This window comes from Pseudorasbora parva, chromosome 14, assembly GCF_024679245.1.
Source record: "Pseudorasbora parva isolate DD20220531a chromosome 14, ASM2467924v1, whole genome shotgun sequence".
Classification (NCBI taxonomy): Eukaryota; Metazoa; Chordata; class Actinopteri; order Cypriniformes; family Gobionidae; genus Pseudorasbora; species Pseudorasbora parva.
Window position 1 is genome coordinate 7,218,426 of NC_090185.1, and position 72,089 is coordinate 7,290,514.

The 72,089-nt window shown below is 38.4% G+C and overlaps 2 protein-coding genes, 1 long non-coding RNA gene and 1 pseudogene across 4 annotated transcripts; all 4 read right to left on the reverse strand.

Moving 5' to 3' along the window:
- Positions 1–1,518: 1,518 nt before the first annotated feature.
- LOC137039687 (uncharacterized) lies at positions 1,519–7,665 on the reverse strand (annotated as a pseudogene).
- A 2,283-nt stretch (positions 7,666–9,948) lies between these two features.
- LOC137039400 (uncharacterized) lies at positions 9,949–22,062 on the reverse strand. Its single transcript, XR_010897634.1, has 5 exons — positions 21,992–22,062; positions 15,926–16,118; positions 12,884–12,979; positions 12,121–12,187; positions 9,949–10,599 (listed from the first exon to the last, which is right to left on the reverse strand). It is a non-coding gene; the product is annotated as an uncharacterized lncRNA (long non-coding RNA).
- An 18,537-nt stretch (positions 22,063–40,599) lies between these two features.
- LOC137039401 (uncharacterized) lies at positions 40,600–54,488 on the reverse strand. The gene is made up of 6 exons (XM_067414719.1): positions 54,199–54,488; positions 53,259–53,585; positions 48,144–48,293; positions 44,293–44,595; positions 41,660–41,962; positions 40,600–41,405 (listed from the first exon to the last, which is right to left on the reverse strand). Exons 1-6 carry the CDS (start codon positions 54,269–54,271, stop codon positions 41,353–41,355), a joined length of 1,209 nt encoding a protein of 402 aa, XP_067270820.1. The 5' UTR covers positions 54,272–54,488; the 3' UTR covers positions 40,600–41,352.
- A 251-nt stretch (positions 54,489–54,739) lies between these two features.
- LOC137039402 (uncharacterized) lies at positions 54,740–69,877 on the reverse strand. Of its 2 annotated transcripts, XM_067414721.1 has the most exons (6): positions 69,313–69,877; positions 68,373–68,708; positions 59,380–59,529; positions 58,419–58,715; positions 55,803–56,111; positions 54,740–55,531 (listed from the first exon to the last, which is right to left on the reverse strand). In XM_067414721.1, exons 1-6 carry the CDS (start codon positions 69,380–69,382, stop codon positions 55,470–55,472), a joined length of 1,224 nt encoding a protein of 407 aa, XP_067270822.1. In that variant the 5' UTR covers positions 69,383–69,877; the 3' UTR covers positions 54,740–55,469. The 2 variants fall into 2 exon arrangements, with proteins under 2 accessions (XP_067270822.1, XP_067270821.1); XM_067414720.1 differs by lacking the exon at positions 69,313–69,877 and having other exon boundaries at positions 54,747–55,531; positions 68,373–68,952.
- Positions 69,878–72,089: the final 2,212 nt, after the last annotated feature.

Consider the following 72,089-nt stretch of genomic DNA (forward strand, 5'->3'; position numbering starts at 1 on the left):
GAGTTTTGCACACACACACACATATGTGTGACCTTTATTTGTTTTTGAACAAGACTGAATAAAGAGAGCGAGTCCTAGTCAAAGCCGACCCCGTCTTCTTCCTTCACACCCCCACGAACATTCATTACAATTACTTAGTTACTTTTAAAATCTAGTAATGTATAAAGTAACTAAGTTACTTTTTAAAGGAGTAATCAGTAATCAGATTACATTTTCAAAGTAACTGTGGCAACACTGGTGATCCCCTATCTCTGCCCTTACCGGCTCGATCTGATTCTTCACTTCACTAAAGCCCCTTTCACACTGCACGTCGGACCCACAATATTCCCGGAAAACATTGCCGGGTCGCCTTCTGTGTGAAAGCAACCACGTCCCGGGATTGATTAGGCCATCCTATAAAATATTCTTGTTTGCCGTGTCATGACAAATCCTGTCCCCCTGTGAAATCGTGTCCGCTGGTAGCGGTTTTAAATGCCTGATCAAAAGTTGTTATACATGGTTCTGGACAATCAACTGTTTAAAAATAACTAAATAATAAACTAATAAACTATGAATTCATTGCCATACTAAGTACACACGCAAAACATTTATTTGAAATATGTAATTGATTGCTATAATGGGAGCAAAAACATGTTCTGAATTATATACTTATATTAGCACTTAAAGCTTCAGTTATATACTCACTGTTAGACATTTTATTGTATTTTTGCGGTAACTTACTGGCAGCACTATTGCCAGTAAGTTACTGTAATTGCCCCTTTACAGTAGCTTACTTGTAAATATATTTTACAGTATGATGGTCTTACCGCAATTTAATTTTACAGTATGACACCCTTACCGCAATTTAATTTTACAGTATAATACCCTTACCACAACTTATTTTTACAGTATAATAATATTACAGTAATTTTACTGTAATTTATTTCAGAGTTTTTATTCAGTTTTATTTTTATTTTACATGAATGCTACTGAGTTTACTAAATTCCAAAATAAGTGACTTGAGTCCTTGTACATCAGTGTATTTTTTTATTCACTCTCACAATCAATGACAATGCACAACAAAAAGCATCAACAAAATATCCCAGTTGGTCTTGGCTGCCCTCCATACTGGTAAACAACTGATGGTTGATCTAAAACAAAACAGAGAAAATGTATGAGAAATAGTCATGTGTTTATTTAATCTAAATTTGTTCATGGACAGACGAGGTGCAACAGCAGTTATTCCCAGTAGACTGTTTAAATAGTATAGCTTTATTACACATCCTAGTTTGGCAGCTCTATTAATTGCCTGAATGTACAACCATATTAAAGCTACACTGAGTAATTTTATGGCCCTTTAAACTTAAACCTGAAATAGAAAACTTTTGTAGCATTACAAAAAAAAAAAAAAAAAAAAAAATTGCTGACCCCAAAATTTTGAAAAGTAGTGCTTTCACTAAAATTATTTCAGATTTTCAACCCTTTTACAAAAGACCAAAATCCAATCAATGTCAAAAAAACAAGTTATTTTATTTTAAACATAAACACACTTTTAAATATAAACCCTCAAACTCGTAAGAAGAAACTAACTAAGTTACAAAAGAAAAGAACAATAAAAAATACACTTACTCACACGCTACACTTAAGCTAAAACAGGAGAAAACAAGATCAAAAGTAAATGGTACCCACTACCTTCCCAAATAATTAACAATATAAATGTGTAAAGAACAATAAAACAAAAGTATACAAACAAATAATGACTAATAATTTCTGCTGCTTTTGCTCCTCTCCTCTTCCAATCACAGCAGATAACACCTGATAATTGGAGTCATGTGGCAGCCATTACTTCCTGCTTATGGGATAAAGAGAGAGAGAGAAATAGGGAGAAAGGGAAATAAAATAATAAAGACATCAAAACAAATACATCCTTGGACGTAACATCACACTCACACAGCTACAGTTTTACAGATTGTAGCACCAGCACCTGATTTGGTAGCGCCACACATGTAATAATACATGTCACCTGCACTTGCGAGCTATCAACTCCCACCCGGGTAATAACAGTGTAAAATGACTGGTCAGTGGTCATATAGAGCATACGGCACTCACATTGAACAAAGTTTAGGGGAAGCCAGAATGCATCCGTCCATCGACAGAAACGTACAATAGCTTAACTCTGTCTGTCTGTTTTATTTATTTTCAACAAACCATCGATGCTCACGCGAGCCAGATATGAGTCATGGATGAACTAACCCTTTACGACATTTTAAGACTAACTAAGGCCTTATTTTTTTAATTAAGACTTTTTAAGGATCAGCAGACACCCTGAGTACAGTAGGGACAAATATTCATGGAACTGTGGATTGTGTACTGGAGGTTGGTGTCTTACTGATTGTGGTGGCCAGTCAGGGCCGTTTCTAACCTTTCTGGCACCCTAGGCAAGATTCATATCTTGTGCACCCCCCGGCTATCTCTGATGTAATGTTTTTTTTTAAATTCAAATTAACTGCTTTAATGTTCTGCAGCTGTAATAAATGAGCATGGCATGTGGTCCGTCCAGTACTAATATTCAGTGTAATGTTTTGCTCAACGTCATGATAGAGCGACCAGCTTAGTAGAGAACAAGTAACCAATAAGTAGGCTAACATACCTGTATATTTTGCTTTCTTTTTTATATTTCCTCTTTTTTCTTTTTACGATACTGAGCCCCTGATGGCTTTGACCTTTTCATGATGATGAAACTAAAGCACGGATGACGAAGCCACTATCACCATGGCAACTTCACTCCAATAATCGCAACTAATGCTTCGAAATAGCAAAAGTACGAAATATTAGTAATAAAATATATATGAAATAACTAAAAAATCTTGTTGGGGCGGGGGCTCACTGGCGCCCCCCAGCTGTTGGCGCCCTAGGCGACCGCCTAGTTTGCCTATGCCTAGAAACGGCACTGTGGCCAGTCCAGACCTGCATAAGAAAGCTTACCTAATTTGAAGTTTTCCACTCAAATTCGGTGAGCCTCTGGAGAAATGTTGTTACCAGGGAGCTGATGGCTGTCACCTTTCTCTGGACAACACCTCCTGTCTTGCGACTTGTGCCAACTTTGGCCGTGCACTTGGTGCCCTCTTCCGGGTTGATCCTTACCAAGAATCTTAAAAAAAAAAATCACAGTTTTTAAATTTCACATACAGTACCCATCTTTAAAAGTAACCCTTTATTTTCCTCAATATACATAATCTCACATACATACATATACATATATATATATATATATATATATATAGATAGAGGGTGTGAATACATGATAGTATTTTTATTTTGGGGTTTATGTGGTGAATTACTCACCTCTGTACCATCTCCAGCGTAGTGGATGCTGACTCTTGATACTCCAGATTGAATGCATAAAAGGAGCTGAAAAAGATGGCGAACGCACAGGCGAAGTCATGCAGCTGGTTCAATTCATAGCAGACCTTCCCCTCAATGCTGACCATCCAGTGGGTTGCAGACATCAGACTACTCCCTAAAACAAAGGCAGCTTTAGCTCATCTCTGATGTAATGTAATTTTTTTTAATTCAAATTAACTGCTATAATGTTCTGCAGCTGTAAGAACATTATGTTCTGTCTCAACACCCATTTCTTATACCTAGCATGATCACCCGTGGTGTGGTAGGCAACGTCACCTCCTGCTCAAGCGACAACTTAGTCGAGGTAGGCTGAATTTTTAAAAAAAAATATAATAATAAAAGTCTCTCAGATATTGGAAATAATTTCTATTTAAGAAAAAAAAAATTGAGATTTCAACTTGTGTGTGCTCAACTAGAGTGAAGGTATAAAAATGTAAAGAAAGAACTTTTACGTCTGTCAAGATGAAGAAACTTGAAATGAAAAAAAAGTATTTCATTAAAAGAAGAATGGCAGCAATAGGTTGAAGGTTGTTTATGCTCTCATGTTCCATCTCTCGTAGCAAAGCCTGGATGTCCTGGTTCCATTTCAGCCTCTGATTCATGAAAAAGTTCACAATCCTCCTGCCCTTGGTGAGGAAAGCTTCATGGAGGCGTGTGTCGATATCAATGCCAGTGAGCATGTTGAAATGACTGCAGAGACCTCTTTTTGTGAAGAGAAACGGCCACTGCTCCTCAACTTCACACAGACTGGGAGGGGGCCAAGTGTTTATCATGTGCCTCTGATAAATATAGGTCAATTCCATATTATTTTCAACATCAAATTTCTCAATAGCAGGCCCTTCTGACTTGAAGACAGTTATCAAGATCTTTCTCTTGTCTTCCAATGACTCTGCTGTTTCTCCAGGTGGAAGATTATTTGGTTGCCATTCTTTACATCCATAACAGTCCACATCTGTTCTGCTTCTTTTGATGGCAGCGTCATCACCACTGTTGTCATCAGTGGGCCTTTTCCTAGGCTGTCGGATTCGATGACTGACATTGTCTCTATTTACATGCTCAACTCTAGTTTTAAGCTGTCTGAACAGTGAATAGTAACCACACCCCAGCTACTCACCTTCTCCAGTCTTATCAGCAAAGGTCCCAGGGTACTTACATACTATTACTCTGGCCACTTCTGTACAGGCAGCTTTACTGGGATTTTTGCAGTGTGCTTGCATTGCGTCAACAACAACTCTAATCAGTACCCTTCTGTCCTCTGGGTGAGCCAAGCAACTTTTTTCCACAGCCTGTAACAGTCGTGCCGGCATTTTGTCCCATGGTACTTGAAAGCTGCTGATCCAGGACTTGTTTTGGTTTGAGGAAGTTTGTAGGGAAATTTGTGTGGGACCGGGTGAAAATCCTTCTGGCAGGAGAAGTACAGGGAGCGAAACAGTAGGTTCCTGACCCTCTGAAGAAGTTGAGGCCACTTCCCCATCTGCTTCAAAAAAGAGTTCCAGATGAATTACACATGCACAGATTAAATATTCACACTTTAATAAATTGCAGCAGGGCTCAACGCTAAGGATTTTTTTCTACTGCCTCGATTTTTTTCTACTGACAGTTCCATCAACTGGCCAGAGCCCTACTGCAGTTATATTTCAGAAAGTTCACAATGCTTGGGGTAATCATACCTCTTAAAATGAAGTTAATTAAATTAGGCTTTAATTAAAGAATTAATTCACCCCAAAATGAAAATTCTATATAAGTAGATTATACAGTAAATGCCTGATACTTTGAGTGTTTTTGAGATGATGAGGCTGGATTCAGAACAGGTTCTATGTTGCAGATGAATGGGAGCATTCCACACTGAAGATATCCTGAAGCACACAGGAAATATCCAGTTAAGTACATAGGGCTTTGTTACCACGAGAGCGACGAAGGAAGCTGCACAAGTTTGATGAAGGAGACTGCAGGAGTTCAGCGAAAGAGACCGCAGGAGTTGAACACAAGCATAATGAAGATAACTGGTCCAAGGAAACGATTTTCTGGGTGATATTCTGCACTGTGGAGGTCAGTTGTAAGTGGTAGGTCACATCAGTGATTTTAGCATTGGCAGCTGGCTAAAAACGCTTTGGTGGACACACGGCCTAAGGCCCACTCCTTCTTGCTCTACTGAAACCAGTGGTTGACAGCTGGAACCTTGGATAGCTCACCTGACCATGAAAACGTGTGGTTGGTTGTTGAGTATGCACCGGAAGGGGTGAGTCCTGACAAAGAGAGTTCTGTGCATACTCGTTAGGAAGGGGTTCCAACTGTGTTGTTGATGATGGTGGCAGTATGACCACAGGAAACGTCCAATTTCTTGAATCTTGCATTCAGTTTGGTCTGGGGTTGATTGCCAGAAGACAAGCTCACAGATACTTCAAGAAGATGAAAGAAGGGTTTCCAGACATGAATGGTGAATTGTGAGCCTCTATCCGAGAAAATATCTTTTGGTAACCGGAAGTTAAGGTAGATGTTTTGGAAAAAGGCCTCAGCTGTTTCCCTGGCAGTGGATAGACCTTTGAATGGGATGAGTTTGCAGGCTTTGGAGAAGCGGTCAACAACTACTAGGATGCAGATGTTTTCGTCTGATGGAGGTAGGTGGGTAGCAAAGTCTATTCCCAGGTGAGACTGGGGACAGTGAGGAATGGTTCGAGGATGGAGCTTGCCTTCCGGTAGCTTTCTGTGTGTTTTGGAGATGGGAGACAGAGGACATCTTCGAACTAAGTGTTGGATGTCCTGGGTCATGTCCCTGGAGAATGACTTCAGAAGACAGTTGAAGTAAGTCTGGAGAATGATGACACTGCCTTAATCTTTGCCAAGCCCAGTGGGCTTTGTTTTTTAGATAGAGTGTATTTTGGAGATATTCCAATTTGCGATGATGAGAGATGACTTTAGCTCAATCCAGTCAGTTATGTAACGGAAGAAGCAATCAGGCTGAAGCTGGCGATGCACTTTTTTATAAAAGTTGGTGTACCTTAGGAAGCATTGCAGTTCAAAGGTGATAGAGTTGATCGTGGATCAAGGTATAGTGGTCCGACAGAACAGTATGGTATTGTGTATAATAGATGTTTTATAGGGGTTTCTCACTATTAAAGCAGTCAAATGAGCGTGATCATGACTGGGTGCTATTATTTATTAAATGTTGGTGGTGATCTGGAAGATCTTCACACAGGCGAGTGATGAGAATAAGCAGTTCAAATGACAGTCACGCTCAACTGACGAGTCTTTCTTCTTGCAGTATTGAAGACAAGCATGATGAAGATAACTGAGGAAACAAGTCTCTGGAAGAGGATGATGAAGGAAGGCATAGGAAGGTAAGTAGTCAGGTAAGTTACTATTATGTAGGTAGGTTCAGGCAGGTTAGTATTCTGGTGATAGAGCCTGTACACACGGAGACGCATTTAGCTGTATTCATAAAAAAGTTTGTATCGCATCAGCGTTTCATCAACACATATTTGAAGACGACTGTTTACGGAATTCTTTTTTTTAGAAAAAGACAAAAAAAGACTGAATAGGGAAAACTCTGGCTTCATGTTGATGTGGCCTGAGAATGAGTGGGTGGAGCTGAAGTGCTGAAGTACGCTAATGGCGCTGGTTGATCCCATGACAGTGAGTAAATGATGACACAATTTCTCATTTTGGGGTGAACTAACTATTTAAAGTATTTATAGTAGCCTACACCCAAAAAATAAAATAAAAATCCGCCATCATTTACTCACCCTTAAGTTGTTCCAAATGTATATTAATATTTTTTCTGTTGAACATAAAGGATGATATTTTGAAGAATGTGGGCAACCAAACAGTTGCTGGTCCCCATTGACTTCCAGAGCATGTAAAGAATGACATTTATATATGTTTGGAAACACTTTAGGGTTAGTAAATGATGACACTGGGGGTGGGCTGGGGATATGGGGATATGGGTATACGTACGGGTATACGGGGGTGGGGAGTATAGGGATATGGGATGTGGGGATACGGGGGTGGGGGGGTATATGGGGGTTAACTATCTGTTTAAAGACATTCTTCTGTGAGTAAGATTGATAGTATGCACTTACCATTTTTAAAAGCATGGATGAGTTTTCGGGTCTGTATTGGAGTCAGAAAAGGAGTAATGTCCCCGGATCCAACAAATATAAGGTCTTCTCTTTTTCTGACACCAATAACATCTATCAGATGTGCAACAAGTGTCCTCAGCATCTCATCCTCCAGTTCAGGCAATGCCTTTTTAATTTCACACTGTAAGCTTTCAGTATCCATTTCTGTAGTGATTTATACAAAAAATATTGCATGATGCAGGGAGACAACATTTAGTCCTGAAGCTTGATATACTGGAAGAGGGTAGTAATCACACAAACTGTCAGCATGAACACACAGGAATCTTTCTTCTGAATTTCCTTGGCAATGCAGCCCAAGATCGCTCAAAAGCACTGACTGAAGCATGTCAACAACAAAGTGCACTTGTGTATGGCTGATGAAAATCATTGATATTTTTCCAAAAATTAAGTCCTGATCTTTGGCGTTCAATGCAACAACAAACCCTTTTCTGTACTTTGTCCCTTTGTACACCACTGCTGACACTTCAGACATGGTTTCTTTTGAAAAACCAGCTGCCCTTACAGCCTCTTGAACACGACCACAATAAAGCTGCTCATCATATTCATTGACTTCACCAACAGCTTGAACTGTAGGGGGAAACACTGAGCCACTACAAAGGTAGGCTTGAAGCAACTGGTGCCTTTCTGCCAGGGTTTTGCATAGGTGAACAAAGTTGTGGAGTTTTCTGGCACATTCCTTAAAATATGAATGTTTACTCTCAAATCTGAGGGTCCACAAACGAATAAGAGGTCCAAAGTGCAGAATGAGGTCACTGTAGTGAAGTAAATAGTGATGTTTTGGCTTCAGTGGATGGTTAGGGAAGAGGGTGCATCTCAAATGGATATACTCTTCAGTGATTGTCTTCAGGTAAGCAACCTGATTGTGGTGGATTTTGGGTGCACAAATGAGCTCGACCATCTCCTTTAGTTGAAGACAAAGCTGCCAGACTTGACTATCCATTGGACTCTTAATCCTGCTGCCAACTCACAATGGCAATAGTCGCAGCATACACCAGTTCTGTGCTGCAGAGCCACAAAGCCTTTTACCATCAGCCTTAACCTCACAAGGTTTGTTGAGACCATCATTTCCTAAGTATTTAAATTGGGTTATGGATCTATTCAGTTGAGCATATGTGAACTGTTTTTCTTGTTTCACCAGATGATAAATATACAATGCCAGGTCATAGGAAACGACTCCTTCAAAAAGATCATGGCCCAAACATGGAGTCATAGTTAGTATACTTATATATGAAACATATGCTTTGCAGGACATTAAAGACTATTTTAACACAATTTAAACAGCATAAATCAAAACGCGATTGTGTAAGAATTGTAATCCGGCTCTGAACAGATTACCTATTAAAATTTCTTTCAGCCAATAGAATCGCTCTGGGGGTCCTTGCGGACACGATTTCACAGGGGGACAGGATTTGTCATGACACCATGACCCGACCGACCCTGTCAATTTAGGGCCGACTCAAATTTTTTATTTTTATTTTTCCTTTTAATCCGACCAACTTGCCGGTAGTAAATTTGCATTAAGACCGACCAATTTCTATTTTTACTCTTCAAACAACTACAAAAGTAACTATTATAAATATATAAATTGCCTAGGCCTACATAAAAACCAGGCTACGTTCTTTCTTTTACAGAAAAACCTGTGACGTCATCTATGTTTACACTATGGTTAACGGATGTCACACTATGGCCTGTGCGTTCGTTTCGGCTCATTCACTGTAACGTTAGACTATTAAAGCCCTGTCGGAGATTTCGCCGCATTTTGTGACAGGAGTCAGGAGGACCATGGACACATTAAACACACTAGGTGCACTGCAGAGGGGAGGGCTTTGGGGGTTTGAGCCCCTGCCCTTTTTGAAAATTAATCAAAAGTGCCCCTCTCAACCCAGCAAGCAATTTTGCGTTTAATAACCGTCTAAACACAGCCCAGACGTCTAGGCTAAATCAAGGCTAAACTTGGACTGTCAGTGAAAATCTAATAGACGTCTAATCGTAGCCCAAGATTAGACGGCTATTGAATGGCTACATCTATACGTCTAATAGACAGCAAATATGGGTCTAGGCTAAAACAAGGCTAAATTTGGGCTGTCAGTGAAAATATAATAGACGTCTAACCATAGCCCAAGGATAGACTAGTCATCAAATAGACGGCTAACACATGACTAATCTATACATTTAATATCTACAAAATAGCTAAAGGATTCTTTTCACTCAAATATAACAGGTTCTAAAAAATAACAATCCATCCAAACACATCAAATAGAAAGGTTTTATTTAGAAAAAGATAATACAAAAAGATCATAAAAATGATCTTTATCATTTTTAATAAAATGTTAAAAATAAAATTAAATATAAAATTAGGATAAGAAATATGGAATATTAACAACGTAATATATATATATATATAAAATTAAATATAACTCAAATTCTGTTGCCGCTGGGAAGTCGGTCATCATGGCATCTGCCAAATAAGAAACACAACATTGCACAAGAAAAGCATCGCTGACATCATAATTGTTTACTTTATTTACAGTAATTGTGATGAAGTCATTCTCTTTTGCTTGGATGCGCACTAAAGCTGGGCTATAAAAGGTTAAGATACATGTATGTGACATGTTTAAAGAGATAGTCATCATTTACTCAACCTCAAGTTGTTCCAAACCTGTACGGGTTTCTTTCTTCTATTCTTGCGTTAAACACACAAAAATATATATTTTGAAGAATGTTGGTAACCAGACATTTGATGGTAGCCACTGACTTTCATTGTAGGAAAATAAATACAATGGAAGTCAATGCGGCCCATAAAGCTTTTGATTACCCAGGTTCTTCAAAATATCTTCTTTTGTGTTCAACAGACGAAAAGAAACAACTTGAAGGCGAGTAAATGACAGAATTAAATGACAAATTTGGGGGTTTAAAAGATGTTTTAGCCATTATGTTGCATTAGAACAATGAGTTAGATGATTGGGAAAGCATTGAATGGTTTAAGGCCAAAGTGAATTTCTGATCTTCTGCCGCATTATGAACCATCCTCTCCGGTCATCTGGGTCAGGTCTGCTTTCTGTCCCCCGAGTCAAAACTAAACATGGAGAAGCAGAATTCAGTTTTTATACATAACATATCTTGAACAAACTCAAAGAAAACCTGCAGTCCTCCGGCAACTCTTCATTTATTTTAAATCAGGGTTTAATGTTTGCCACTGCCTTTTATTAACTGGAAAGGAATGATGATACAGATCTTACACTGCACTGTAAGTTTTACTCTCCTGTTTTTCATTTTTTTTTATTTTTGTTTGTTTTTTTATAGAACAATGTCTTCTTATATTTGACTTTTTAAATTCCCCAATGTTGCTTTTATGTTTTATGAAAAGCACTTTTGGCTTGGTGAAATGTGCAATTCAAATTTGCCTTTCCAATTCAAAGACTCTTAGGGTGCGTTCACACTTGTCATGTTTGGTTCGATTAAAACGAACCCTGGTGCGGTTGCTCGGTTAGTACGGTTCATTTGAACATATGTGAACGCTGCCATCCGAACCCTGGTGCGCACTAAACAAGCGGACCGAGACCGCTAAAAAGATGAGTCTCGGTCCGCTTCCAAACGAACTCTGGTGCGGTTCGATTGATATATGAACGCAACACGGACCAAAAACATGTAAACGGACCAAAAACCGGACGTAATGTCACAAGATGCGACGCATAGTCAGCTGATTTGACGACGCGGAAAGATCGGTGTATCCAAAATGAGTAACTTTAACATTAAAGGGCAAACGTGGAGCAACGAGGAAGAGCCTCATCAATATTTGGTCAGACGAGCATGTTTCAAAAATGCTAGAAAAAACACACAAAAAGCAAACCTGGCTCTTCTCATCAAAGTTCCTGTGTTGCCCATTATTAGCAGGTACAGACGACAGAACGGCCGTCTCTGTTCTGCACAACGGAGGAAATCCTGCTGCGGTTTTGAATGTTTTGAACATTTTATGAGCTCTTCATGAGTTCTCAGCTGGTAAAAATAATGCCACATGTACACGCATAAAATGATCGCGTTTAATCCAGCACACAGCGTTGTTTTGAACATTTCATGAGCTCTTCATGAGTTCTCTGGTAAAAAAATAATACCATGTACACGCATAAAATGCCCGCGCGTGTAATCCGCACACAGCATTGTTTTGCATGTTCGGTAAACGAGCTCCTACGTCATATAAGCCGACCAACAGGTTGTGAGCGTCTCCCTGTGCCTTTGGTTCGGTAACTTTAGGTTCGCTGTTAAAATTGCCCGTGTGAACGCTAAGCGGACCAGGACTATTATGTTTGTTTTTGTTTTTTGGTCCGGACCAAACGAACCAAACTAACCGAACTACAAGTGTGAACGCACCCATATTTTCATATATTGATCCAAAGAGTAAAAGGATATTTGCGGCTTTCATGACCAATTATAATAGCTTGCACATGTTTCTTGTTTATCCCCTTGAAGGTGTACATGTAGCATGCTAACCACATGGCTTTATTCTACAATATTACTTAGCTAAAATCTCACCGTTCATACACAATAACAAATAATGTATATAATGAGCATATGTCAAAACGAAAACACAGATACTTACAAGGCCAAATCATGTCCTTTAACGTTTGCTGTTGCCCGTTGTTGTTCTCCGTTCTCCTCCTCCTCCTCTTGTGTAAAAAATAAATAAAATAAAAATCACCAACCGACAGAAATGTTTTTCGCGATATCTGCCGTTGCCAGTAGTACAGGCTACAGTCGCCACCTAGCGGTTGAGAATTGTATTATTTTTTTATTTCTTTCAAATATATCTAGCTTACGATTTTCTTTGACTGTCTTAGATTTTAAGTGAATGTTATGCGGGACAGCAAAGCTAAAGCTAATTCAAATGTTTACAAATGGGTGGGCTAAAAGCAGACTACACACAGCCCGTCCAATTCAGAGCTAAACCGTGGCTATAGATAGACCATGACATAAAATGGCACATCTTGCAGATATTATTGACATTGCGAACATGATGTAATATTAACCATATCATGTGCTACATTGCCAAAAACTAAAATTAATCAGTTTAGTCTTTTGACTAAAAGTGGGCTACGAATAGCCGGTCTGTATAGGAGCTAAACCGTGGCTAAACACGGCCTATGCACATATCATGTTAAAGAAATGATACCAAACACCTTGTAATCACTGTTAACTTTGCTTACATGATGGAATATCATACATCTCACAAGTTATTTGGACAAAAATTAGATGTAACCAAATTCAAGATTCTTTTGGCTAAAAGTGGTCTACTCATAGCTGGACTATATCAGGTCTATAGACTGTGAAATGACGGCTATTAGTTGCTGGGAAGTGATACTCACTGGTGACAGAAACACTGAAGCTCCTGATGATTTGCTGCTGATGCTGATCCTCCATCACAGACACTGATCAGACTTCATCTGCATCAACAAAAACACCTGAAGACAAAATTAACAGAAAATGAATTTCTACTTGATCTAATTCCAGAGCTTTTTTAGCTAATTTGTCAGCTATTTCATTGCCATTGATTCCATAATGACCTGGAATCCAACAAAACTGTACCGCTAGTCCAAGGCTTTTAAGATTTAAAAGAAGATGCTTAACCTCTAATACTAAATCTTCACATATTGCTTTATCTGTTATAAAACTTTGTAGTACTGCCATAGAGTCAGTACATATTGTTATTGTACTGTTATTATTGCAGTCATCTCTATTGAATATATTGATAAATGGTCACTCACTCTATACCCATATCTTTTTTCAAATTCTGGAATATAAATACCAATACCACAGTGACCTTTGGGTTCTTTAGAACCATCTGTAAATATTTTCAAATATCCATAGTATGTATTATTTAAATAACTTAGGCATGCTTCAGTATATCTTTGCTTATTTTGATGCTCACCTTTGTCCACTAATAATTCAATATTTACCTCTGGAACAGGAAGCAGCCATGGGGGAACACAACTTAAAGCTAATACTGGGCCATATTTCAACTCTTTTAATCCATAATGATTCACTAAATTGTTTATATTCCAACCAAACCCATTGGACTTTTTAGAATATTCCCAACAATCATTAATCACTGTCAGAGCTGGGTTGTTGAAACTTCCTTTTAACCTCACCCAATACGTAAGTGACAATTTCTCATACCTTAAATTAATAGGGGTTTCTTTAGATTCAACTAATAAAGCACTTGTAGGAGTTGTTTTAAAAGCACCAAGGGCAATCCTCAATGCCTTAAACTGCATTCTTTCGAATTTCTTGAGTGATGTCTTACAAGCCGAGCTATATATTATACAGCCATAATCAATATTTGATCTTATCAATGATTTATATATATATTAATCAAAGACAGCCTATCAGCTCCCCAATTATGTCCTGTGACCATTCTCATAAGGTTAATTACCTTTTTACACTTTGTTTCAATATATTCAATGTGATATTTCCATGTAAGTTTGGCATCCAACCATACTCCTATGTACTTAAAGGACAACTCCGGTGAGAAATGAACCTAGGGGTAATTAACAGATGGTTACCGAGTAGATCGTTCTCTGGGATGCGTTTTCATGAAAATCGAATGTAAAGAGTTTTATCTCTAAAAACAGATTAGCTTATAACACTAGTCTATGGGGCACAGGGTAGTAACATTAAATCGCTAGTTAATACCACTAACAAGGCTCAACATAGCCTCACACTAACACGGCAGCATAATGAGGGTCACTACATGCAAACCGAAGCATTGAGAACTTTGTAAGAGTACAAACAGTTTAATAAGAAGATACGTTGTAAACACAGTGCCTTACGCGTTCACGGACAGGCGCCATCTTGGAAAACAGTCTCGACTAATCGAGCCACGATAGATAGTAAAATTACCACTACCTTTATTAAATATTTCAGTTACCACACATTCATGATCCTTAGTATTAATAGACCTATACGGTATTCCTAATTTAATAAATGTCATACACCCTCCTCCTCTGCCTTTTTCTCATCACATCTAATGCAATTATACCCTTTCAATACAAAATGAATGTCTGATTTTAACCATGTTTCTTGAATGCATATGACCTCAGGTTTTCCTTTCAGATTATGTATATATCGCTTAAATTCTTGCCCATTAGAAATTAAACTTCTGGCATTCTATTGAAGAATGAAAAGTACCATAATGCTTTTAATCACTATTTTGACCCTCATATTTTACTAATCAGTATCTCTTGAATTTTACTAGCTTGTAACCTAAATCCTAAAAAGTCATTTGCTATATCCACAATTGCTTTAACCTTATTACTTCCCTGAGGAAGTTCAGTTGCTTTATTAATCACTGCACAAATGAAGGCAAGGAAATCATTTTTCTTGACCAACAATGTTTCCTCTGACATTTTCTTTTGGAATTCACAGCACTCTGACTGTTGAGAATTAGGTCTAGGTCTACTAACTTGTTGGATTCTCTCATTAGGTTGGCTCCTGTGATTTACTCTGCTTATTGAGTTGCTAACACTTGTTTCCCGTGATTGCTCTGGTGCTTCTCGAGCTGCACTATGATTTCCACCACAATTACAGCATTTTAACACTGCATCTTCCTCACATTTGCCATACTCATGTTCTCCTCCACATTTTGCACATCTAATTTTTCCTCTACATTGGCTAGCAGCATGACCATACCGTTGGCACTTAAAACATCTTAGCGGTGGCGGGATATATTCTCTCACTGAGTATGACATGTATCCCATTTGAACCCTACTGGGTAGTTCTTTCTTAAAGTTTAATAGAATAGATAGACTTTCTATTTTATCTTTACCTTTTGTCAGTTGCTTAGCTTGAACTAAATCATAATCTTTTAAACATTCCATGATCTCCTCTATTGAAACTGAAGTTGGGATTCCAGATATTACTCCTCTGACCTTAGATGCAGCACCCGGAATATGTTTTGTTACTTTGAGGTTGTTAAGTGTGGTTTTCTTGAGAATATTACTTTGTTGTTCTTTGGAATTTGCAAAGATCATTATCCTCCCATTCCCCATGAACCGCGCGTGTTTAATCTTGCCTATTTCCTTCTCTATTGCTTTCGTGATATGTATTGGATGCAGATGTGGTCCACCCTTTTGATCAAACACCAAAATAACTTTCCAAACGTCGACCTGAGGCCTCAAGGGCCTGTTACCCTCCGTTTTGGTCTTTTTCGCCACAACTACTGATTCTATGGAATCCCCTTCACTCTCTGATCTTTGTCGTACATTCAGCTTGTTGTAGTTAACAACCTCTTCCCACAAACATATCCTTCATCAAGTATATAGTCTAGGCTTAATGATGTGAAAGATCCACCAGATGTCTCAGCCATTGTCCAATTTACATTCACTGTGAGTAGTTTTATTTGACTTTACCGTCTGAGTTCAAAAGTTGCAATCGCGCTCCGAACCACCTCCTATGTGCGGAGTTCCCAAAGTTACCACGCTGGATAGAAGAAGAAAATGCCGCATGAGTTCCTTCCCTGCGACGTCCTCTCGTCGGAGAGATACTTGTACAACTGACGTGTCTTTATTAACAGATGTTTCCACGGGAACACACAAGCTGGATCTGCCACAAAGCACAGACCGTCAGACTCATTAGAGATGCAGCCACCTGTTGTACAAGCGGGCCCTCTAGTGGTCACACTCACAAACAACATTATACTTCACTACATGGTCCACCACACATATCGTTCTTATTATACTTATTACATATCATAGTGTGCTCTAGTTTTGTCAAATGTTCGCGCTCTGTAAAGCAGATTCTGACTGGCTGTTCTATCCGTCAGTAAATTCAGACTAATACATTAGAAATTTGGTTAATTTAATAGGCTAACAACAACTTCACAAAAACAACTAGGCCTAATTAATGAACTGTAGACTATTTACTTTGTTATCTACACATTTATGTATTTTTTTTAAATTAGGCTAGACTGAAAGTGAGATAACTATTATCTTTGCATCACAAACAGAAAATGCATGGTTTAGTTTCAAACACGAGGAGTGAAATGTTACAATTTACCCCTTAGTCTGGGTTAGTTGTAACATATCCGGGGGGAGATTTTCCCACATTATGATATCCACCGGGGGCAAAATGTAACAATGAAATAAGGATTATGGGGAGAAAAAACATTTGAAAGCTTTTTATTCAAAACTAACTTTTCAATATATCTGATGAGTGTGTGTGTCACTCTCAATCTCAGTGTTTGTCACTCTCAGTCATAGTAGCCCTAATTGTGTGTCTGTTTGATGCAGCGGAGCATTATCCCACACTCCAAGAAAAACTGAATCATCGGCTGGCAGCTCTTTCACGGAGACCTTAGTAAAACTTTCCGTAGATTTTATCCCAAAAGTATCCGTTTACTCGCAAAAGCCAGAACGGTACAATATTTTAACGGTTCTTTTACTGCAGGGAGTGCAGAATTATTAGGCAAGTTGTATTTTTGAGGATTAATTTTATTATTGAACAACAACCATGTTCTCAATGAACACAAAAAACTCATTAAATATCAAAGCTGAATATTTTTGGAAGTTTTAGTTTTAGCTATTTTAGGGGGATATCTGTGTGTGCAGGTGACTATTACTGTGCATAATTATTAGGCAACTTAACAAAAAACAAATTTATACCCATTTCAATTATTTATTTTTACCAGTGAAACCAATATAACATCTCAACATTCACAAATATACATTTCTGACATTCAAAAACCAAACAAAAACAAACCAGTGACCAATATAGCCACCTTTCTTTGCAAGGACACTCAAAAGCCTGCCATCCATGGATTCTGTCAGTGTTTTGATCTGTTCACCATCAACATTGCGTGCAGCAGCAACCACAGCCTCCCAGACACTGTTCAGAGAGGTGTACTGTTTTCCCTCCTTGTAAATCGCACATTTGATGATGGACCACAGGTTCTCAATGGGGTTCAGATCAGGTGAACAAGGAGGCCATATCATTAGATTTTCTTCTTTTATACCCTTTCTTGCCAGCCACGCTGTGGAGTACTTGGACGCGTGTGATGGAGCATTGTCCTGCATGAAAATCATGTTTTTCTTGTAGGATGCAGACTTCTTCCTGTACCACTGCTTGAAGGTGTCTTCCAGAAACTGGCAGTAGGACTGGGAGTTGAGCTTGACTCCATCCTCAACCCGAAAAGGCCCCACAAGCTCATCTTTGATGATACCAGCCCAAACCAGTACTCCACCTCCACCTTGCTGGCGTCTGAGTCGGACTGGAGCTCTCTGCCCTTTACCAATCCAGCCACGGGCCCATCCATCTGGCCCATCAAGACTCACTCTCATTTCATCAGTCCATGAAACCTTAGAAAAGTCAGTCTTGAGATATTTCTTGGCCCAGTCTTGGCGTTTCAGCTTGTGTGTCTTGTTCAGTGGTGGTCGACTTTCTGCCTTTCTTACCTTGGCCATGTCTCTGAGTATTGCACACCTTGTGCTTTTGGGCACTCCAGTGATGTTGCAGCTCTGAAATATGGCCAAACTGGTGGCAAGTGGCATCTTGGCAGCTGCACGCTTGACTTTTCTCAGTTCACGGGCAGTTATTTTGCGCCTTGGTTTTTCCACACGCTTCTTGCGACCCTGTTGACTATTTTGAATGAAACGCTTGATTGTTCGATGATCACGCTTCAGAAGCTTGGCTATTTTAAGCAGAGGGACTGCTGCATCCCTCTGCAATATATCTCACTATTTTTGACTTTTCTGAGCCTGTCAAATCCTTCTTTTGACCCATTTTGCCAAAGGAAAGGAAGTTGCCTAATAATTATGCACACCTGATATAGGGTGTTGATGTCATTAGACCACACCCCTTCTCATTACAGAGATGCACATCACCTAATATACTGAATTGGTAGTAGGCTTTCCAGCCTATACAGCTTGGAGTAAGACAACATGCATAACGAGGATGATGTGGTCAAAATACTCATTTTTAACTTCTGCCCCAGCCCACCTATGTGATTAACTTTTAAAACATAGGCAAAATATTTGAACAATAAATAATATATTAGCAAACAAAGCCGTTTTCATAAGATTAATAAAGAATGTGTTGTAAATTAATATAATTCCATGTGTAGCCTTCAGTCAATTTAATTATTTTTCAGCCAGTATTGTGCATACAATTATTAATGAATGTGTGCATATCGTGAATTAATTTAATAAGCTTAAAATGTTTATAAACAGTAAATTAATGTGTCTAAGAAAATTCATAAAACGTATAAATATGTTAATATGTATGTTTACTTTCTTCACTGACGAAAATAGAACAACTATACCAGTCAAAGCTCAGCGTTAGGAGGGGAAGAGACAGGGCAAGATAAAAACTAAGAGATGTGGAGATAAGAGACAAATAATCTACTGCCCAGTGACATGGTTTTCAAGCTATTGTTATTGATTTTTTTTTTTTTTTTTTTGGCCTTCAGAACATCTTAATATGCACATATGTATGTAGATCATAGAAAAAAAGTGGGGGGAAAATCCCCCTAAAATTAAAATTCTAGAATCGCCCCTGCTATGTCCCGTCACACATTGCTAAAAATCATTCAGTATTTGCACTGACCATATTGTATTTGCATCTTTCCACTGACCACGTAGCATTTAATATGAAGTTTTGCCTATTAGGTAAACATATTTTAGGATGTTTATATATTTTTCATGTAGGCCTAGTTTGAGGCAAGGTAAATAATTCCCTGACTCTAAAATATTATAAATACTTAAAAGCATATCTTACAGTTTCCTTCAAATATCCTTCCAATATAATGGTATTTTTCATAATATTGGGAAGAGCACACCTGTGTGCTACAGTTTTTAAAGTGTCATTGGATTTCAAAGTCCTTCGGTGTCCTCAAAGTTGATGCGTTAGAGTAGGAAAAAATGGGCAAGTGTAAGGATTTGAGCGAGTTTGACAAGGGCCAATTTGTGACGGCTAGACGACTGGGTCAGAGCATCTCCAAAATTGCAGCTCTTGTGGGCTGTTCCCGGTCTGCAGTGGTCAGTCTCTATCAATAGATGGCGCGTGAGCATCAGAACTGGACCACGGAGCAATGGAAGAAGGTGGTCTGGTCTGATGAATCATGTTTTCTTTTACATCACGTGGATGGCCGGGTGCGTGTGTGTGTGGCTTCCCTGGGGAACACATGGCACCAGGATGCACTATGGGAAGAAGGCAAGCCAGCAGAGTGATGCTTTAGTCAATGTTCTGCTGGGAAACCTTGAGTCCTGCTATCCATGTGGATGTTACTTTTACTCAGTGTCTCTTGATGATGGATGTGGTCAAGAAGCTGTCAGTGATCAAAATATTGATTTTGTAAGACGTTGAAAATGAGTTGGAGAATATGCTCGAGATCGCGAATAAGAGACAGATGCTGAATATACTGGTAACCGAGCTCTGACGATACAGATGTTGAGGGTATTAAACATCTGCTCAAACTGAATCCTTCCAAGCTCCAAAAGGTAACGAAATAGTTACACTTACAGAACAAAATGAACCTATCAGGAGTTTTATATATTATCATGACAGGTAGAGGTCTATCCATGTTAAATATAGATCCGGGTCGCTAACGATCATGGTCTATGTAGTTAACAATGATTTGTTCTGCGGGAATGTGTTTACTCCTCTTGCTTTTTGACGGACACCTGTCCTTTTGATATAGGGCTTGGGCGCCGCGTTGCATTCTGGGACGTTGCGGCCATGTTGATGGCCTCGCGAAAGTAAACATACAGCAAGTCGAATGAGGAGAAGCAGAGTTGGGAGAAAGAAAAAACATGTTAAAATCCCGAAACGGATGTGGAATTTACCGGGATACGTTAAATAGGGAAGGCAGGGACCGCTATAGAGACAAAATCGGCACTATTAAAGTTTTGGATCCACATGAATTTCCAAAGAAAGAGCGGAGCACCGACGACGACGAAAACTTTATTTTGTTGGTCCCCAACAGACATTCTACTGACTATAAGTAACTTTGCAACTACAATTCAACTTATTCTACTAACCCGAACCCCAACACATATAACCATAACCTACAGTCTACTAACAGTACAGTTAATACTCTAATTAGTGTTAGTTGACATGCTGTTGAAAACGTACATAGTTAGTAGAATGTTTAAAGTGGACTATCGAAATAAAGTCTAACCGAAACGTATATTATTATTATTATTATTATTATTATTATTATTATATAAGAAATTGCTCTGCCTCCGTTTTTATTTGTTATTGCAATGTTATTGTTTACTATATTTATAATTTGCACTTCCTCCATTTTCTGTGTCTTTTGTTGTTATTTTATAGATACCTATTTATTTGCTTATATAGTATTGAAAGAATTTATTTAAAAAAAAACGTGTATTTGTTATTGTTATATAAAGTGCACTCCGTTACATAAAGTGCAACAACTTGGACTCCGTTTTCTGTGTTATTTGTAACCTTTTACCTTGAAGCATTCCACATTTCTGTGTTCTCAGGTTGCACTACTTGCAAATAAACACTAAAAAACATCTGATTGTGTGACAATTCTTGCTTTTTGCACATCGTACTGTTATTACTTCTTGTCCGTGGTTGCGCCTCCAAGCATGAAAGCGGTGGAAAGTTAATCCATTTTCGACATTTCCCATGGTGATTATGTGTTGCGCTGTTACACCCCAAAATGCGTCAACGGTTTACCATAGTTGAAATAACGACAAAATAATCAAATTAAGACACACGACTGAGAGAGGGTACGTCTATAAACAGTGCGCAGTAGTCCGAGTAGCAGTAAAGGATGCCATCAACATGGCCGCCACGCAAGTAATGACGTCATGACGCCCAAGCCCTATTGTAACTCTCAACCACGACGATATCGAGACACGTTTACCACCGCGATAGCGTGATATCGTCAATATCGTTACTGCTAACATCTTGGTATTTAAAAAAAAAAATCTGCTTTTGAGGATTCGAAAAAGATAGAAGGATAGAGGGCACTGGAACAACAGCAGGGGGAGTAAAATATTTTTAATTTCAGGGTGAACTATCACTTTAAGAGCTGGAAAGACTATTAGGCAGTTAAGGCAAAGAAACTGGCAGACATAAGGGCAGTTTAAATATTTTTCTAGTCTTATTTCAACCTTGTGATGAAGGGGTTTTAGGTATTTTAAAATAATAATTTGTAATAGGGCAGACACTGAGTTTTTAATGGGTTATGTTATAACACTGCTTGTTTTTATGAATTTTTTTTTTGCTCTAAGAGTATTTCACAAAGCATTTTAGCACTAAAACTAGCTCTTAAAACTGTAAAACGTTAGGAGTAGTCAAGATCAAATCACAAACACAATTTGTGGACCTTCACCTTTTTCTCTCCCACTTCTTACTCAGTCATAAAGGCAAAAATGCCCCAAATAATAAATATTATTCATTGAATAAATAATTAAACAGATAAATAAAAGACAATAATATCTGATTACCTGTTGAAGTTGTTTCACGAGTCCACAGAGTGAAATTTAGCCCAAAGCCAGAGTTCCTGTCAGGATCTCCGGCGGAGTCAGAGTGGAGGAGGGATGAAGAAAACACTCGCTATAACTGGGCAGCTGTGTTTACTGAAAACACCGATGGTGTAATGTGTTTTGGGGTTTAGAATGTTGTCATGGCAACAAATTAACCCTATCAGGCATGAATTACATAAAACATTTGTTAGATATGTTATTACTTTAATATGATGCTAAACCTGAAATCCATTTTTTACGAAATTGTTTTATTTTTAAATGATTTAACAGTCCATGTATGAGGACACCGTACAACAAAGGCATGAATCCAAAAATCCTTAAAATAAAGTTTTGCACACTAATAATAATCATAAATGTTTCTTGAGCGGCAAATTCTCATCAGAATGATTCGTGAAGGATCAGTGACACTGAAGACTAGAGTAATAATGATAATTAGCTTTGATCACAGGAATAAATTACACTTTAAAGTATATTCAAATAGAAGACTGCTATTACACATTTTAATAATATTTCACAATATAATTTTATTTTTAATTAAATAAATGCTGCCTTGGTGAGTAGAAAAAAATAATCTTTCTGTCCAAAAACTTTTGACCAGTGGCAGTGTTTAATTAGTGACACTTCACTGATATTTGAAACCCTTTTTTTGAATATGGCAGCATGAAACCTTGTTCTACAATATTAAAACACTGACTGAGACTCCTCCCTCTCATCAGCCAATCACTGTGGACATACCGTAGTTAATAAGTGTGTTGACATCATCCATGGCAACCCCACCCTTTCTCTTGGCGTACTTCTCTCTCTATTCCGTAGTAAAAGTTGGTTTCAGCAGCTTTGTGACCGGGTTTAGAGGAAACTCTTTCACTGCTATTTAGGAGAACTCTTAGTGCTAAGATACAAGGTTTTGTGAATATGGCCTCTGGTGGTTTATAAACTGCAACTACCAGATAATCTAAGTAATGTTAATCTAAATGTTTTTTATTTCCATAACATATAAAAAGTACTTTATGATTAATAAGAAACTTATTTCAGTTTAACAGCACAAGTGTGTTTTTGCTGATGTGGGAGTAATGTTGACACACACGATTCTGTTAAGATCATCTCTGATCTTTCTCAATCAGTAAGGAAACAAATTACCGGATGATAAAAACACAAATGAACAACAGTAAGAGTCATGGAAATAAGCAGATCCGCCAGCAGTTGAGAGTATGTTTGACCCTGAAATGTTTAATGGAAACTCCATTCAGTCTCTGGAAAGCAAGGCTGGACTGAAGAAAAAAATCCAGTCAATGACTTCACCCAGGAATGTTTTGCTGGAGTAAGTGCCTTAAATTGGAGCGAATTAATGAATAAAATAGGTCAGAAACAAATACTATATTATTGATTTGACTGCAAATACAGTAATATTTAAGTTGTCACACAGAAATGCATTAGACAGTAAAAGCACTGATTTTAACTAATATATGTAAAGGAAATTTACTGCTCACCCTAATGACTTTCTTTCTGTATAACATAATATACACACGGAGTGCAGAATTATTAGGCAAGTTGTATTTTTGAGGATTAATTTTATTATTGAACAACAACCATGTTCTCAATGAACACAAAAAACTCATTAATATCAAAGCTGAATATTTTTGGAAGTTTTAGTTTTAGCTATTTTAGGGGGATATCTGTGTGTGCAGGTGACTATTACTGTGCATAATTATTAGGCAACTTAACAAAAAAATTTATACCCATTTCAATTATTTATTTTTTACCAGTGAAACCAATATAACATCTCAACCAGTGGCGGCTGGTGATATATTTTTTTGGGGGGGGCGCAGGGCTTTTTTTGGGGGGGGGGATTTACGTATATTTAAGAATAATTGCGTATATTTAAGTATAATTATGTTAATTTAAGTATAATTTACTTATAAATTATACATAATAATAATAATAATAATAATAAGTATATAAGTATATATAAGTATAATTACTTATAAATTATTTTACTTATTTATAAATCAAATAGGTAAAATAAATACAAAGCAGTACCAAGAAGCATGTTGACTAAATTCAAGCATTAAAGAGAAAACAGTGTCTGCACTTTTTATCTTTTTACATATTTATTTCCCATATATAATTGAACAAGGAAAGGAAAAAACAAAAGTAGCAACAACAAACTGGCATGTTGACTACTTGAACATAAATTTTGCTCTCCTTTCTTTCTGGCCAGTAAATTTCTCAATTACTCTCTGATTAAAGTCAGTCATCTCAGTGACAAGTCTCTTTTCCATGGAGAGCAATGCAAGTGCATTCAGCCTCTCCTGGGTCATGGTGTTTCTGAGAAAAGTTTTTATTCTTTTCAAGGTCGAAAAACACCTCTCACTCACTTTGAAATAAGAGACAGTGAAAGCAAAAAAAGGGCAATGCTACCGTCACATCCAGTCAGCCACCTCCTTTTCTCATAACGAGAGCAGGTGAAGCTCCGAGTGTAGCTTCGTCCTCTGTCACTGGACTGCTGCTGAATTTGTAAATCGGGCTGGTCCGGTCCGAGATCCTTAATTCTTATTTTTTCTTCCAGCGAACGCCTTGTGAAAGGATTTTTTTGTAAATCAATCACAGAATTTAGTTTGACTGCTGCCATCTCTACGAATGTTTAGGCGGGCAGGGTCGGAGTGACGTTGTCACCAACGCTCTCTCGCAGTGGTGGCCAAGAGCGTAACATTGAATGACAGTTGACGAGAACCAATCAGATTGGATCAAAAAACATGTATGCAATTCTGATTCGCCAGGGACGCAGCGACCTGCGCCCGGAGGAGAATCTTTAAGAAACCAATTAGAGACCAGCTTCAGGTCACATGCTGCCCGACGATTTATGGACTGAGATAGACATCCATTTGTCCGGCGTCCCTCGCCCATGAAACCGCATGAAACATTAAAAAACATATAAAATAGTTTTTTTTTATTAAATGCTGAGGCTCTTAATTACCCACTCATACATCATATGAGTAAACTATTTTATTTTTATTTCATTTTTATATAATTTTTGTATACATGTATATTTCTGGAATTGTGATGGGGGCGGCGCCCCAGCGCCCTCTATTGACAAGCCGCCACTGATCTCAACATTCACAAATATACATTTCTGACATTCAAAAACCAAACAAAAACAAATCAGTGACCAATATAGCCACCTTTTGTTTGCAAGGACACTCAAAAGCCTGCCATCCATGGATTCTGTCAGAGTTTTGATCTGTTCACCATCAACATCGCGTGCAGCAGCAACCACAGCCTCCCAGACACTGTTCAGAGAGTTACTGTTTTCCCTCCTTGTAAATCGCACATTTGATGATGGACCACAGGTTCTCAATGGGGTTCAGATCAGGTGAACAAGGAGGCCATATCATCAGATTTTCTTCTTTTATACACTTTCTCGCCAGCCACGCTGTGGAGTACTTGGACGCGTGTGATGGAGCATTGTCCTGCATGAAAATCATGTTTTTCTTGAAGGATGCAGACTTCTTCCTGTACCACTGCTTGAAGAAGGCGTCTTCCAGAAGGACTGGGTAGGACTGGGAGTTGAGCTTGACTCCATCCTCAACCCGAAAAGGCCCCACAAGCTCATCTTTGATGATACCAGCCCAAACCGGTACTCCACCTCCACCTTGCTGGCGTCTGAGTCGGACTGGAGCTCTCTGCCCTTTACCAATCCAGCCACGGGCCCATCCATCTGGCCCATCAAGACTCGCTCTCATTTCATCAGTCCATAAAACCTTAGAAAAATCAGTCTTGAGATATTTCTTGGCCCAGTCTTGACAATTCAGCTTGTGTGTCTTGTTCAGTGGTGGTCGACTTTCTGCCTTTCTTACCTTGGCCATGTCTCTGAGTATTGCACACCTTGTGCTTTTGGGCACTCCAGTGATGTTGCAGCTCTGAAATATGGCCAAACTGGTGGCAAGTGGCATCTTGGCAGCTGCACGCTTGACTTTTCTCAGTTCACGGGCAGTTATTTTGCGCCTTGGTTTTTCCACACGCTTCTTGCGACCCTGTTGACTATTTTGAATGAAACGCTTGATTGTTCGATGATCACGCTTCAGAAGCTTGGCTATTTTAAGACTGCTGCATCCCTCTGCAATATATCTCACTATTTATGACTTTTCTGAGCCTGTCAAGTCCTTCTTTTGACCCATTTTGCCAAAGGAAAGGAAGTTGCCTAATAATTATGCACACCTGATATAGGGTGTTGATGTCATTAGACCACACCCCTTCTCATTACAGAGATGCACATCACCTAATATGCTTAATTGGTAGTAGGCTTTCCAGCCTATACAGCTTGGAGTAAGACAACATGCATAACGAGGATGATGTGGTCAAAATACTAATTTGCCTAATAATTCTGCACTCCCTGTATTTCAATAGAAGTCAGCATTCAAAATATCTTCTTTTGTGTTTCACAGAAGAGAGAAAGACTACAGGTTTGTGGCATGATGACATTTTGAGTGATCTATCCCACTGAACAGTTAACACCTAATTTATGCAAGACACTGATGCTTATTTAATCAATCTCTAATTTAATTAACATTTACTTCAGTAAAATGTATTAGAACGATTCAAAAGTGTTTATCTATTAGTAAGATCGTGGTAATCGCAAGTAAAACCATGCTCGTTACCATGGATGGTTTCTCTTTGCCTTGCCTTACCTTACATTTGTGCCAAAATATCATATTTCTACAGTGTTCATAGCTGTGCTGGATTGACAATTCACCTCGTCATTAAGTTTACATGGCCGTGACTGTTTTCAGCTAGATTCACCATACGATTATCAGATTCTGAGTGAAATCTGAATGGATCATTATCACTCGAGATTTAATCTGGTAGAGCCATTTAGAGCCACACAGATTCGGAGTAGGCCATTTGTCTTTTGCAGGTGCCACACACTGCATTTAACAACAGCGCCTACTATAGTGGAGGAGGAGATCTCCCTCTCAATCTGCATTCGGCCCACTACTTCACAGGTCGTACAATAGGGGATCGGGGGACCCCCGATTGGCCACAAACCGTTCGGATTTAGGAACATCAGAATGACTGCTATGTTCGTTATTACACCCAAGAACAGAACGCCACAAAGATAATGGTTATGTAAATAAAAGAGCATGCATGTATGTATGTGTAATAAGTTTATATTATAGGTGTTAGGTTGTATGTACATGTACATGTACAAGCTTTCAGATATTACAACCACAACAACTCAGCCATTGCAATATAGGAATATGCAGTATTCATAGGACTGTCTATTTGTGAATATACACTGAATGTATCTGTGTGAAGTATATTAACTTAAAGCTACACTGTGTAATTTTTTTAGTTTATTCTTAGCTAAAAACACTTAGTTCTTTCAAAAACATATGCACTCATTAATGTATATTTACTTCTTTCAAGTAATAAAGTATTCTCGTAAGTTTATAATATGCCATTGAAAATACATACGGGTGAGGGGTTCGAATGCCGGTCGCCATGTTGCCCCTCCATCTTGAAAGTACATTAGCCAAAGAGGGACATACCCGTAAATTCAAGCTTCGCCTTTCGCGTTTTAACACTTGATGGCACCGTGTCGAATGTGAAGAGGAGGATTGCCATGTTAATCTTGGGCTAAATCGGCCACCGTAGGAGTTAAAACGAAATCAGAATTGAGAGGAACAGAAACTAATATTCACTGGATGGTCATATACCTTTTCACCGCTAGATGGGGGAAAATATCACAGTGGCGCTTTAACTGTTTGCTATGTCTTTAATAATCACAGGATGGGAGTGATGCAAGCTCAAACTCCTTATCCTCCAATGCTTTGGCTGTTGCGAGATCACCAGCCAACCATCAAGTAGCCGCCTCTATCACCCAGTCATCTCTTCCGTCGCCCACCCAAAGGATGGCACAGAAAAGGAAGAGGAAGGAAAAGATGACTGCATCCAAATGCAGTTTACTGGTTTGGAGGCTCAGCTAGAGGAACGACGAGTCAAGGACACGACGATTGACCGGCTTGGGCAGACTCTTGCGGAGGGTGTTGGAGGAGCTGTGTCAAAGGTCCTGTTTGAGTGGCAGCACAACAAATAAACAGTCGGACCCACTTCAACAACTTTGCACCGTTTAGGGTGCGTTCACACTTGTCATGTTTGGTTCAATTAAAATGAACCCTGGGTGCGATTGCTCGGTTAGTTTGAGCATACAAACAAGTGGACCGAGACTGCTAAAAAGACGGGTCTCGGCCTGCTTCCAAACGAACTCTGGTGCGGTTTGACTGATATGTAAACACACACGGACCAAAGACATGTAAACGAACCAAAAACCGGACGTAATGTCACAAGATGCAACGCTACAAGTCAGCTGATTTGACGACGCGGAAAGATCGGTGTATCCGAAATGAGTAGCGTTAGAGGGCAAACGCGGAGCAACAAGGAGGTTAAGTGCCTCATCAATATTTGGTCCGACGAGCATGTTTCGAAAAGGCTAGAAAAAACACACAATGAGCATACTTGGTTCTTCTCATCAGAGGATCCATGTTGCCCATTAGTTGGTACAGAAGACGGAAATGCAGTCTCTTTTGCAGCAGATCTTCGTTTCTGCATACAACGGAGGAAATCCTGCAGCTGTTTTGTTTTGAACATTTTATGAGCTCTTCATAAGTTCTCAGCTGGTAAAAATAAAACCATATTTACACGCATAAAATGATTGTGTTTAATCCCGCACACAGCATTGTTTCAAATGTTCAGTAAGCTCCGTCCTGAAATTCATCATTTAAGCAGACCAATCAGGTTGTGACCGTCTCCCTAAGCCTTTGGTTCGGTAACTTTAGGTTTGCTGTTAAAAGTTCCAGTGTGAACGCAAAGCGGACCAGGACTATGCGTTTTGTTTTTTGGTCCGGACCAAACAAACCGAACTACAAGTGTGAACACACCCTTAATTATGTGCACTTATGTGTACCTTTTTTGCACCTTATAATAATTTGTATGTTTGCACATATTGTGCAGGTTGTAGTTTGCACTTTTTTCACTGTATATTCATACAGTGTCCTGATCGACGAGTGAGCCGATCTGCTAGATAGGATCACGGCAATCACATTTTAATGCAATGTGTAAACACAGCCAGAATAAGTTACAATAGATTATTTCTGATAAGAAGCAAATAAATAACAAGTAAATCACATTGGACATATATAGTGTAAATGACATTAGACGCTGCTCTCAAATGCAGTCAGATTGGATATTTAGTAAGCAAGACTATTTGGTGAGTCGCACACACTGTTTTTGTGCTGCTGTCATGTGCTCTCTGGTGGATTTTTAATATTTGTATCATGTTATCCAAGAATAGTATGTCAAAAATTTGTTTCTATTGAGTAGTGCGCCATACTATCCACTAGCCAGACCGATAAACAAACACAGACCGGAAGTTAACTTTGTGCCAGGCGCGTAACTGCAACGTTGTCTGAATAACATGTTCCCTGAGACACTTTCACGTCTACACAAGTGCAGCATAAAATACTTCACTGATAAAGAAATCAATAATATTATAATGGCCTTAAGACAATGTATTTCGGCAACCACATAATGTGCAAATCAAATTATTAATATAAACAAGGAATGCTGCGGTAGCGCTTCTTACTGTCTCTTAGCAATATAGGAATTACTAATGACGAGAAATACTTACAATCAGTGCACACACTCCACAAAGCTGTTGATAATGGCACTTCTGACTCATTTTAACTGTTAATAAACAAACACTGATATCTTGATTACAGCTCCGCTTGTTTTGGAGCAGTCCAAATCACAGAGGTGGGGGAGTTTGGAAGAGTCCATTTGTGAAGGGTGGCCTTTTTTACACTCGCATCCCCTGATTATTTTTAAGTGTGACTGGTGGAAAAACATAAAAGAGGCAACTGGGCCATTCGTGGGCCAGCTCATCCTTGCTCTTTGAAAAATAAGCGGGCAGTGAAAGTTGTCTTCGAAGGCGAAGAGGTCGACCTCCGCCCTCCCGAAAACACTCCATATAATTTGAATCGTTGAGGGATGGAGAGTCCATTCCCCTGGGGGCTTCCCTGGTTCAGTCTGCCTGGCACATGCACTGCTTTTAGCAAATGTAATTTGCCTTTTGCCCATAGGAGATGTCTGACCTGTTGGTTGAGCCATCTCAACCTGAGCCCGCCTTGGCGGTTTATATAGGAGAACACTGTCATGTTTTTGAACGAACATGCAAGCTGCTGTGTAGTCAGAGCGTGCTCGTTCGAAACTCACAATCTTATTTGGGCTGAGTCTAAAATTGTTTAAAGGAAGGAGATTCTCTGTCTGGGAAGCAACAAGCTCTTTGCTGTATTATTCTGGGAGCCAGGCAGTCTAGATGTTTGAGTTTCCTCTGACTGATCCGGTCATTGTTAGCCTAGAAATCTAGACGCACCCTAGCGGCAGCAAATTTAATTTGCCCGCAAGTGTCGTCTAGGAACTCTCAATACCATTCTGAGCTGTGTTCCTCAAAATCTGGACGGCCCAATCACATCATGTATAGAGTCGGCGGGCGGGGCCATAATTACGACGGCTGAGTTGCGTTTGCGTGCTTCTAGTAAACACAGAAACTGGCGAATGGCTTGCCAGGCTACAGCTAATACAGATATGATCCAGAATCATTTGGAGGCTGAAATAAATTGAACAGGAGAAACAGCAGCAGCAGGACGTCCGTCTCTGTGGTATGGACTGTATTTAGTGGCCTGTCAACATTTGTGTGTGTTTACTCGCAGTTTATGAGGACATGATTCGGTTTATGGACTATTGTATGCGACTAAACCTTAGCAGTAGCAAGCAAAACGGTTTTGTACGTCAGACTAGTGTAACGTTATACAGAGAACAACAATGGAGTAACCGTTAGCGCATTTGAATGATGAAGCACGCGATCGTGTCGTTTACTGATGTTTACTCACGCGCCGATAGCCAACGGCACAGACATTTGAAGCAGTTTTTCTCACCGGCTGCTTCCAAAGCAGGACCGAACCTTTATCGCTGGGACCGCTCCATCAAAAACACACTTCTTTGGTATGATTTGGTGAAGTCCTGTGACAGCAGTGAACGGTGGAGATCCACTTTTGCGACGCGACTAAAGCGATGTTGTGAAGCTTCCCATCATTTCTGCGTTCAAATCGGTTCAAATGCAGCGCTGCCTTCCCGGAATGCTGTGCTGAAGCGTTGAAGTCACTCATAGGAATAAAGTGGAGCGCGGCGCGGACTATAACAACGACTGGATCTGCAGCTGAGAGTGTTTATGGCCGTGCATTTCCTCAAGATTCCTCTCTGAATCTTGAAAACATTTAAATAGTGATGGTCAGATTTCAAAACAAAGATTCGAACCGTTATGAATAAGTGTATCGATTCATGATTCGGATTGCGTGCCAAACCAATGAAATCACGTGACTTTGGCGATCCGAATCATGAATCGATACACGGATTCACAACCGTTCAAAACTTTGTTTAGAAATTGGCCCATCACTATACAAGTTATTTTGTTTTTTTGCGCATGAAAACTCTCGTCACTTCATAAAATGATTGTAGAGCCACTGTAATGAGATGGGCTTTGTAACAACGTCTTTCTTTAGTGTCTTGAGAGAGGAATGACTGACTGCAGAAGAGCTGGACTAGTATCTTTCATTGGCAAAGGACCACCCAAGAGGTCATGAGAAGGTTGTGCCACGACGATCTTTGCTCCCAAAAAACCATTAACGATCACACACGCACGCACGGCATCCTAGAAGTCAAACAATCAGATGTTGACTTAACAGAAAGAAAATCCCAAAGTTTTTCCAATTTTGTGCCATATGCATCAGAAACTATGAGGTCTGATGCTGAGACTAGTTTTCTTTTCCTCTTAGGTTCCTCTTCAAACCAGCAGTCATGAGAAAGCACCTCTGCTTTATTTACCATGCCATCATAAGAAGTCAAACCCACACTTGGACACATTTCTAAACAAGAATCACTACAGTCTTTCTGAATTGCTAAAACGCATTTCTTAAAACAATAATCCACTTTCTCAAAATCTTAAACAAAACCCAAATCATCAAAATACATTTAGAGCAGCAGCAACACTGTTTACAGGGTTGGTAAATGGACTGCATTTATATAGCGCTTTTATCCAAAGCGCTTTACATTTTTGCCTCACATTCACCCATTCATACACCGACGGCGATGTCAGCCATGTAAGGCGCTATCCAGCTCGTCGGGAGCAGCTGGGGTAAGGTGTCTTGCTCATGGACACTTCGACACTTGGTCAAGTGGAACCGGGGATTGAACCACCAACCTTCTGGTTTGTAGACAACCTACATGAACCACTGAGCCACTGCCGCCCCGGGGTTACCAGATCAACATTGTGAATGGAATTTTACAAAACTTCAGCATCAAAAGCGAAGCTTGGTCAGTATATACCTTACATTCATTGTGCAATTGTGCAAATTCTGTCTAATCAATGCCAAATACTCTGAGATTCTGTAGCAGGTGCCTTTGGATATTTTCACACTTTGAGGTGCTTGGGTCGAAAGGGGGAGCAAAAACTTAGCTCAGATAATGTAATGAATAGTTGCTGACAAAAAGGACCTTTTGCAGTATGTTTTCTGTCCATATATCTGCTATAATTTGCTCAACTTGGATATTATTATTGCAGTGAATTTGTCAACAACATTTTTTGTGCCTTGATACTTTTGTTTGAGTGTGGTACAATTTCAATGACATAAATTGTTCCTGTTTTTGCTGCAGTGTTGACCAAATGTCAGGCTAGCGGACTGAAACCTTTTTTAGACATATCATAAGATATGTCTTGGCAAACAAATTCCACACATTTTTCTGTGCATCCAGACCAGTGGGTTGGCCCTCAACACGTTCTGCCAGAGTACAAGAACACACAGCAAGACTGGCCTGTAAATGTCATTTTAGTTTATGATGAGGCATGAGTGCCGTCTTAAACCTAAGGTTCCAGTCTTGTGGCTGGTGAATGGGAAAACTTTGACATTTATCACACAAAAAGTGTGTATTTTGTGTGTAAGTCTGTGTATTTTGTACAACATTTGCAACTGTTTTTATCACCTAACTAGAAGCACTGCAATTTTAAAATAGTGTCTTCTGTTAGTTACATAGGGGCTACTGAATGACATTTGGACGTTTATTTTAAAATGCAAAGTATTTCAAATAAAAACAAGCTCTGTAAACTCTTTTTTTTGCAACACTATAAATGTGTCCCATCGGGGAATCAAAAGTTCCACACTTGCAGTCTTCACGCCTACTTGAACACTTGGACCAAATACAGGAAACATGTAATGCAAGTAGACAAGTGGTCAAGCGCAAAGACCGCAAGTGTGGGTATTTGGACAGGGAAAGTGTTTTTTGAAATTGCCCATCACAGAAGTGAGCTCCACAGCCAAAAAGGGTAATTTGATGTTTATCTGCTTACCCCCAGGGCATCCAAAATATAGGAAGGGCCTAACTTTGTTTCTTCAGTAGAACACAAATGAAGATTTTTTTTTAAAACTTTAATCATTGAGGTCTGTCAGTCATATAATGCATGTGAATGGGAACAAAATCTGAGACTGAAAAAAATATGCACAAACAAATCCATATTAAACCCTGCGGCATCCTGACGACACATTAATATTAGAAACCAACCCGTATTTATATATGTTTTTTACCTCTAATGCACCAGAATGTCCAACAGCCTTCAGCGTGATCACATTTTGCGTGAGTGCGGTCAAAAGTACTCGATCACGTGTAAGAGATCACTTCCAAACGACGCCATATTGTGTACATTGACCTCACTTTTGGGAAGTGATCGCGCGTGGACGGCTGTTGGACATTGTGGTGTTAGAGGTTAAAACAAATTATATAAATATATAGTTTGGTTTCTCGCACAAATCCGATTCGATTGCGTGGAGCCCCAGATAGAGGGAGATTATCAGTGGTCTTCTATTTTCTAATAATTGCTCCCACAGTTGATTTCTTCACACCAAGCTGCTTACCTATTGCAGATTCAGTCTTCCAGGCTAGTGCAGGTCAACAGTTTAGTTTCTGGTGTCCTTTGGCAGCTCTTTGGTCTTGGCTATAGTAGAGTTTGGAGTCTGACTGTCTGAGGTTGTGGACAGGTGTCTTTTATACTGATATCGAGTTCAAACAGGTGTCATTAATTCAGGTAACGAGTGGAGGACAGAGGCACCTCTTAAAGGAGAAGTTACAGGTCTGTGAGAGACACTTTTGTGTAGGTGACCAAATACTTATTTTCCACCATAATATGCAAATAAATAATTTAAAAATCAGACAATGTGATTTTCTGGATTTTTTTCTTCTCCTTCTGTCTCTCATATTTGAAGTGTACCTATGATGAAAATGACAGGCCTCTCTCATCTTTTTAAGTGGGAGAACTTGCACAATTGGTGACTGACTAAATACTTTTTTTTACCCCACTGTATGACAGACAGACTGCAACGGTTGGGGTTACAAATCTTAATTTGTAACTTAATTTGTGTTCTACTGTAGAAACAAAGTCACCTATATCTTGGATGACCTAGGGGGTAAGCAGATAAACATAAAAATGTCATTTTTGGGTGAACTATCCCTTTAAGGCCTAATACTGCTTCAGCGCTGTCTTTGAGGCTAACGCCCAAACTATAGGCTACGTAGCCTTTCAAAGTATAGTCTATTTGTTAACATAGCATAAGCTTTGTCCAGTGGCTATTTTTCTCCAGGAGTTATGACCGATTCAAATATATTGATAATCTTTCAAATTAAAGCTGTGGCTATCCCATAATAACCCCCTCACACAAGTGCTTGTCAATATGGGTATCTGTTGTTGTTGCAGTCTCTGGGGTGTATTCCAGAAAGAAAGGTTAACTTACCGTCAAATATACCCTGAACTCTTGGTTGATGAACCCAAACCTTGCTTGAGGTTCCAGAAACGAGTCCGGGAGTAAGTTTAGACTCAGAGTATGTTCCCGGTTAACACACAAGTCAACAGAGAGACGAATGATTCACCATGGAAACAGAAGCTAAGAAAGAGTGCACTGATCTACTTCCTCTTCTTCTTTTGTTTAAAGGTGCCATCTGTAAAAATTGAGGTAAAAATATCCCATAAATTACCTACACGCATCAAAAGAATGAGAAGAAATAAGGGCGATGATGTCATTAAAAAAATGTCAAGTTATAGTGCTGCAGTGATATCAACCTTAATTAGCAGTAGCATTACTAGCCCCGGCCCAACAGGTGTCGTAATACCAGTCTCGGCCATGGGAGGTGGTATGCGGGACACATAACCACCAGCCAACCTGGCGTACTTAAACCTGATGTCAATCGTGTGGAAAGTACAGCCCACTACTTCATTTCAGTTCAGGGAAGAGAGCGGACGGATGGCCGAAGCCCTTGGCCCCTTAAATGTATCCGATATGATAAAAATAGCTGCTTTTACCTGACCGGAAAAAGCGGAAGTGCGGGCGCCCGGCGACTGTGTCCCGTCCCGTCATAATAAAAGTCCCGGTACTCGCGAGCCGTTTAGAATAGGCGCCCTCCAGTGGACGAAAAGTTGCATTGTGCACCTTTAAAGGCGAGTTACATAACCTGAACAATAAGCAATAATTTGTAGTACCAAATTATTATTTGGTGATTATGCCATCATTTTTTCAATGTCTTAGTTTAATAAGTAATCTTTATTCATTGAGAACAAGGAATATATTGTTTGTTTGATGCTAATGAACTGAATGCAGATCCATGTGAGATGAGAAAAAAATATATAACATTTAAACTTATTTTAAATCGAAATAATATTATAATATTGTAATATAATAGCAGCTTCATTACTCCTTCATACATCAGTGTGACAATCTGAAGAACTAAAACAGTGTCTTGATCTTTTTAATTTTCCAATCTGTGAGGATGAGCATAAACCAGACAAAAGCCCTCAATTATTTTTCTGTGGGTCCTTTTTATTGTTTTATTCAGTGACGGCAGGAAGTGAACGCTGTGCGTCCGGCTCAAAAGAGAAATACAAAAGATTTGACAACTTCACATTCATCTGATCAGAGACAGATGACACACATTCTGCTCTAATATAGAAATATAGAGATGACAGATCATCAAATATTTTGGCTAATAATTGCATGAACAATAAGTGTTTAGTCCAGTGTGTTTTATATAATGATTATGAAATGTGAGATTTTGATCAGATATACACGAGAGGATCAAATAAAGATGAGAGTTAGTCTACAGATCAGTAAATTAAATGTTTGTGTTTTATAGTGTGATTTATGGCTGAAGCGTTTATTGCGATATAAGGCATTATCACGTTATTGAAATCAGTTGCAAAAAATTATAACGTGTTATTGTTTTATATATAAGTGCTATATATAAGTCATATTATAACAGATTTAATAACATTTTCTAATGACAAAAATAACCAAACATTTAAATACAATAAAGCAATAAAGAAAAATGTATAAAGTAAACAGATGTTTCAAACAGATTAAAGTGCAAAAGAATTAATAAGAACAGTAGGAAACACTTTACAGTAAGGTCTCATTAGTAGTTCATGTAACTAACATTAACAAAGAGCAAACAGCTACATTTGTTATTATTCTTTGATAACGTCCATTAAAAATACAATTGTTAATGTTAGCTCAGGTCCATTAAATAATACACTATTACAACTTATTGTAAAGTGTGTGACTGAACAATAAAGAATCAGAACATAAGCAATATCTGTGGCATGTAATTTAGTCCAGATTAAAATATAAAATGTTTAAATTTGAAAATAAATAGTCTCAAGTCTTTAAGTATTACACTCTAAAAAATGCTGGGTTATAAACAACCCAAGTTGGGTTGAATATGGACAAACCCAGAAATTGGGTTGTTTGAATCCAGTGAATAGACCCATTCAAACCCATGGACCCAATTTCTGGGTTTGTCCATATTCAACCCAACTTGGGTTGTTTATAACCCAGCATTTTTTAGAGTGTAGCTATTTGGTGATGTGATGAGCACCGTAGCGAACACAGACAGCCTGGTTCAAACTACAAGATATTTTTGTCTGTTACAACAGTTACTGTGTCGGATTACGTGATTTTTACTCCTAAATTGTGTCCTGGACTAGAAACATGTCAATCGTCGCTTGTTGTCACGACGTGCGTGATGTCATTGACTTTAAGAAACAAGAGCGTAAACAAACAATGTCTGAAGCGGCGTGTTTTGGCCGTTTTATGTTTAGAAAAGCGCAAAAATAGAAAGAAAACCCAACAAAGAACATGTTCCTGGCTTGCTGGATGAGGACATTATGGGCTGTCAATCCTCCAAAGAGAACTTGAGGTAAAATATTGTTCTTTTTATATTAAATATTTAGTTATTAGCCAGTAGTTAAAGCTTGCCACTGTAACGGAGGCCAGCTAGTAGTCGCTGTGCAAGTAAACCTCACTCCTCGGACCTCAAGAGACGCTCTAGCGACTGACGCTAGACGTTGCAGCCTTTAGCCTCCTTGTTAGAGCGTCCGACTCTCATGCCGGCGGTCCCGGGTTCGAGTCCCGGTCCGAACAGTAGGGGTTACACCACCACAACGTATTGTAAAACATCTTTTAAGCTTACATTCCAGTAACGTTACTCACCGGGTTCCTGAAGGGCTTCCGCTATCGTTCGCCAGCATTTTTCTTATTTGATTGTGGTAGCCCGTCGATGACACACCGTACAGGCAGGAATATTATTGCCACAACTCCACAAACCTTTCCTCCATTTTATAATTCCACCTAAAGTTAGCCGCTCCGTCATCTCTCGTGTTTCGCAGTGTTTGAAAGCTGTGTACGAAAACTGTCTGTGCTCCGGTTGGTCAGCGTCACACGTGACAGAACCCGTCGTGAAGGACCGCAAAAAAAATTCAACATGCTAGTCTTTCTGTCATGACGTCATGAAATATCGCACGCGCGGATTCAGTTGTCGTATACTATGACACACTATACGAGATGAAACGATCAATTCTTGCGTCCTGACGTCCATTATCGTTTACAAATCCCTACGACACCTTACGTCAAACAGATCGTGCCAAATTCGGGCTAATATCGTTATCGTCTGAACCAGGCATAGGTGGACATTTTAAAACTGTCCATTTAAATACTGTTTAGTAGAGTCTGCTTTGTTTACAAGGTTACCGGGGAAACGGCTGCATTTCTGCTGTTCCATAGGGCTGGTGGATTCCGATTCCAATTCCTGGTTCCGGAATTGATGGAGTCGATTCCACGCTGTCATTTTCGATTCTTTATCGATTCTTGTTTTTTTAATTAAATCGATAGAGGAACCTAGTCCCGAAGTGACCGCAGGATACAAGCATGTAGAAAGTATCTTCCTCTGAAACTTTATTTGTAAAATGAAGACACATTTTAATAACTCTGATTGATTTTAAATTATGGATGCTCCTGAAATAGCCCGTATAGCCGAGCAGTAAATGTGTTTTAATAAATAAAAAGATTATTCAAGGATGTGCATTGCATAGTTAAATCTACATGGAAATGCATGTGCACAGTTAAGTAAAATGACTACGTTTCAAATAAGTGCTTTTGCACAGAATGTACGAGGCAAAATAACCACAATATTAACACAAAAACAATAATATAAGAGTGCGCAGTTTATTTGTCAATCAGATGCGCAAGGAAGTTGTGTTCGTAGACTCGGTCATTAAGTCATTAATCTGTACTCTAGGCGCATTTCTTTCAGAATTATTATTGGATTATGGTAGAAAATAAATAAAAATAGAGAATGAAAAATAGACCCTCACTTCTGTACTCTGTAAGCAGTGCTCAACCGTTGGACAACATGTAGTAAACTTGTCCACGATGCAGGATCACAGAAGGAAACTGATTAACCGATAAAACCGATATGAACAACGAACGTTTCGCATAAAAATAAATTGTTAGAATTACGTTCATGACGTCATCACACAATGATGCAAAATAACCGCTGAATTGTTTTATTTTTAACTGGTTAAATGAAACGAACTGTCTGAAAGAACATTTTTCTTTCAGAAATGCAGAAATTAAATGGATTTTCGAGGGGAAACAATCCAACGCTCTTCATTGACTTTGTATTGCGTGAAGCGGTCGCCTCGTCTTTTTTCACTTATAACAAAAAACAGAACAATGTCTAAAAGCTGATATGTGACAAGGTGTACAGCAAACAAGCTTAAAAACACATAACTCATTTTTTATAAGCTGTCGACCACAAAAAAAGAGTGTTTAAGGAGACAAAAGTGGATACAGGCAATAAGACGTGAAGCTTCAGCAGGAATGGGTCAATTTTGGGATCCTGACACTCAGTGTGTCTCAGTATGCATACGTGTGCAGTAAACATTTAGTCAAATATCCAAATGCCAGTTTTATATATTATATTTCCTGTCACTGATTACTTTCCCCTCCAGTGGGCGTAGTTCTCAGTGTAATCTCGCATGTCGCGCTCTGTGTCTATTGCTTGCACCTTTATGTCTTTAAATGCTCGTTTTTTGGTAGCCTGGATGCCAGCCGAACTTAGCCCCGCCCACAACATTTTTAGGTCGGGCAGTTCGGCCTGGCCTCGCTCCATAGAGGAGTAATTATCCCCGAACCGAAACTGTTCGGACCAATGAGATCATCAGGGCGGGCTTTAGACGATAACGGACAGATGATCAACAGTAACGTAATCATCACGTCATCAAAGGGGCTTGGGTTATATTTGTTCGAATCCTAAACAGAGAGCTTGTTTGTATCTGCATTCACCTTCACAATTTCTCTCAGAAATGATGATCATGTTGGTTAAGTACTCTGTGTATCATTACATTATTTTATTTTTTTACAACACCGGGCAAAGATCGTTTATTCCAGCGCGTGTGCAGACAGGGTTGCCAAGTGTTTACAACAAAACCCACCAACTACTAGCCCTAAACAATAGCTTCTCAAGGGGGGTTCTCCGGGGGAAAAATGGCGTTTGGGGGGTAAAATGCGTGTTATTTTGGCAAGGTTGCCTGTTAAAATTCGCACTTATGGGTCTATATATCACATAATAGTCGCTTCAACCCTTGGACATATAAAACAACCGCGGGAAAAAACGCGGACTTGGCAACACAGTGCAGTTGAGCTCTGTCTGTTGACATTTGACAATGCGTCGCTTCGTTGCTCTGATTGGTTTGCTCCATTGGGCTGTGATTATGGGGCGTGTTTCAACCGAACCAGGAAAGACATCAATTGGATAGAGCTACAAAGGTCTATCCAATTGAGGTCTTTCCTGGTTCGTTTGAAACGTGCCCCATAATCACAGCCCAATGGAGCAGTTTCAGACTCATATTCTGACTAGAATTGAGTATGACCACGACAGGCAAGTTTTTTGGGTTAACAGCTTATAAAAACGTCTGGGTTTTTGTTCCTGTTTTTTTTTGCTTGTTTTCTGTATACCTTGTCACATATCAGCTTTTAGACATTGTTCGTTTATTGTAATAAGTCTGAAATGACAAGGAGGCCCCTTCCCACAATAGAAAGTCAATGGAGACGGTTGGTTTGTCCCCCCCCCCCCCCCCCCAGTGGGCGTGGCTTTCAGATTATGACACGTGTCGCTCTGTCTCTATGTCATCGCGCGTCACTCCAGGATAACAGAAAATGGGCATAAAGGCGGGATGTGGGGAGAGCTGAGATGACATGATGACTAACAGACAGCAGACAAACGGCTATCCACCTGTCACTCAAAGTAACCACGCCCTTAATTATGCAGAACTTTAAGGCTTTATATAATGTAAACGAATGAGTTAAAAAAAAAAACACCCCCCTCACAGTCGTCATGAAGGGCAAAATTAGCCGTATAGGCCAAAACCACAATTTGTACCAGGCTGTAAACATGTTTTATTCTGCTGTAAAGTTGGGCATTTTAACATGAGCTCAATGAGATTCTGCTCCTTCTGGAGTCTGCCTCTAGTGGTCAGTCGTGGAGCTGCAGTTTAAGTCACTTCCGTATTGGCTTCAACAGAAACTGGGGAGGTTGCTGCTTGGTCTCAATGTGCATTTTCATTCAGCGCGTCTCCTTCACTGTCCCGCCATGCGCTGCTCATGCACATTGGGTTTGTTACATCAGTGCTCGTTCTTCTTTGAGTGTTGTTCATTTTAAACAGTAGATGGTTAAAGTATTCTTAAAATGCTTTCTAAAAAGCTGAATAATTCATAATAAATAATTATTCACTGTATTTTGTAATGACCACGATAACCATATTGTGCATGTTCATTATCGTGATGTATCGTATTACCGCATGCTGGCACGTCTAGTCAGTCAGGAGTCAGGAACGCCTACACACACACCAAAGGCGTCCAATCCGGGTTATTTCCGTCATCTTCAGGATCTGAAAGAAAACACATGAGACAGATCATATTAAAGAAAAGCTGAGGAGTTGATTTCAAAATTTGCATTGCATTTCGATTTAATATTAACACAATCATTTACAGATACACACACACACACAGTGCCAGAGTCCGCTCTAACAGACATCAGGAAGTGTGATCTGATCATCATATAAACTCAGTGTTTAATCTCAATGACTGACAGTGTTGATCTAAAATAAGATCATTATTATTCTGATATATCTGATTTACTCACTATGGTCTCTATTGAGTTTGACCATGAAATATTTCATTGAGGTTTTTTCACTTTGGATGATGTTTAGTACATAAAGTCCAGTGTGTTGAGGCCTGATGTTTTCGATGGTCAGTGATCCGGTCTGATCCAGCCTGAATCCGGATGAGTTTGTCTCGATCCCTTCTTTAATTTGAGCTATGAGAGGGCCTTCAAGTCCAAACTTCCACTGGATCTCTTCACCTTCTGGTACTTCAGTAACGCCGGTCTTCAGTTTGACGGATTCTCCCTCCTTCCCTGACACGGTCTTTATGTCATCGTAATTATCTGCACATAGAAACACAACAGAAATCAGAACAAGAAAACAAACATACCTTAGTAAAAAACTGTTTTATATATAATATTTTATTGTATACATACTTCAGTGTTTAAGGAAACTGGTTATAGTTCTTTTTTATTGAATTTCATGTATAATTGTCATATGTTTGACATTCCTCTTTGTATGTTTGTTCCAGTCTAAATGTTTTAGTCTGATTAAATCTATACTGGTGGAGAGTTTAGGAAATTGCGGGCAAATTGTACTTCCCATCAAAAAACTGAAGAAATTTAATTAAAAGATTTTGCAAATGTAACCGTTTTTACTCGCATCGCTCCGAGCGGGATTCGTGAAGTCTGGTGCGCTAACAAGGACGCTTTGTGTCAGTCCCTTGAGATCAGGGGAGTGAGGTTTACACACACACACACACACACACACACACACACACACACACACACACACACACACACACACACACACACACACACACACTCCCTTGAGATCAGGGGAGTGAGGTTTACACACACACACACACACACACACACACACACACACACACACACACACACACACACACACACACACACACACACACACACCGCTCTTGCTGGATCATGTGCAAACTGCAAACCTGTCCTGAAACGAATGAACTCCTTTCCTGCCGTGGTCAGAGTTGTCCAGCTTTCTGTGTTTGCACTGTTATGCGGTAGGGAGCGCTATTACACATCTTCTGAAAGAGTCTAGAAACTCCAGATTTTTTGTTTAAAAGCAGAGGCTCGGATCTTTCTTTTGATATAATTCATGTTCAAATATTCATACAGCCATGAGCATTGGAAGCAAAAAAAAGTGGGTGGGTCCTCCCGCCAGAAATATTTTACTGGAGATGATGACATTAACATGCAGAGCACATAGCCAGACCTTGTTTATTAACGTCTGGTTGGGCCAGACAAAATTATACAAGGCACAGAGTTATTTACAGCGGCAATGCTGAAGGGGTCAGACACATGGCGGGAGGTTTTGACGCAAATTGACCCGAGGTTCGAATCCGGCTCTTGCCGAAGTCGCTCTAATCCCTTTTCCCATCACATATCAGACCAGATAGGCTTTTATTTTCAATAAAAATTAAGAATATATTAGAAAAGTGGAAATAAAGTGTCTAATGTGTGTGTTTAATAATAAAGTGTTTATTAGTTTGAGGAACTGGTATTTAACTGGACTTTAGAAAAGAGTTTGCCAGCTTTTTAGGTGGAATTTTTACATAGTTTAAAATAATTTCGATTGTTGATATTCATGTCTGCTGTGATACAAATCCACTGGCTAAAGAGTTTATCAGTCTTATTGACTCGTTTGACTTCATCCAAATGGGCCTACACACTCACTCGGCCATACACTTGATCTCATTTTGACATATGGTTTTACTATTTATTAACTTTTTTGGATCACAGACCTGTGATGTTCACCTGTTCTTTTTCACAATCTGGCTGCTGAATAGTAACTTAAGTTATTTAATTCTACCTGCACTGAAATTTTAGACTCTATTGCTCCATTTCGGCGAAAGCAACTCAAACCATGCCTAAATAATGATACACGAGCCCTGAAACAAGTGTGTCGGCGCGCAGAACGGAAATGGAAAAGCTGCATATGTCTTTAGCGATATTACGTACTTCATCTTTTAACACATTTGAAACTATAAATCGCTAACCTCTCTTCAGGAACTGGTTATGACATTATCCCAGCGCACCTTTTTATTCAGGGGGGATAAAGGGTACTGAGTAACCAGGGCCCGAGGCAGGGGGGGCCTTAGAAGTCAGTTTTCTATACATACACATACATGGTACGGGGGCCCAGCAAGATGGTTTGTACCCAGGGCCCAAAATTTGGTGCTACGCCCCTGGTCATCGGGCCTTGTATCCTAATCTTTCGGTTGGATCTGTTATGTTATTTGCTATGCTCGATTAGATTGAGACCTGAGCAATTCGACAACTTAAACTCGTTGTTGTGCTCCTAAAACCATTCCAGCCATCACTATTTGGCCCTTGTCAAACTCGCGCAAATCCTTACCCTTGCCCATTTTTCTTGCTTCTAGCACATCAACTTTGAGGACAAAATGTTCACTTGCTGTCTAATATATACCACCCACTAACAGGTGCCGTGATGAAGAGATACCGGCCATAATGTTATGATTGGTGTATAAGCTACTGTATAACTGAATCAAGTACAGAGCGAGAGTGAAAAAAGTGAATCACCAAAAACAGTTTTCATCTGCTTGTCCTTCATTTAAATGATTCACAGTGCTGATCGAACATAACATCATTCTAACACACAGATCTGAGTTACTCACCGCAGACACAAACACTGAATATCTTCATTGAAGCGTGTCTCGCTCTGCTGATCCAGAGTTCATAATCTCCAGAGTTTGTGGTTGTGATGTTTGTGATGGTCAGAGATCCAGAATCTTTGTCCAGCTGCAGTTTGTCTTTGAATATCGGAAGGCCATTATCAAATGTCTCTACATTCGTTCCTTTTCTTTTAGCTATAAGAAAGGTTCTGTAAAACCACGATATGTTGTCGGCTTTATGTATTTCAGTACCATCATCGGGGATTAGAGAGACAGATTCTCCCTCAATCACAGCCAGAGTCTTCGCTTCATTTCACAGCAGCAAACAGAGACAGAGAAACACAGAACAGACATTAGCTGGAGAAAAACACCAATGAAAGCAGAAAAAAAAAGAAAATCATCAACTGCTCCACATCTGACCCTGCTCAATGACTGATCATTTAAGTCTGAACACACACACACACACACACACACACACACACACACACACACACACACACACACACACACACACACACCACAAGGGTCCACCTCTGACCCTGCTCAAGGACTGGTCATTAAAGTCTGAACACACTCAACCACATTCACACACACACACACAACAAGAGAATATAAACTAACACATTATCTGATATACATCAATATTCAGAATCTGTGTTTTTTAATCCTGTATATTTTGTGTTGTACTCATCATTGGGTGCTTTTTTAAATAAAAGTATTTGTAAAGTAAAGGCTTTATTTTAAGGCTTCTGGTTTTAATCAGAGGTTTTGTGTTTATAATTTTGGCCTTTGGGACACTGAAGCTACTGTTCTGCATATCTTAAGCCCCTTTCACACTGCGATTCCGGCAAATACACGGATAATGCGACCCGGCATTTGTTCCCGGGCTACTAGATTTGGTCCATTCACACTGCCAGCGAAATTCTGTAATATGTGCACTTTCACACACAACACTTAACGGTCCCGGGTCGAGTTGACACGTGACATCCTGATGTGACGTATAATCGCAAGCGATCTCAACTTCAGAGCGGACAGTAAGGAGCTCCGTGGTCTCGACTTGTGTCCAGTTTGCGCACATTTCTGCTTGTTTAATTTTAGTTTCTTTTGTATACGAACACTCTCTGCGTTTAAAACACCGACTAGCTCTTCTGGCACTGCAGGGTTGTATTATTGAAAAAACAAGCTCTAGGAGTCGCACGAGAACTACGTACACGTTGCGGCATTAGTTTCAGCTTTTATTCACACAGCGCTTGTCCCGGGTCGAATACCGCAATGTTACTAGGTCCCCGACCCGGGTCGAATTCGGTAATCAATCCCGGGATGTAGTTGCTTTCACACAGAAGGCGACCCGGCAATGTTCCGGGAATATTGCGGGTCCGACGTGCAGTGTGAAAGGGGCTTTATTTAAATAAACCTTCCTCTTAAGAATTTTTTTAATAATTTGATATTTGTTTTCATTTCCTGAGCATCAAGAGCTGGTCAGTGGCGCCACCAGGGGGTGGCCAGGGGTGGCCACGGCCACCCCTGGCGAACCTCTGGCCACCCCACTGCCCATGGCGTAGGTTTGTGGTGGACGCTAGGTACTAGTCCAATCAATATTTAGAATAAGCAAAATGACGCGTCCAGTATCAAACCAAATACGGGACGCGATGCACAAGATTGCGTTTTAGCGGCGCTTTGCTGCCATAGCGACGGATTCTCGAGAACATGCGCTGGAAACCTGCGCGTTTTTTTTAAAACATGTCGAGCTCGCGTCCACAGTTTGAACGCAAGAGGATTTCCAGATATAGGGCTGAATAGAAAAAAAAGGTATCATGAGTGGGTCCAGTACCTTATGATGAACCCAAGACAAACTGCACCCTTTGCAGAGAAGCATTTCAGTGTCTCCGACTGTCTGACTTAAAGCATGTGATGACAGACACATCCGTGAACTAAAGGTAGTTTATTTTTTATAGATAATATAATATAATATTCCATACATTATCAGAGCTTGGCAGACTTATTTGTCTAGACATTAGAATGGTTAAATAATAGATTATAGCATATTAATGTTATCAATTTATCATTTAGCAGTTTGATATTTAAAAAAATATTTAGATTAAAATGAGACAAATAATTACACAATAATATAGTCATAATAGTAAATTAATAAAGAGGATTAAACATTTTTGAATTTCAGAATTGTCAGTAAAGTTCTGAAAGGGATTCTGAATCCCTTTAAACTGGTTCAGATGACTGCTTAAAGAGACAGTGCACCCAAAAATTAAAAATCTCATAATTTCCTCACCCTCAAGTTGTTCCAAACCTGTATGCATTTCTTTATGTAGAATACATATGAAGACACATTCCTACCATGGAAGTCAATGGTGCCCCCAAAGCAAACATTTGGTTACAAACGTTCTTCAAAATATATTATTTTAAGTTCAACAGAACGAAGAAACTCACACAGGTTTGGAACATCATGAGGGAGGGTAAATGAGGACAGAAATGTCATTTTTGGGTGAACTATCCCTTTAAAGTACACCAATACAGGCTACTAAAGAGATCTTCAGAAATACATAAAATAATCAAAAGTAAAATACTTTAAAATGTGTTCTGTTGCAAGTTTACATACATGATTCCATGTTTATTGTTGAGCTGCTGTCATTGTTTCATTGTCACTCTTATCACTCTTTAACTGCCAAGTTCATAAATTATTTTCAAAAACGGATTCAAAACTGATTTGGAAAAAAAAAAAAACATACACACAAAATAACTTATTTTCAATATAAAAAGTGATTGTGGACTGGATATTTGTTGACCTTTTATCACAGTCTTGGACATGTCAAAGATTAGTACCAACACTGGCTCTGATGCATTGTTAGTTTGTGTGCAGCATCAGATTTACATTTTTTTAATCCCTCATTTATATGCAGTTATTATACTCTATACAAATGCCAGAAACTAAGCTTCTTCTTTTTTTCTTCAGCACAGGCCTATCTAAAGGGTTAATGGTGCCACCTGGTTATCAACTGTAAAAATTACACATTTTACCTCTTCCCAACAGGGAAAACCACCAACAATCAAGAATGCATGAGTATATGGTGTCATGGCTTTCCAATCAAAAAAATGTGGCTATAATGGAAGTCAATGGGGCAAAAACAGCCACGAACTGTAAATGAGGGAGGAAAAATCTGATGCTGCACAAAAACTAACAATGCATCAAAGCTAAAGTTGTTACTAATCTTTGACATGCCCAAGACTTTTATATATATATATATATATATATATATATATATATATATATATATATATATATATTTTATATTTAAAATAGTCATTTTGTGTGTATGTTTTTTTTTCCCCCAAATCCGTTTTGAAAATCATTTATCAACTTGGAAATTAAAGAGTATTATTATTTTGGTACTGGATAATTTGAACTGAAGAGCCTCATAAATTAATAGACTTATTAATAAACTTTGCGCGCTCAGACAGCAACAGGTCAGCTCATGCCCGTCAGTCAACAGTTTCAAAAGAAGTTAACGTTAGAAGATGAAGACTACTGGTAAGTAAATAAGCCAAAAAATATTTTTTAGTAAAAGACGACTGGGAATTATGTGTCGTGACGTGCTACAGGCCGGTTTACTACACCAGTAGAATAAAATTCTGAAATTATGGTTTCTAGTTTTGGTGTGCCACCCCAAGATTTTAAGTGGCCCCATCTGGCCACCCCTATGAAAAATTTCTGGAGGCGCCACTGGAGCTGGTTTGCTGGGTTAAGCTGAACCTGACCAAATGAAAAGTGCACAGAATCTGTTTGAAAGAATAGATGCTCATGATTTTTTTTCTCTTGCTTTATCTTTTGTAATACTTACGCATTTGTATTTGTAGTTCAGAGATACAGCAGCGATAGTAAATCACAGCAGCAGCTGCAACTAAAGCTAGAGCTCCAAACACCGGAACACTAACACATATCCCTACTAGAGCTCCAGCAGACAGACCTGAGCCTGAGCCTGTACCTGGACCTGAAACAGATAAAGACAGCCATTAGTGTGAGTGAATCTGACAGTCTGATCTATATCAATATGAATCTGAAACAGATAAAGACAGTCATTAGTGTGAGTGAATCTGACAGTCTGATCTATATCAATATGAATCTGAATCAGATAAAGACAGTCATTAGTGTGAGTGAATCTGACAGTCTGATCTATATCAATATGAATCTGAATCAGATAAATACAGTCATTAGTGTGAGTGAATCTGACAGTCTGATCTATATCAATATGAATCTGAATCAGATAAAGACAGTCATTAGTGTGAGTGAATCTGACAGTCTGATCTATATCAATATGAATCTGAATCAGATAAAGACAGTCATTAGTGTGAGTGAATCTGACAGTCTGATCTATATCAATATGAATCTGAATCAGATAAAGACAGTCATTAGTGTGAGTGAATCTGACAGTCTGATCTATATCAATATGAATCTGAATCTGAATCAGATAAAGACAGTCATTAGTGTGAGTGAATCTGACAGACTGATCTATATCAATATGAATCTGAATCAGAATCAGATAAAGACAGTCATTAGTGTGAGTGAATCTGACAGTCTGATCTATATCAATATGAATCTGAATCAGATAAAGACAGTCATTAGTGTGAGTGAATCTGACAGTCTGATCTATATCAATATGAATCTGAATCTGAATCAGATAAAGACAGTCATTAGTGTGAGTGAATCTGACAGACTGATCTATATCAATATGAATCTGAATCAGAATCAGATAAAGACAGTCATTAGTGTGAGTGAATCTGACAGACTGATCTACATCAATATGAATCTGAAACAGATAAAGACAGTCATTAGTGTGAGTGAATCTGACAGTCTGATCTATATCAATATGAATCTGAATCAGATAAAGACAGTCATTAGTGTGAGTGAATCTGACAGTCTGATCTATATCAATATGAATCTGAATCAGATAAAGACAGTCATTAGTGTGAGTGAATCTGACAGTCTGATCTATATCAATATGAATCTGAATCAGAATCAGATAAAGACAGTCATTAGTGTGAGTGAATCTGACAGTCTGATCTATATCAATATGAATCTGAATCAGATAAAGACAGTCATTAGTGTGAGTGAATCTGACAGTCTGATCTATATCAATATGAATCTGAATCAGATACAGTCATTAGTGTGAGTGAATCTGACAGTGATCTATATCAATATGAATCTGAATCTGAATCAGATAAAGACAGTCATTAGTGTGAGTGAATCTGACAGTCTGATCTATATCAATATGAATCTGAATCAGATAAAGACAGTCATTAGTGTGAGTGAATCTGACAGTCTGATCTATATCAATATGAATCTGAATCAGATAAAGACAGTCATTAGTGTGAGTGAATCTGACAGTCTGATCTATATCAACATGAATCTGAATCAGATAAAGACAGTCATTAGTGTGAGTGAATCTGACAGTGATCTATATCAATATGAATCTGAAACAGATAAAGACAGTCATTAGTGTGAGTGAATCTGACAGTGATCTATATCAATATGAATCTGAATCAGATAAAGACAGTCATTAGTGTGAGTGAATCTGACAGTCTGATCTATATCAATATGAATCTGAATCAGATAAAGACAGCCATTAGTGTGAGTGAATCTGACAGCCTGATCTATATCAATATGAATCTAAATCAGATAAAGACAGTCATTAGTGTGAGTGAATCTGACAGTCTGATCTATATCAATCTGAATCTGAATCAGATAAAGACAGTCATTAGTGTGAGTGAATCTGACAGTCTGATCTATATCAATATGAATCTGAATCAGATAAAGACAGTCATTAGTGTGAGTGAATCTGACAGTCTGATCTATATCAATATGAATCTGAATCAGATAAAGACAGTCATTAGTGTGAGTGAATCTGACAGACTGATCTATATCAATATGAATCTGATTCTGTGAGGATTGAATCATAAATGATCCTCTAATGTAACTTCAGATATCATGATTCTCTTATTCTCTGTGTTCACCTCCTGTATAACTGTGTTACAGCAGGAGTTTGATGTCAACACAGGACTAGGGTTGTGCCGATGGATGCATGTGCAACACGCACTAAATTTCACCCTGTGGACAACTGACCGATTTCAGCCACAGCTTCAGGGGTTGGGACGCTTCAGATTCTAGACAGCATTTGATTGGACAGATGATGTGATGAAAAGCTGAAGTCTGCGGTGATGTCATAAAAATCTGTGATCCAGTTTAACGGAAGGGAGATACTGAAAGTTATGAATGCTTAGATCTACTAAATTTGAATTTTGTCATTGTTTTGGAAGACAGCTTATTCATAACCCTAACATATTCATACTAAAAGCTAAAAAACTTAAGTTTTGTTTTCAGGGGGCCTTTACGCATCTATGATTCACACATACACTCCTAAATCAGCACAAGCAAGAGACAAAACTGTGTTAAAGGGATCCCATGGTGTTGAGACTTGTATGGCTTAATATAACATAAATGATGTCTCTTACTGAAATATGTAGTAGAAAACCCATGAAAGATCTACGTTATTTAAAAAATCGATTTTATATTTGGACCATGGGCGGCGCCATTTTATTTGCGTTCTAGGTTGATGACGTAGAGTGGTTGAACTCCTCAATCAGCTGGCGTTACCCGTAGCTATTTTTACCACAACGCAACTCAAAAATTGTTTCAGAGTTTAACAAAACCAATGAATTGCTTTGTAATTGTACTTAAAACACACTCAAACATACATGTGCACACAAACTCACCTACACAAGTCAAAAACAGATCGGCGGGCGCACACACACACCTGACAGACTGCTCTGTCTCATTCGAGATGTTGGGCTGCTCAGTCTCCACGACAGGGGCTGAATCCGAAATCGACCCCCTATACCCTGAAATAGGGCATTATTTGAAGGGACGGCCATTTGTAGTGTTGTCCGACACCATAGTGGACATGTTCGAGTGCACTCATCAGTCTCACGTTGCACCGCAATACCGAGTGTACAGCCGATTTACACACAACAGCTGTCCGACTTCACACACTCGTCTTCATTCACTCCTTCAAGTCGTATTAGTGAACAAAAGTAGGGAATGTTATTTGTGTCTTAAAGTGAAAGTTTAAAGATTGAGGTTAATTCACTGAGCTTGTGCTCAAACTTTAATGCACAAACCAATCCCATGCATCATCACCAAAACATCCTGCCTCTCTTCCTCACGTTACCCTATCCCATCGTCCTACCTAGATATTTCCCTCTGCTGGATACATTAGGCATTACAGTTAATCTACTGCATATCAACAGTCTATCTATGATATCAACACAGGGAATAGTGATTGAGGGTTATGTATTCGGCGTGTGTTCGCGCCGAATACATAACCCTCAATCATAAATGATAAATGATCCTCTAATGTGTTCGTGTGTTCGCGCGGATCTGTTGGGGTGTGTGTAAGTCTGTGAGAGAGAGAGTTTGTGTGCACAATAGGGATGCGCGGTATACCGGTACTGGAAAAATACCGGTATATATATTTTATTTCAAACGGTACGATATCATGATTTGGCACATTTCGGTATATGCGGCTTTTCCGAAGTTCACCGCTAGATGGCAGCGCGCTACTTTAACTGACCCGAAAAAACCCGCAATAGTGACAACAACATAGACAAACAAAATGGATAAAGCAGTTGAATCTCACTCAAGATGCCCAAAACGAATGAATAAAGAGAGGAGTAGAAGTAAAATTTGTAATTACTTTGCTTATAAAACTGATGAAGAACCATCAATCCTAGCCAAGAAGCATCTGTCACTATCCTGACTTTAAGACTTCTGAAGAGATCGACAGGTCAGTGAATCATTCAAACCATCTCATTTAGACATTTGTTTTCTTTTAACACTGATCAACGCACACACACAGCCTAACATAAGATCGAATATCACAATCTCCAGCGTTCGTTTCAACCAATGACATTTAGATCTCATAATATTTGCATGCGTACTATTGCACTATTTACATTCGCGTTAGACACAACCGACTGTGTTTATGTGAATACTCACTAAAGACGGACATTTGTACATAATTCTGTGTATTTGACTGTTTGCGGAAATTTAATTTGTAATGTGCGAGCTCTACGTTACAGGAGTGTGTGTGTCGTTGTTATGAGCTCATGTCTCCTGTAACTGTTATTACGAAATGCTATAAAATCGCTTGCATGTTCAAATGATTTCCGTCATCCATCCCGAGACGAGCGTGAAATGTTGAATCGGATTATGCAGATTGCTTTAGTGTATGTGCGATTTCTTTTGAACCCAGAATGACTGATTTGATCTGATAAGCTTTGCTAATTAATTTACTAATAAACATTTGTGGTGATTTTCCACTTTATAAACTCAAAACTTGCATAATTGTACTCATTCTTGTGCAATATACCCGCGCTAATACCAGACCGTGTGGTATTGATTTAATATCGGTACTTCGGTATTAGCTTGTGGTACCGTACCGAAGCCAAAATTGTGGTATCGAGCCATCCCTAGTGCACATGTATGTTTGAGTGTGTTTTAAGTACAATTACAAAGCAATTCATTGGTTTTGTTAAACTCTGAAACAATTTTTGAGTTGCGTTGTGGTAAAAATAGCTACGGGTAACGCCAGCTGATTGAGGAGTTCAACCACTCTACGTCATCAACCTAGAACGCAAACAAAATGGCGCCGCCCATGGACCAAATATAAAATCGATTTTTTTAAATAACGTAGATCTTTCATGGGTTTTCTACTACATAATTCAGTAAGAGACATCATTTATGTTATATTAAGCCATTCAAGTCTCAACACCATGGGATCCCTTTAAGGGCACTTTATCACCAATGAGGACACGGTAGAACGTGAAAAGGTTGGGAACCAGTGATCTAAAACATTCACACACTGCTGATCTAAATATACTTATTACACTGATGGACTCACCTCTGACAGTCACACTGAATGACTTGTATATGGTGTGTTTGCTGTTGCTGATGTCAACTTCATAAAGTCCAGAGTGTTCGGTTCCAATGTTCCTGATGGTCAGAGATCCCGTCAAATAGTCCATCTGTAGTCTGTCTCTGAATCTCTCATCAGGACCAACATATAAAGATAATAATCCAACCTTTCTATTGATTTCAGCTAAAGGAGAGTTTTGATATCCAAACCTCCACTGTATCACATCATATTTCAGGATTTCATTAACGGCAGTTTTTAAAGTGACTGAATCTCCCTCCATCACTGACACTGGATCAGTCTTCACTGGATCAGCTGGCACAACAGGAGAAGAAACACAATTAATAAGAGCTGCACTGCAACTATTCAGATCTTCACTGGTCCAAAACCAACATGTCAAGTCTGCAAAGAGATTTTCTGGAGGAGGCAGCAACATCTAGACATCTATTTCTCACAAAATCAATTTGACATGCCATAACTCCTACGTACTTTCAGTGAATCCACATACATTTATTAATTAACAGATACTTTTACGTGAAATAATAACAAGGAAAACAAAGTGATTCATCTCAAGGAGGCAATAACATAAGTGCTAACAATAAAAAGTTTCACATGGACAAAAATAGGCTTTAGACTAGGATCATTTATGGTTATCGAAAAAAAATTCGGTCTAAATTCAACTTAACTCAAGAAAACAGGCATAAACTTCAAAAACGAGATGAAAATATCAAGGACTGGAGTATAAAACTAGTTGTATTACAGTTATGCAATAATGAACAACACACGCTAGCTGTCACTTAATTTATTTTGCAAATAGCGGGAAGAATATTAACGAAACACAAATAAGCATTTCCTGTTTTGAAGCATTGTTTCACTTCAGGATTAAGCAGTGAAACAATGCTTTATAAGACAGTTACATAAAACATACCTTCGATGAAAAATGATATCAGAAAGAACAATACAAAGTTCTTCATATTGCTGAAGATTTCAACAGAAATCATTATCCGTGTGTATTATTTGTAATCTGCTCTGTTGTGTTTCTGGGTGTGTCAGAGTCTAGAACCGACTAACGGAGAAAAACTCAATTCACTACTCCCTACTTTAGTCCACTAATGCAGTTCACTTGAAGGAGTGAATGAACACGATTGTGTGAAGTCAGGATGTCTGATCATGTGTTCATCAGTACACTTATGGCGTGCAATGTGGAATTGAACGAGTGCACTAAATAAAGACCAATATTGTTTCGGACACCAGTGGCTGTCCGCTCAAATAATGCTTTATTTGAGGATATAGGGCCGGGGGGCGATTCCGGATTCAGCCAATGGCCGCATCTTCTTCTTCTTCAGTTTTTGGGCGCTTTAACATCCCATGTGCTTATCGCCACCTTTTGCTGCAGTCATGGCTTATTTATCATCAACTTATTCCTTCTTTTTTCGTTCTTAATTCACATGTAGAGAATTAAATATTACTGGACTAATTTTTCCCCACAAACAGAATGGAATTTGGTCAGTGTCATTTATTTCACACCATACATCATATTTTAATTTATTCGAAGCAGCTTTATTACTCCTTAAAGTGTGACATTGAAGAACTAAAACAGTGTCTTGATCTTTTTAATTTTCCAATCTGTGAGGATGAGCATAAACCTAGACAAAAGCCCTCAATTATTTTTCTGTGGGTCCTTTTTATTGTTTTATTCAGTGATGGCAGGAAGTGAACGCTGTGTGTCCGACTCAAAAGAGCAAATACAAAAGATTTTACAACTTCACATTCATCTGATCAGAGACACAGATGGGCAGATTTACTTCAGATAATACAAAATACAGATGATACAATAAAAGTGCAATTATGTGTCATAAAAAACAAGGCACAGATTATAACATGAGCAAAAACTGTAAAGCTAAATAATACTGAAGTAATATATAAATATAATAAACATGTGAACATGACAGATCATCAGATATTCTGGCTAATAATTGCATGAACAATAAGTGGTTAGTCCAGTGTGTATTATATAATGATTATGAAATGTGAGATTTTGATCTACACGAGAGGATCAAATAAAGATGAGAGTTAGTCTACAGATCAGTAAATGAAATGTTTGTGTTTTATAGAGTTGTTAAACTGCACAGTTCAACAGCGCGCACACACACACACACACACACACACACACACAGCGAGAGCTTGTTTATATCACAGTCAGGACACGTAAAAGTGCGTCAAAGGCGTCCCATCCGGGTTATTTCCGTTATCTTCAGGATCTGAAAGAAAACACATGAGACAGATCATATTAAAGAAAAGATTATCTTTTGAATATATAGTGAGGAGTTGATTTCAAAATGTGCATTTCATTTCAATTTAATATTAACACAATCATTTACAGTTACACACACACACAGTGCCAGAGTCCGCTCTAACAGACATCAGGAAGTGTGATCTGATCATCATATAAACTCAGTGTTTAATCTCAATGACTGACAGTGTTGATCTAAAATAAGATCATTATTATTCTGAAATATCTGATTTACTCACTAAGGACATTGACCCTGAATGATTTCATTGATTTTCGAGTTTTGGTGTTGTACAGGTGATAAACGCCAGCGTCTGTGGGTCTGATCTTTTTGATGGTCAGTGATCCGGTCGGATCCAGCTTCAGTCTGTCTCTGAATCTCCCACCAGCTGCGGATGGAAAGATTTTCGGGATCCCTCCTTTGATTTGAGCTATAGGGGAGTCTTCACGTCCAAACACAAACTTCCACTGCATCTGATCATCTGTGTGTATTCCAGTAACCTTTATATTGAGAGAATCTCCCTCCTTCACAACGTCTGTCTCTGTCTCATCTGTACAAAGAAACAGAAACACAACAGAAATCTGTTAGATATGAAAAAAAACTGATCTGACTGGGATAAACGGTTGTCTTTCAAACTCCCTCTGCATGCGATAGGATAGCGCTACACCAACCAGAGCAACGAAGGTGAAGCAGAGCTCGTTGATAGATTAAATATTCGCCGTATCCGGTCGGCTAAACTCCGAACACATCTTCCCTTTTTAAGAATGACTTCAGTGCCGTTCTTTGTTCTTTTCTCAGAGAAAAGCTTAACTCCAAGTCTTCCAGAGTCGCGGTCAAAGCTGATTCGAAAGACCGCCGTTCGCCAGTTTCTGTGTTTACTAGAAGCACGCAAACGCAACTCGGCCGTCGCCATTATGGGCGCCCCGCCCACCGACTCTATACATGATGTGATTGGTCCAACCAGAGTTTGGCGTTTACAGCTCAGAAGGGTATTGAGAGTTGCTAGACGACACTCGCGGCAGATTAGATTTGCTGCCGCTAGGGTGCATCTAGATTTCAAGGCTAGCATATTCATATATCTATACGGAAAATTCAGGGGGCATGAAATTTCTGTGAAAACGATCAAAACTGCGGCTGACTGCCGGGAAAGAGTTCATCAATACTCTGATGATTTTTTAGTGATTTGAAATTAAACATACAGCATAATATCTTGCATTGTTTCAATGCTTGTGGTAAATACTACACATAAACTATAACTGAATCAATTAGAGGAAGTGATATAAATGAACAAAAACAAGTCATTACTAAGATAATATCTGATCACATGATTCATCTGCTGTCATTTCAAACTCACAGTCCTTCATTTAAATGATTCACACAGTGTTGAGCGAACATTAAAGGGGGGGTGAAACACTCAGTTTCAGTCAATCTCATGTCAATCTTGAGTACCTATAGAGTAGTATTGCATCCTTTATATCTCCGAAAAGTCTTTAGTTTTATTATATTTATAAAAGAAATATAGGCTGTACAGAGTCTTTCCGGAAAAAAAAGAGCGCCTGGAGGCGTATCGTGTGGGCGGAGCTAAAGAATGACGAGCGCGCACAAAGCGTGGATGTCCTCAAGCGTGGAGAAGAAAACACTACCCTAATAAACCATGGCTATAAATCAGATTCAGCTAATACAGATATGATCCAGAATCAGATCCGGAGGCTGAAATAAATTTGCTCTCTCGCTCTGGTCGACTCGCGCGCACCCTTCCGGGAGAAGAGCCCGTGCCAAGTCCTGCACGGGTCCGATTTTGTAAATCCGCACCCCCCCATACCCGCGGTGCGTTAAACCGCATCCGACCCGTTTTCCGACACAGAGCACTAATTAAAATGCGCACCCGACCAGACCCGTTTAAAACAGAACCGACACCCAACCCGCACCCGAAATAAAATCAGTTTAGCATATAACATTACATAGGCCTACACATTTATTGCCAGATCATACAAAAGTAGATATAGCACCACGCCACGTCTTTATAATTCGAACATATTATTTTCAATGAGTGTACACACACCGGCGGCGGCATTCTGTGCCTGTCCGCGGCGACTCAGGAAGTTGTTCAAAATTCTGCCACGCCACAGAGCGCCAATGTACTGATTTCACCCTGTGCTACAAGATACACACACTGTCCAGCTATTCTGTCAGTGGATTCAAAACCGAGCGCGCGCGTGGCGTGTATAATGTGCGCGTCCGGCGCTGAGCTTCCCCTCCGGTGGGCGACCCCCTTGAAGCCTTGTGTGATTTTTTGAAAGTCAGAACATCCTGGGAGGGCGCACGGCGGCGCGAGCACAAATAACCTGATATTATTTTTAAATTACTTGATTAACCAAATACAGGCAAGAAATATTTGTGTAGATGTGTTCCTAAAAATATGCATGAAAGTTTTAGGTTCGCACGTGACTGTTTTAAACCCGTCTTAGACCCGTGTTTCCCCCTTATCCGACCCGCACCCGTATCCGAAACAGCTGGATGTTTTTCACCCGTTTCCACAAAATTTGCGTGTCGACCCGTCGGGTATCCCCGGGTACCCGAACCCGTGCAGGACTCTGTCCCGTACAAAGAAAGTCCGCCCTGTTGACGTCAAGCCGCGCCATACTCGAAAAAAACTTTGCGAAACTTGTAAGAAACCTGAAGGAGTATTTTTGACACAGAAATACTCCATCAAACGTCCAACATTAGTTTTTGAAAATGTTTAGGATGGGAATCCAAGTCTTTAACAGTGTAAAAAGCTCAGTATGCATGATACAGCATTTCACCCCCCCCCCCCCCCCCCTTAAATCATTATTACACAAAGATTTGAGTTACTAACCAAAGACAAAAACAGTGAATGTCTTCAATAGCTGATGTCCCCGTCTGAGGATCTGCAGTTCATAATCTCCAGACATGTTTGGGCTGGTGTCTTTGGTGATCAGACATCCAGAATCTTTCTCCAGCTGCAGTCTGTCTTTGAATCTCTCATCATGTACAGTGATCTCTCCATTCACTCCTCTTCTTTCAGCTATAAGAGCGCCTCTAAACTTCCACTGCATGCCGTCGTCTTCACGTATTTCAGTACGGTAAGGGTCTAGAGCGACATATTCTCCCTCAGTCACCCACACCACATGTACTTCACATCACAGCAGCAAACAGAGACAGAGAAACAGAGAACAGACATTAGCTGGAGAAAAACACCAATGAAAGCACTGAAAACGAATGAAAAACACATTAACTGATATACTTTGTGAATATGCATGTTTTGTGTTGTACTCGTCATTTGTTGCTTCTTTTTAAATAAAATCTGCTAAATGTGTAAATGTTGGGTAGTCCGAGAAGGATTTTTAATTTATATTTCTGTTTTCTTTTTCTGATTTTAATCAAAGGATTTGCATGATATGGTTCTGTTTATTATTTTGACATTTAGGACACTGAAGCTACTGCTCTGCATTTCTTATCAGTTAAAATAAATCTATAACTTTTCTATTAAGACTTTGAAAAATGAAAACATATTTAGATTACATTTTAAGTATGTTTTCATTTCTTTAGTATGAAAAGCATCATAAATCAGCTAAATGGAGGTATTGCACAGGCTTCTGTTGGTAAAGCTAGTTATAAATACTGTGACCTAACCCAAACCTGTGCATTGCATTGCTACACACACGATAAAATAAGTGTTTAATGTCATAACAATTTTAAGTCTTCATTATAAAACAAAAACAACATATTTTTTATATTTTTAATCTGTACTATAGCATATAGGATTTTCCTCTTGCTTTATCTGTTGTAATACTTACACTTTTGTCTATTTACTTCATAGATCTGGCAGCGACAGTAAATCACAGCTCCAGCTAAAGCTCCAAACACCAGAAGAGCAACACACATTCCTACTACAGCTCCAGCAGACAGACCTGAGCCTGAACCTGAACCTGAACCTGAATCTGAATCTGAAACAGATAAAGACAGTCATTAGTGTGAGTGAATCTGACAGTCTGATCTATATCAATATGAATCTGAATCTGAATCAGATAAAGACAGTCATTAGTGTGAGTGAATCTGACAGTCTGATCTATATCAATATGAATCTGAATCTGAATCAGATAAAGACAGTCATTAGTGTGAGTGAATCTGACAGTCTGATCTATATCAATATGAATCTGAATCTGAATCAGATAAAGACAGTCATTAGTGTGAGTGAATCTGACAGTCTGATCTATATCAATCTGAATCTGAATCAGATAAAGACAGTCATTAGTGTGTGAATCTGACAGTCTGATCTATATCAATCTGAATCTGAATCAGATAAAGACAGTCATTAGTGTGTGAATCTGACAGTCTGATCTATATCAATATGAATCTGAATCAGATAAAGACAGTCATTAGTGTGAGTGAATCTGACAGTCTGATCTATATCAATATGAATCTGAATCAGATAAAGACAGTCATTAGTGTGAGTGAATCTGACAGTCTGATCTATATCAATATGAATCTGAAACAGATAAAGACAGTCATTAGTGTGAGTGAATCTGACAGTCTGATCTATATCAATATGAATCTGAATCAGATAAAGACAGTCATTAGTGTGAGTGAATCTGACAGTCTGATCTATATCAATCTGAATCTGAATCAGATAAAGACAGTCATTAGTGTGTGAATCTGACAGTCTGATCTATATCAATATGAATCTGAATCTGAATCAGATAAAGACAGTCATTAGTGTGAGTGAATCTGACAGTCTGATCTATATCAATATGAATCTGAATCAGATAAAGACAGTCATTAGTGTGAGTGAATCTGACAGTCTGATCTATATCAATATGAATCCGAATCAGATAAAGACAGTCATTAGTGTGAGTGAATCTGACAGTCTGATCTATATCAATATGAATCTGAAACAGATAAAGACAGTCATTAGTGTGAGTGAATCTGACAGTCTGATCTATATCAATATGAATCTGAAACAGATAAAGACAGTCATTAGTGTGAGTGAATCTGACAGTCTGATCTATATCAATATGAATCTGAATCAGATAAAGACAGTCATTAGTGTGAGTGAATCTGACAGTCTGATCTATATCAATATGAATCTGAAACAGATAAAGACAGTCATTAGTGTGAGTGAATCTGACAGTCTGATCTATATCAATATGAATCTGAATCAGATAAAGACAGTCATTAGTGTGAGTGAATCTGACAGTCTGATCTATATCAATATGAATCTGAAACAGATAAAGACAGTCATTAGTGTGAGTGAATCTGACAGTCTGATCTATATCAATATGAATCTGAATCAGATAAAGACAGTCATTAGTGTGTGAATCTGACAGTCTGATCTATATCAATCTGAATCTGAATCAGATAAAGACAGTCATTAGTGTGTGAATCTGACAGTCTGATCTATATCAATATGAATCTGAATCTGAATCAGATAAAGACAGTCATTAGTGTGAGTGAATCTGACAGTCTGATCTATATCAATATGAATCTGAATCAGATAAAGACAGTCATTAGTGTGTGAATCTGACAGTCTGATCTATATCAATATGAATCTGAATCTGAATCAGATAAAGACAGTCATTAGTGTGAGTGAATCTGACAGTCTGATCTATATCAATATGAATCTGAATCAGATAAAGACAGTCATTAGTGTGAGTGAATCTGACAGTCTGATCTATATCAATATGAATCTGAATCAGATAAAGACAGTCATTAGTGTGTGAATCTGACAGTCTGATCTATATCAATCTGAATCTGAATCAGATAAAGACAGTCATTAGTGTGTGAATCTGACAGTCTGATCTATATCAATATGAATCTGAATCTGAATCAGATAAAGACAGTCATTAGTGTGAGTGAATCTGACAGTCTGATCTATATCAATATGAATCTGAATCAGATAAAGACAGTCATTAGTGTGTGAATCTGACAGTCTGATCTATATCAATATGAATCTGAATCTGAATCAGATAAAGACAGTCATTAGTGTGAGTGAATCTGACAGTCTGATCTATATCAATATGAATCTGAATCAGATAAAGACAGTCATTAGTGTGAGTGAATCTGACAGTCTGATCTATATCAATATGAATCCGAATCAGATAAAGACAGTCATTAGTGTGAGTGAATCTGACAGTCTGATCTATATCAATATGAATCTGAAACAGATAAAGACAGTCATTAGTGTGAGTGAATCTGACAGTCTGATCTATATCAATATGAATCTGAAACAGATAAAGACAGTCATTAGTGTGAGTGAATCTGACAGTCTGATCTATATCAATATGAATCTGAATCAGATAAAGACAGTCATTAGTGTGAGTGAATCTGACAGTCTGATCTATATCAATATGAATCTGAAACAGATAAAGACAGTCATTAGTGTGAGTGAATCTGACAGTCTGATCTATATCAATATGAATCTGAATCAGATAAAGACAGTCATTAGTGTGAGTGAATCTGACAGTCTGATCTATATCAATATGAATCTGAAACAGATAAAGACAGTCATTAGTGTGAGTGAATCTGACAGTCTGATCTATATCAATATGAATCTGAATCAGATAAAGACAGTCATTAGTGTGTGAATCTGACAGTCTGATCTATATCAATCTGAATCTGAATCAGATAAAGACAGTCATTAGTGTGTGAATCTGACAGTCTGATCTATATCAATATGAATCTGAATCTGAATCAGATAAAGACAGTCATTAGTGTGAGTGAATCTGACAGTCTGATCTATATCAATATGAATCTGAATCAGATAAAGACAGTCATTAGTGTGTGAATCTGACAGTCTGATCTATATCAATATGAATCTGAATCAGATAAAGACAGTCATTAGTGTGAGTGAATCTGACAGTCTGATCTATATCAATATGAATCTGAATCAGATAAAGACAGTCATTAGTGTGAGTGAATCTGACAGTCTGATCTATATCAATATGAATCTGAATCAGATAAAGACAGTCATTAGTGTGAGTGAATCTGACAGTCTGATCTATATCAATATGAATCTGAAACAGATAAAGACAGTCATTAGTGTGAGTGAATCTGACAGTCTGATCTATATCAATATGAATCTGAATCAGATAAAGACAGTCATTAGTGTGAGTGAATCTGACAGTCTGATCTATATCAATATGAATCTGAAACAGATAAAGACAGTCATTAGTGTGAGTGAATCTGACAGTCTGATCTATATCAATATGAATCTGAATCAGATAAAGACAGTCATTAGTGTGAGTGAATCTGACAGTCTGATCTATATCAATCTGAATCTGAATCAGATAAAGACAGTCATTAGTGTGTGAATCTGACAGTCTGATCTATATCAATATGAATCTGAATCTGAATCAGATAAAGACAGTCATTAGTGTGAGTGAATCTGACAGTCTGATCTATATCAATATGAATCTGAATCTGAATCAGATAAAGACAGTCATTAGTGTGAGTGAATCTGACAGTCTGATCTATATCAATCTGAATCTGAATCAGATAAAGACAGTCATTAGTGTGTGAATCTGACAGTCTGATCTATATCAATCTGAATCTGAATCAGATAAAGACAGTCATTAGTGTGTGAATCTGACAGTCTGATCTATATCAATATGAATCTGAATCTGAATCAGATAAAGACAGTCATTAGTGTGAGTGAATCTGACAGTCTGATCTATATCAATATGAATCTGAATCAGATAAAGACAGTCATTAGTGTGAGTGAATCTGACAGTCTGATCTATATCAATCTGAATCTGAATCAGATAAAGACAGTCATTAGTGTGTGAATCTGACAGTCTGATCTATATCAATATGAATCTGAATCAGATAAAGACAGTCATTAGTGTGAGTGAATCTGACAGTCTGATCTATATCAATATGAATCTGAATCTGAATCAGATAAAGACAGTCATTAGTGTGAGTGAATCTGACAGACTGATCTATATCAATATGAATCTGAATCAGATAAAGACAGTCATTAGTGTGAGTGAATCTGACAGTCTGATCTATATCAATATGAATCTGAATCAGACAAAGACAGTCATTAGTGTGTGAATCTGACAGTCTGATCTATATCAATATGAATCTGAATCTGAATCAGATAAAGACAGTCATTAGTGTGAGTGAATCTGACAGTCTGATCTATATCAATATGAATCTGAATCAGATAAAGACAGTCATTAGTGTGAGTGAATCTGACAGTCTGATCTATATCAATCTGAATCTGAATCAGATAAAGACAGTCATTAGTGTGTGAATCTGACAGTCTGATCTATATCAATATGAATCTGAATCTGAATCAGATAAAGACAGTCATTAGTGTGAGTGAATCTGACAGTCTGATCTATATCAATATGAATCTGAATCAGATAAAGACAGTCATTAGTGTGTGAATCTGACAGTCTGATCTATATCAATATGAATCTGAATCTGAATCAGATAAAGACAGTCATTAGTGTGAGTGAATCTGACAGTCTGATCTATATCAATATGAATCTGAATCAGATAAAGACAGTCATTAGTGTGAGTGAATCTGACAGTCTGATCTATATCAATATGAATCTGAATCAGATAAAGACAGTCATTAGTGTGTGAATCTGACAGTCTGATCTATATCAATCTGAATCTGAATCAGATAAAGACAGTCATTAGTGTGTGAATCTGACAGTCTGATCTATATCAATATGAATCTGAATCTGAATCAGATAAAGACAGTCATTAGTGTGAGTGAATCTGACAGTCTGATCTATATCAATATGAATCTGAATCAGATAAAGACAGTCATTAGTGTGTGAATCTGACAGTCTGATCTATATCAATATGAATCTGAATCTGAATCAGATAAAGACAGTCATTAGTGTGAGTGAATCTGACAGTCTGATCTATATCAATATGAATCTGAATCAGATAAAGACAGTCATTAGTGTGAGTGAATCTGACAGTCTGATCTATATCAATATGAATCCGAATCAGATAAAGACAGTCATTAGTGTGAGTGAATCTGACAGTCTGATCTATATCAATATGAATCTGAAACAGATAAAGACAGTCATTAGTGTGAGTGAATCTGACAGTCTGATCTATATCAATATGAATCTGAAACAGATAAAGACAGTCATTAGTGTGAGTGAATCTGACAGTCTGATCTATATCAATATGAATCTGAATCAGATAAAGACAGTCATTAGTGTGAGTGAATCTGACAGTCTGATCTATATCAATATGAATCTGAAACAGATAAAGACAGTCATTAGTGTGAGTGAATCTGACAGTCTGATCTATATCAATATGAATCTGAATCAGATAAAGACAGTCATTAGTGTGAGTGAATCTGACAGTCTGATCTATATCAATATGAATCTGAAACAGATAAAGACAGTCATTAGTGTGAGTGAATCTGACAGTCTGATCTATATCAATATGAATCTGAATCAGATAAAGACAGTCATTAGTGTGTGAATCTGACAGTCTGATCTATATCAATCTGAATCTGAATCAGATAAAGACAGTCATTAGTGTGTGAATCTGACAGTCTGATCTATATCAATATGAATCTGAATCTGAATCAGATAAAGACAGTCATTAGTGTGAGTGAATCTGACAGTCTGATCTATATCAATATGAATCTGAATCAGATAAAGACAGTCATTAGTGTGTGAATCTGACAGTCTGATCTATATCAATATGAATCTGAATCTGAATCAGATAAAGACAGTCATTAGTGTGAGTGAATCTGACAGTCTGATCTATATCAATATGAATCTGAATCAGATAAAGACAGTCATTAGTGTGAGTGAATCTGACAGTCTGATCTATATCAATATGAATCTGAATCAGATAAAGACAGTCATTAGTGTGAGTGAATCTGACAGTCTGATCTATATCAATATGAATCTGAAACAGATAAAGACAGTCATTAGTGTGAGTGAATCTGACAGTCTGATCTATATCAATATGATTCTGAATCAGATAAAGACAGTCATTAGTGTGAGTGAATCTGACAGTCTGATCTATATCAATATGAATCTGAAACAGATAAAGACAGTCATTAGTGTGAGTGAATCTGACAGTCTGATCTATATCAATATGAATCTGAATCAGATAAAGACAGTCATTAGTGTGAGTGAATCTGACAGTCTGATCTATATCAATCTGAATCTGAATCAGATAAAGACAGTCATTAGTGTGTGAATCTGACAGTCTGATCTATATCAATATGAATCTGAATCTGAATCAGATAAAGACAGTCATTAGTGTGAGTGAATCTGACAGTCTGATCTATATCAATATGAATCTGAATCTGAATCAGATAAAGACAGTCATTAGTGTGAGTGAATCTGACAGTCTGATCTATATCAATCTGAATCTGAATCAGATAAAGACAGTCATTAGTGTGTGAATCTGACAGTCTGATCTATATCAATCTGAATCTGAATCAGATAAAGACAGTCATTAGTGTGTGAATCTGACAGTCTGATCTATATCAATATGAATCTGAATCTGAATCAGATAAAGACAGTCATTAGTGTGAGTGAATCTGACAGTCTGATCTATATCAATATGAATCTGAATCAGATAAAGACAGTCATTAGTGTGAGTGAATCTGACAGTCTGATCTATATCAATCTGAATCTGAATCAGATAAAGACAGTCATTAGTGTGTGAATCTGACAGTCTGATCTATATGAATCTGAATCTGAATCAGATAAAGACAGTCAATAGTGTGTGAATCTGACAGTCTGATCTATATCAATATGAATCTGAATCTGAATCAGATAAAGACAGTCATTAGTGTGAGTGAATCTGACAGTCTGATCTATATCAATATGAATCTGAATCAGATAAAGACAGTCATTAGTGTGAGTGAATCTGACAGTCTGATCTATATCAATATGAATCTGAAACAGATAAAGACAGTCAATAAAAATAAACAATAAACAATTTCAATAAAAATTAACAAAATGTTCGAAAGCATCTAACAAAATGTTCGAAAGTATGTTAATAATAAAGTGTTTATTGGTTAGGGGCAGGTGAACACACGTGCTGAATTAGAGATGGTAAAAATGAGTGGGCCCAATATCATTGGTCTTAAAAAGTGGGTGGGTGTTTTCCCACATTGATGGTTCTTGGTTATGACGCCATGCAAGTGAGGTTGTGTTCACACGATGTCTTGTTTGAAGCCAATACAGAAGTAACTTAAACTGCAATTCCTCAACTGGCCACTAGGGACAGGCTCCAGAAGGGAGCAGAATCTCATTGAGCCCCATGTTAAAATGCCCAACTTTACAGCAGAAAAAAACATGTTTACAGCCTAGTACAAATTGTGGTTTTGGTCTTTACGGATAATTTTAACATTCATGATGACTGTGAGGGGAGTGATTTTTGTTATAACTCATCCGTTTACATTTGATAAAGTCTTAAAGTTCTGCATAATTAAGGGCGTGGCCACTTTGAGTGACAGGTGGATAGCCGTTTATCCGCTGTCTGTTAGTAATCACGTCACCTCAGCTCCGCCCACGTACCGCCTCTTTGGCCATTTTCTGTTATTCGGGAGTAACGCTCTGCCAGGATGGCAACGGCCAGCTTGTCTCTACTTTTCGCCTCAGAACGCCTCATAGATCCTATGGGTGACGTCACGGACTATACTTCCATATTTTTTTTACAATGGAGTAAACAATGTTTTCAAAAAAGTTGTGAGCACTTTTTTAAAGCGGGTCTTTTCAAGTTTAAAAAAGTTCAGCTTTTCCGATAAAAACGCCCTACGTCAAGGGCCTTTTTGACAGCTGACCAATGACAAGCGAGTATGGGGACCTGACACGTTTCCATAACAAGAAAAATGGAGACAGTGCCGGTAGATCGACTAAACAGCAGTAGCAGGTCTTAAAACTGACTTTTGTTAAAGGTGCACTATGTAGTGTTTTTGCAGTAAAATATCCAAAAACCACCAGGCCAATGTTATATATTTTGTTCAGTTGAGTTCTTACAATAACCCACATTTCCCAAATATTTGTAAATGTAATATTTTTAAATGTTTTTACCAAGGAACCGGGGAGTATGAGGGAGTAGCCTGTCAGTTACGATGCATGATTTTTTCTCCCAAACCAGTTCAGCAGAAATCCCGCCCTGAAACCGATTCATTGGCTGAGGTTACAGTGACGGTAGGTTTAGTGATCAGGGTTGAGTGTAGGCAATCGTTATTGTGATTGACATGGCCAATGAAATGTTTAAAATCAGCTCCAGGGCAGGACTTCTGCAGAACTGGTTCAAAAATAAAAATAATAATTCACAAAATTGCGTAATATCTGCGTTACCCTCAGTTTCTGGGTTTATTCTGCAGTAACGCTTTAATCTTAGCAGAGTGAATGTCACAGCAGCTACTGAGCGAACGCACAGAGTAACGTCATAACATAATTTTAAACACACTTAAATGTATCTAATATGATAAATAGAGCTGCGATACCTCATGACCGGAAAAGAGGAAATGGCGCCGGCGACTGTGTCCCGTCATAATAAAAGTCCTGTTGCTTGCGAGCCGTGCGTTTGCTCAACAATCACCTCAGCGGCTAATCACATCCATCAACATGATTTCTGTCCTATCCCGATTCATTTCCACCGACTGTGAGGTGAAGACCACATGTCCCAAGATGCTGCGCTCAAACCTGGCGTCATCACACTACGCTTTTGTTTTGTTTTGGAATAGGCACCTTCTAGCGGACGGAAAAGTTACATAGTGCAGCTCTAAGTCAAATATGCCGCAAACCGCTAAATATACTTATTACACTGATGGACTCACCTCTGACAGTCACCCTGAATGACTTGTGTATGGTGTGTTTGCTGTTGCTGATGTCAACTTCATAAAGTCCAGAGTGTTTGGTTGTGATGTTCATGATGGTCAGAGATCCCGTCAAATAGTCCATCTGTAGTCTGTCTCTGAATCTCCCATCAGGACCGACAGATAAAGATAATAATCCAACCGTTCTATTAATTTCAGCTATAGGAGAGTTTTGATATCCAAACCTCCACCGTATCACATCATATTTCAGGATTTCATTAACGGCAGTTTTTAAAGTGACTGAATCTCCCTCCATCACTGACACTGGATCAGTCTTCACTGGATCAGCTGGCACAACTGGAGAAGAAACACAATTAATAAGAGCTGCACTGCAACTATTCAGATCTTCACTGGTCCAAAACCAACATGTCAAGTCTGCAAAGAGATTTTCTGGAGGAGGCAGCAACATCTAGAGGAGAATGTGTTCGTAAAATCTATTTGACGTGCATCCACATCTAGGCTACTTAATCTAACAGATACTTTTACCCAACGTAAAATAATAAGGAAAGCAAAGTGAATCATCTTATAGGGGCAATAACATAAAAATTTGGGTCGGATCATCGGATTTGGACTAAAATTCAGAACATTTATGATTTATGGTTATCGAGAAAAAAAAAATGTATTCAGCCTAAATTCAACATAATCAACCGAGTTTTGATCCAGTCTCAAGAAAACAGGCATCATAAACTTAACAAATGTGATCTATATCAAGGACTGGAATATAAAACTAGTCGTGATTATGCAACAATAACAACAAAAAGAAACCTTATTCTGTCTTCTATATTTTGATGAATGTTGTCACATTACATTTTTTTTCCAAACAGCGGAACGAAACACAATGAGCATTTCCGGTTTTTAGGAAGTGAAACCATACTTTTTAAGACAGTAACATAAAACATACCTTCGATGAAAAACGATACTAGAAAGAACAACAACAAGTTCTTCATATTGCTGCAGATTTCAACATTCATCGTTATCCGTGTGTATTATTGTAATAATCTGCTCCGTTTTGTTTCTGAGTGTGTCAGAGTATCGCCGAACCGACTAACGGGAGAAAAACTCATTAAACGCCGACTGCAGATCAACAGAGAGTCTTAACACTGACACGATCCAGACTACTGGAGGATTTTCTGATTATAATCTATACACGAGTCTGAATCGTTTAATACAGTGAAAGTAAAACAGCGCAGGGACTCGAAGGCTGAATCCGACATCGCCCCTAACCCTCATTCCCTAATCCCTACTTTAGTCCACTAATGCAGTTCACTTGAGTGAATGAACACGAGTGTGTGAAGTCAGACACGGGTGTGTGTTTATTAGCTGTACACTCGTAATGGCGGTGCAATGTGGGATTGAACGAGTGCACTCAATAAAGACCACTATTGTTTCGGACACCAGTGGCTGTCTGCTCAAATAATGCCCTGATGTTGGCACTGTTACAATGATGAGCCCCTATCAGAACTACTCTGTTAGGCCTATATTCTATACTTTTATGAATTCTTTTGAGAAACCGTGAGAAAAAGTTGAATAATGACTGATAGTCAAAGTTCAGAAATTACTATTTTTTTATATTATTATTAATAATAATATTATTAATATTATCATTATTTTAACTATGCTTTTTTTTGGAGTTTTTTTAAGTTTTTTTTTGTCAAACCATGTTTAATGATTAAAAATGGCATTATTTTATTTGAAAAAGTTAATAATCTAATTGTATTGACCAAATATTTAGTTTGTATATTTTTGGATTATATCAGGTAACAGTTTAAGCTGTCGTTTGCTCATGTTAATGTACCGCCTATGGGGCATGTTGTCACATTTCACTTCCATTCTTTTGAGGTAAATCAAGACAAAAATATGCACTGTATTGCTTGGGTAGGTTTAGGGTAGCGGGGCGTATATATGACACGCTCTTGGGTAGGTTTAGGGTGGTGGGGTGGGGGGTTCGTATGTATAATACGCCATAAAATGCGTATCATATGCACGCGAAAAACAGCGTGCCATAGACATGCCAAAATGAGTTTTGCCGTATACATTCCACACTCGTACTATTTATACGCATTTTTGTGAGAATACCCTGATTAATGAAACAAAACCACATAATTATACTAGACGTCAAAAATTAATGTGGGGAAGAATAAATACTCTTAACCCCGGTGGAATTACTTTCCTGCCATTATTTATTAATATTTTCCTTAATAATAGTTTTAACTTCACCATTACTTAAGGAACATTAAAATCTACACGTCCCTTTTTAAAGCATTTTTCTGGTAATTCATCAGCAGATTCATTCTAATCTATTCCTATATGTGCCGGCACCCAGCAGAATCCATCTTCTTCTCTTTGTATATGTCATAATAATATTCATATTTCCCACATGAAATCCTCCAGAAGAATGATGAGTTAGTGATGTTAACAGAAGCAGTCAGATCATGACACATCTCTGTCTGGTTTTACTTCATCTGTCCATGTTAAACCTATTATGATAACAACCATTTCAACAGCTTATACTGATGATTATCCTTTAGTTAAAGATATTTTAAAATCTGGAATATATCCCAACTCCTGTAAGCTCTGTTTTGGGGTCTTCAGATCCATCTGTATAAATGTACACACTTGCATTACATTGTTCCTGCATTTAAGCTTACCCATTTCCTCCCATTCCCTTATTTCTCCAAATCACAGACCCTTTCCTCATTTTCCTCAATTACTTAATCTTCTTCTTCCTCCTCCTCTTCTTCTTCTTCTTCTGATGTTTTATGACCAGTTTATTGTGCATATATTCCTCCAGTGAGTAAGGAGAGCAGAGCACAATCTAACGCTTTTGGTAAATCCACTTAGAGTTTATTTTTTCCCACATTAAGTTTTGTTTCATTAATACAGTGTGTACTTTTTTCTTGATTTATCCGGAAAGAATGGAAGTGAAGTGACAACATGCCCCATAGGTGGAGTTTACTGTAACATTATCAATTATTATCTCATATAATAATGAGAAAAAAAAAATATATATATTAAAATATTTTGTCAATAAAATACAATTATTAACTTTTTCAAATAAAAGAATGGCATTTTTTAATCATTAAAAATACAAACATATACAGTTCAAACCATAATAACTAATAACTTCTGAACATTGACTCTCAGTTTTTATTCACCCCTTGCTTGTGGTTTTTCAATAGAATTCATAATAGTGTAATATAAAATAATATCATATTTCTAATAGGGTCTCATTGTAATTCAGTGTAATTCAGTTTGTAATTCAGTGATTTAACCCCGGCTCGTGTCTTCTGCTGTCAGATCAGCATTAAAGGACCATCTCATCTGTTAGATGGAAGATTACTGTAATATCAGATTTGTCTTATTTTAAATAAGCACAAAAACAGAGGTGACATTTTTACTTAAGAAATGTACTCTTGCTATAGTTAAATAAATGTTCAGTGATTTCTTCCCAAAAAGTTTTTTTTAATTTTGGTGCATTTTCTTTCTCTTAATAATGCTGATATGGTGACTAGCTACCTGGCATGTGTGTAAAGTGTTAAACGGTGTGTGTTACAACTAACCCTGCGTTAGATTGTGCTCTCCTTCATCAGATGACCACCTTCCCCTTCTCTTAGTTTGGGACACTAGTCGAGGTCTTTAACCTGAGGTGTGTGTGAAAACAACACTCCACACAGGAAG

Excerpts from the sequence above, each read along its gene's own strand:
- LOC137039401 (XM_067414719.1), bottom strand. The coding sequence starts at position 54,271 with ATGATTTCTGTTGAAATCTTCAGCAATATGAAGAACTTTGTATTGTTC. Across the intron at positions 48,294-53,258 it reads ATTCAGTGTGACTGTCAGAG|GTCCAGGTACAGGCTCAGGC; the intron begins GTGAGTCCATCA and ends TATCTGTTTCAG. Across the intron at positions 41,406-41,659 it reads CAAACTCAATAGAGACCATA|ATCCTGAAGATGACGGAAAT; the intron begins GTGAGTAAATCA and ends GTTTTCTTTCAG.
- LOC137039402 (XM_067414720.1), bottom strand. The coding sequence starts at position 68,820 with ATGTTGCTGCCTCCTCCAGAAAATCTCTTTGCAGACTTGACATGTTGG. Across the intron at positions 59,530-68,372 it reads ATTCAGGGTGACTGTCAGAG|ATTCAGATTCAGGTTCAGGT; the intron begins GTGAGTCCATCA and ends TATCTGTTTCAG. Across the intron at positions 58,716-59,379 it reads TGAAGTAAATAGACAAAAGT|TACATGTGGTGTGGGTGACT; the intron begins GTAAGTATTACA and ends TGTGATGTGAAG.